General features: G+C 38.6%; 1 long non-coding RNA gene across 1 annotated transcript; it reads right to left on the minus strand.

Moving 5' to 3' along the window:
* Positions 1–26,774: 26,774 nt before the first annotated feature.
* LOC121501008 lies at positions 26,775–58,996 on the minus strand. Its single transcript, XR_005990478.1, has 3 exons — positions 58,805–58,996; positions 52,369–52,467; positions 26,775–27,737 (listed from the first exon to the last, which is right to left on the minus strand). It is a non-coding gene; the product is annotated as an uncharacterized LOC121501008 (long non-coding RNA).
* Positions 58,997–72,089: the final 13,093 nt, after the last annotated feature.

Below are 72,089 nucleotides of genomic sequence, written 5' to 3' on the forward strand. Positions count from 1 at the left end.
GCATATTTACCCTAAAGATGTATGTGTAGTGAAATGATGGGACACTTACACCCCAACATTCATAGCAGCAGTGTCCACAAGAGCCACACTATGGAAAGAGCCCAGATGTCCACTGACAGATGAATGGATAAGGATGTGGTCTATATATACAATGGAATACTATTCAGTCATCAGAAAATGAAATTTCACCATTTGCAACAACATAGATGGAACTGGAGGGTGTTATGTTGAGTGAAATAAGTCAATCAGAGAAAGACAATTATCATATGATTTCACTCATATGTGGAATTTAAGAAACAAAATGGAGGATAATAAGGGAAAGGAGGGAAAAATAAAATAGGATGAAATCAAATGGAGAGACAAACCATAAGAGACTCTTAACTCTAGGAAACAGACAGGGTGCTGGAGGGGAGGTGGTTGGGGGGATGGGGTAACTGGGTGATGGGCATTAAGGAGGGCACATGATGTAATAAGCACGGGGTGTTGTATGCAACTGATGAACCACTGAACTCTACTTCTGAAACTAATAATACATTGCGTTAATTAACTGAATTAAATTAAAAATAAATTAAAAAGTTGACCTCAGTCGTATTTGTGTCATCAAAAACCTAAAAGTAGCCTAAATATCAAATAACACAGGAATGTTGAATTGGTGATTTTCAACTTTTGAGAAAATCTAATGGAAGTCTTTTTAATAAAATAAAATCTTACTTAGAACTTCAATAATTAAGACCCATAATAACAGATCTATTCTGGGGATAGCAAGACCTGCCTCTTTCTAGCTCTGCAGTGGATGTCGGAGGGGCAACCCAGGAGAAATATAGGACTTTGAGAGCACAGGTTGAAAACTGCTCCATTAAACAAGTTACTATAATGTATACAATGGCTTATCATCACATTTGCAAAGAATATTTGGAGGTATGAGAAAAACCTTAGGATAAAAATTTAAACAGGAGATAGAATACAACATTGTAAATATAATTTTATAATCTCTGCTATGTGATATACACCTGGAAAAAAGATGGAAAGAAATAATAAATAAATAGATAGATAAAAATAGGAATGTTTTCATATAAAATAAAACCTGCCATGATACCTGAGTAGTGAGATTATGACTAATTTTAGTTTTACCTTGAACTTTTTGAATTTCCCAAGCTTTTAATAAGAAGGGTGCACTGTTTTATGTTGAGAAAAATGTGTGTGTGTGTGTGTGTGTGTGTGTGTGTGTGTGTTTAAAATTTGTCTTGTCAAACAGACCTCACTTTGCTTTTTTTTCATATGTTGATGGGTTGGTGGCAATTCTGTAGTCCTACCAATCTTATTTTAGCTCAGTGGTTGACAAAATTTCTCATGATATTTTATTAGGAAAAACACAGGCTGGGTGAGGTACAATTACGTAGAACTGCTGCTGGGTGAGCAGTTCACTCAGTTCCAAACATTATTACAGACCTGAGAACTCATGACTCTCCCAGCCCTCTGCTGAGCTCTGGGCATTGTAAAGCGAATAAGAAGGCTTTACCATCTTCAGAGACAGCTCAGGAAAGAACAAGCATGAGTGCAAATCATCATAATTCCATGGCAGGTCTGCCAGGGACACTGACAAGTGTTGGTTTTTGGGGCGACATCACAGAGCAGGGGATTTTATGTTCCATTTTTAATGGTGAGCACCATTCTAAGTGCTTTCCTATGTGCTATCAGTCAGGAGTTAAAGTTTTGAGCCACAGAGGCTATTATGCAGAAAAGGAGTTTCTTTTTCTTTTTTTTAAGATTTTATTTATTTACTCATGGGAGACACACACACAGAGAGAGAGAGAGAGAGAGAGAGAGGCAGAGACACAAGGAGAGGGAGAAGCAGGCTACATGCGGGGAGCCCGATGTGGGACTCGATCCCAGGTCTCCAGGATCACACCCTGTGCTTAAGGCAGCATTAAACCGCTGAGCCACCTGGGCTGCCCACAGAAAAGGAGTTTTATTGAAAAAGATAACACATGACTGTCAGCCTGGAGAACCAGACTCAAGGCCGAGTTTCTAGGAAGAATATCTAAAACCTTGTTGTGAAACTGTTCCAGGGAGAAGGAAAGCCCTCACCTTGGTTGACCTTGCTGCATAAAGGTTCAACCTTGCCACCACTCGGCCCCTGCCACTCCCTGTTTCTGCAACCAGTATCATCAAGAAAATGATTGCCATGCAACAGCTCCTTCTTCAAGGTATCTTCAGAACTGCAGTCCTGAAGGGGGTGAGCAAATGCATTTGAGGGAACCCAGATCACATGCCGGAGCCCTAGCATAAGGAGGGTGGAGGGTTCTGGGTTTTTGTCTTGAGTAGATAGACTCATAAGACTGGACATTATCATCAGTACCATTCAAAATTGGTGGGCCACCAGAAAACCTGACGATTACCTACCACACTTATGTAATATCACTTAACTCTTATGACAGCCCTTTGAGGAGTTGTATTTTCTCCATTTTTTTTAAGATGATGAAACCTAAAGACTTAAGAAGTCAAAAAATGTGCCCAAGTCTCTTAAGCTAGGAAGTGGTAAGGCAAGGAACTGAAGTCTGGTCCCCAATCTCGTGGACTGTCAACTAACCACAAACTGTGCTATGGCTCATCACAGAGGTGACAGCTGGCAAAATCCTAAAAGAAATTTTCAGGATCAGTGTGGCTAGAATGAGGGTTCACCGTGAGTAGGAGAAGATGAACCTGGAAAGGTAGTGAGGGTCCAAACCATGAAAAGAGGAGGAGCTGGTACAAATGACAGCTCAGCAGATTTAGGGCCCAACTGGGTTTTATTTCAGAAAGAATCTCTTATAAAGATTTTTAGTCAATGCCTCTTCTGGGACTCCCTTCCCCTGATTTTCTTTTTTTCTCTACCAAGGTCTCAACTCTTTCCACCAGTTCTGCCATAAACTGTTAGAAATTTTACTTTAAAGATTTTCTTGATTTATTTATTTGAGGTGGGGGTGAGGGGCAGAGGAAAAGGGAGAGAGAATATGAGCAGACTCCACGATGAACATAGAGCCTGATGCGGGGCTCTATCCCAGGACCCCGAGATCGCAGCCTGAGCCAAAATCAAGAGTTGGATGCTTACCTAACTGACTGAGCCACCCAGGCACCCCTTGAAATTTTATTTTATAAGTCATTAGTTCTTTTTTTTTTAATTTCTATTTATTTATTTATGATAGTCACACAGAGAGACAGAGAGAGGCAGAGACACAGGCAGAGGGAGAAGCAGGCTCCATGCACCGGGAGCCCGACGTGGGATTCGATCCCGGGTCTCCAGGATCGCTCCCTGGGCCAAAGACAGGCGCTAAACCGCTGCGCCACCCAGGGATCCCATGTCATTAGTTCTTAACCTGTTGAAAGCTATGGGATTTTCTTCCCACACAACATTTTGCACATATATCTTCAAGGTGTCCACAGACCTTCTCCTGGAGCCCATCTGCAGACCTGTTATGGGTTCAGAAAGGAGAATTTAACTGAGAAAATGACATAATGAGAATACTTTAAGGAGAACTAACTGACAATAGCATGAGTCACACAAATTCAGAAGATTAAAATGGAAGAAGAGAAGATCATCAGGATGCTGCTGTAAGCCTCCAAGCAAGAAATGATGAAGACTTAGTTATGCAAAAATTGTTATTCTGTGACATCTTAGAGGAACATCTGTGCAGGCAGCCTTACTTAAATTAAGCTGTACAATTGCAGGGTGAGGCTCACCTGATCAGAAGCAGTTCATGTTTAGGACGTGGTATTAGCTTGTTGACATTTGCGGGTATATACCGACAAAGCGTACTCACTCAACTCTTCAGGAGCTGAGGTGTATTTATGCCTCAAATCCTGAAGACCTCTTAAGTTGAAAGTAGAGATGTACAGTGTTTCCTAAGGAAACTGTAGCCCTACTGTGCTCTTCTCTGGTTGAACCATAAGTAGAATAATTTGACAAGTTGAAACTTCAGGTGTCACATTTAAAAACCATGTAGCTAAAGTAAAAAGGCATTTAAGGGGAAGGGGACAGGACAGGACAGTGCTGGAGGATTATTTCATATATGTAGGAGGAAGGATTAGAGCATGGTAGCCCTTGAGGTGGATTAACAGAAGGCAGGATTAAGGTTTTGAAATATTTGGATGGCCAGCATGTGGAAGAACAGTTATGTTAACTCTCTCATACTTCAGACATCAGAAAAAGGGTTGCTGCAAAGAAATCAGATTTGAGCTCAGTGTAAAAAAGGAGTGTGTCATAATCAGAGCTGTCTGAAGAGGGACGGCCTGCCTCATCCTCAGAGGGACATTCAGACAAAAGCCGGGCAGTCATCTGCCAGCAGCTCTGGTGAAGGGAATCCCACGTGGAAGCCCAGGGCCTGGGACTGGGGGCAGGAGGTGGAGGAGGAAGATGGAGGATGGAGGAGCCATTGGGGTTCTAAGTTATCTTACCTTTGGAGAGCATGCATCACCACATAATACGATATTAGTTTGTCTAATTACTTAAGTAACTGAAATAAAATTACTGAGAAACAAAGTCACGGCCAAAGGACTCTTGAGGCCACAGCAAGTCATGATAGATTGGAAAGAGGGGAGAGAAGGCAGTTGCCCCAAAACAGAAGTGGTGGAGGCTTTATCTCATCTCCTTTGATATCTGAGTTTTCTTTCTCTGAGTCTACTGTGCCACAGTGAGGTTGCATGGAAGAAACACGTGGTTTTTAAATTTTGTTTTGTTTTGGGAGGGAGGGGGAGAGAGAGAGAGAGAGAGACAGACAGACAGACAGAGAGAATCTTAATCTTAAGGGGCAGACTCAACTCTCAGCGCAGGGCCAGACACAGGGCTTGATCTCACAACACTGAGCTCATGATCTGAGCTGACAAAAGTTGGATGCTTAGCCAACTGAGCCACCCAGGTCCCCCGAAATACGTGTTTTTAATGATTGAAAAGTAGGCAGCAATGAGAACACGCAATGTTTGATAAGAAACTTGAAGAGAAAGAAAGGGGCTAGAAATTCTTTTCCAGGAAGAGCATTTAGTTGTGAAGACAGCAATCAAAATAAAGTTGTTAATATTATTCTTTATAATTGCTGAACATTTATTATGCGTCAGACTCTGTGAAAAACAGGTTTTGCAAACATGGTTTCAGGTAACTCTCACAAAAACCCTAGGAAGTAGCATCAATGTCATCCCTCATTTCACAGGTAAGACACTGGGGCCTTTGGAGTGGTTAAGTAGCGAGCTACTAAGTAGTGCTGGGATTATTAAATAGGCCACTTAAGTATCTTATTCAAAGACCTTTAGTTTGCAAGGTTCATCCACAAGAGTTTATAACCCAAAGTTTATGTAATTGAGAGCGACTTTATTATTTTAATATTAATTAGATTCTGAAGTTCAAACAGCTTTCTCTCTCAACAGCACTCTGTCTCAGTTTCTCTCTCTTGTACTCTCTCCCTCTCAGATAAAGCAGTGTCGTAGCTGTATAGCCAGATGGATGCAGCTTGGATTGACAGGGGTTCTCTCTGTTTATAAAGAACAGTTTTATGTTCATCTACCCATCTGCTTGGTATCCATGCAACCATGTAAGAGACCAGCTTTTGCATATTTATATTTTTCTTCTTCCTGCCATGCGGAGATGGGAAATTACATGGTCACTTAGAAGTCTGACTGTCCATTTAGAAACATCTCATAATAGTAGAATAAAATTACAGACAAAGAATGTGTTTTTCTTTTTTTCAGATATCATGTTTGTGTTATAGTTAATCATATGGGTACAATTCATATTGACTGTGACTCCTCCTTACAGCAGCTTACCCCAGCTTGCAAATCAGTCCTCCAAATGATTTGGCTCAGCCATATACTAGTTGGTTTGCAAATTCACACTGTTCATGCCCACCCCTTTATTTGTCTGTTCCTAGTGACCTTGTTGCCTTTGATTTAGTCTTGCACTGATAAGCCAAGAGAATAGGAAACATCTGTTCAAAGCAAGTACTCTTGGAGTTTTAATACACAAAAACTACTCTGAAAATTAAGATATAATACACATTGATACGATAGCATAGGGGGTGTGAAACATGTTTCTTTTCAATACACTTTAGTTGACGCATTTCACTAAGAATTCATTTCCACAGCCATCAGAGTTCCGGGACAACATTAAAGAGTGTGGATGTCTCTCCACAAATCTTTGATCTCTTAGCCCCATTGATAGACATGTAAAATCCCTTCTACCACACATGCAGCATTGCCAAGGGTGCTCACTGCCAAATTTCACACATGCCCATCACACTGGATGAGGTCCTAGAGTAAATTATTTACCCGAAATTTACCTGGACCCAAATAAGAGCCATGGGAGGCTGAAGATTAGACAGGGTGATATCCTTCTATGCAGCAACCTAACCATAGATATCAGATCCTGCCACACTTCTTGCCTGTATTCTTATTTTTCCTCCTATTTTCAAGTGGAAGGAATTATTAGCTTTTATAACCTGACATGAGGTCTAATTAATTCACAGCTTTAAGAAATATTAGTACTAGAAGAGACATTACCTTCTCCTATTACAGTGATGTTTTTCAAACTACAGGTTGTGGCCCATTAGTGAGTGGTAAAATCCACCTCATGAATTGAGATTGATTATATATGGTAAAAAATTCTCTAATCCTGCTATCATGAAGTAACGGGGTCTGTGTCTCCTCCTTTTGAATCAAGGTCATTTTAGTAACTTGTTTGATCAATGGAAGGTATCACAAGTATCATTCTGGGACTTCAGAGTCCATGTCATAAACAACCTTGAAACTTCCACTCAAGACCTCTGGAATGCTCATTCTTAGGACACATCTCTGGGAACCCGGATGCCAAGCTATAAGAAAGAATACAGCCCAGGTGGAGAAAGCAAGTGTAGCTGCTTAGTTGACAACCAAACTCAGTTTCTAGCTGACAGTTGATATCAATTGCCAGCCATAGGAGTGAGTCGCCTCGGATATCCAACACAGCTGAACTGTCAGAAATCTGTACCCCCAGCCTATATCTGCCTGCAACTGCATAAAAACTTTAAGGGAGAGACCCTCAGTGGAGCTCACTCAGCCCACAGAACCCCTTGAAGTAATAATAATAGCATGTAGTTTTAAAGGCAAAAGTATTGGTGTATTTTGTTATGCAGCAGGTAACCAGATCACAGGTCAAGATTTTTTTTTAATGAAATAGAATAAAATGGAATAGAAAATAAGAGAAAAATACAAAGGAAAAATGTTGCTTTGTAAAAATTTTTATGGCGTATGTATGTGTCAGAGAAAAAGAGAGAGATAGAAATAGAAGGGCTATGTTATAATGTAAAATGTTTTCCTATGTTTAAGGAAAAAATTGTAGAGATATTGCCCAAGTCCTATACAATTTACTCATTTAGAATGCACAATTCAATATCTGTTAGTGTATTTACTAAGTTGTGCAACCATCTCCATAATCCATTTGAGAACATTTCTATGACCTTCAAAACAACCTTTAGCCATTAGCAGTGACTTCCCTTTCTTGCCCCTGCCCAGGCACAGGCAACTACTGATCTACTTTCTGTCTCCATAGATTCAACATACCATTCTGAACATTTCATATAAATGGGATCATGTGATACAGATCTACCTTGACCTCTGAAGGGGTTATGTCACAATAAATCCATTGTAAGTTCAGAATACAGTAAATTGAAAGTGCACTTAATGCACCTAACTTACCAACCATCATAACAGCCCAGCTACCTTGACCGTGCTCAGAACACTTACACTAGCCTAGGACTGGGCAAAATCATCTAATACAAAGCCTGTTTTATAATAAAGAGTTAAATATTTCATATAGTTTATTGAATACTGTACTGAAATTGAAAAATAGTGGTTGTGTAGGCACAGAATGGTAGTATCAGTTGTTTATATTCATGTGTAGCTAACTTGAGGCTGTGGCCCGCATCGTGGGAGTACATTGTACCACATATCAGGGACCATCTGTATGTGGTCTTTTGTGAGTGGCTTCTTTAATTTAGCATGTTTTTAACATTTATCCATTTAGAGCATGTATCAATATTTCATTTCCTTTTATTGCCAAATAATATTCCATTGATGGATATATAAATTTATTTATCTATTCTATTGGTGATGTGACATTTGAGTTGTTTCCACCTTTTAGATATTATAACGAATGTTGCTATGAACACCCATGTACAAGTTTTTATGTGGACATATGTTTTCACTTCTCGTGGGCACAGTACATCTATGTTTAACATTTTGAGAAATGTCAGAATATTTTCCAAAGAAGCTGTACAATTTTACATTCTCAATCCTATATTAGGGTTCCAGTTTTTCCCTATCTTTGCCAACATATGTTATTGGCTTGTCTTTTTGGTTATAGCCATTCTAGTTTGTACGATATGGTATCTCATTACAGTTTTGATTTGCATTTCCATAATGGAGAATGGTTTTGAGTATCTTTTCATGTGATTATTGATCATTTCTATTTCCTCTTTAGAAAAATGTGTGTTCAGTTTCTTTGTCCACTTAAAAAATTATATTATTTGTCTTTTCATTATTTTTGTTTTCTATCCATTCTGGAAATAAGTCCCTTACCAGACAAATGATTTGAAAATATTTTTTCCCCATTCTATGAGTTGTCATTTTACTTTTGTGAAGGTTTTTTTTTTCAGCACAAAAATTTTAAGTTTATTTAAAAGTCTAATAATTTATTTATTTTGTTGCTGTGCTTTTGGTGCTGAATTTAAGAAGGCTTTGCATAACTCAGGGTAATGCATATTTACTACTATGTTTCATAATTTAATTTCTTTTGTTTGTGTCCATGATCAGTTTTAAGTTAATTTTAGCGTATGGTGTGAAGAAGGAGACTGATTTTATTCTTTAGCATTTAGGATACCGGCTGTCTCAGTAAGATTTGTTGAAAAGGCTACTGTTTCCCTATATGAATTGTCTTGGCATTTTGTGGAAAATCAATTGATCTGGTCCATTCTACTGGATTAGAAGTCAGAAAAAGTCTTGTATACATTAATGTGTTTTTATTTCTTTAATGGGAATCATACAGATTATCTAGTCCATCCCTCAATAGAGCCTTACTGAGGATCAGAGCCCTTTGCCATGTGCTCCTGTAGCACTCTATACTCCTACTTTAATGCTTATTGACTTGCAAGTTTTTGTTTGTTTTCTGCTTTCTAAGGACAGGAATTGTGTCTACTTTGCTTGCTTACTCCAGTGCTTGACATAGAGTGAATGCTCAGTAAATATTTGCAATATTGTTGACTTAAAGGTGAATGAGATCCCAAAATGTGAAAATGTGAATTAATCTGTCCAGGATTATATATCAAGTTAGAGTTAGAATCAAGACTATAATTGAGTCAAAAGAGAGCTACTCCACTTTATCATGTTACTGGCCCCAATCCTGTGCAAGGTAGGTATCAATATATAAGAAGTTTTAGAGTAAAGGTCTTGCTGGAATACCAATTAAAAAATATCCTGACTTATTTGGGAATGAGCTACCTCCAGGACAGAAGTTTATAAACAACAATATGCCCACAATTTGATATCCTAGGTAAAATGGACCAATTCCTTGAAAGACATCATCTACCAACATCACACAGGAAGAAATAGACTAATCTGGATAGGCCTATATTATTGACTGAATGTTTTTGCCCTACCCTCCCCCATCTCAAATTTATACATTGAAATCCTAACCCCTAATGTAATTGTATTAGGAGGTATATCTTTGGAATGATTACATCCTGAGGGTGAAGCCTTCATGAATAGAATTAGTGCTCTTATAAAGAGACCCCAGAGAGCTCCCTTACCCCTTCTGCCATGTAAAGTTACAGTGAAAACAAGGCTGTCAAGGAACCAGGAAATTGCTCCTTGCCAGATAATGAATCTTCTAGCACCTGGATCTTAGACTTCCCAGCCTCTCAAACTGTAATAAATAAATTTTTGTTGTTGATAAGCCACCCAGTTTATGGTATTTTTGTTATAGCAGGTTGAATGACTAAGACAGCCTATATATATATATATATATATATATATATATATATATATATATATATAGTATATAATATATATAAATGTATATATGTACATTAAAGAAATTAAATAAATAATAACTTTACCAAACAGAAAGCACTGTACTCAGATGTGTTCACTAACAAATTCTAACAAATGTTTAAGGAAAAAAATCATATCAATTCTCTAAAATTTCTTTCAGGAGATAAAAAAAGAGGAAGCCCTTCCTAACTCATCTTATGATACTATAGTTACCTTAATACTCAAACCAGGGAAAAATATTACAAGTAAACTGCAGACCAATATATCTCATAAACATAGATGAAAAAGTCCTCAATAAAATATAGCAAATAAAATCCTACAACATATAAAAAGAATTGTACACCAAAACCAAGTGGTATTTTTTCCAGCTGTGCTAGACTAGTTCAACATTAAAGAATCAAAGAATGTAATCCATTACATCAACAGGCTAAAGAAGAAAAATCACATGATTATATTGACAGATGCAGAAAAATCATTTGATAAAATCCAACATCAATTATGATTAAAAACTCACAGAAAACTAAAAATAGAGAGGAAGTTCCTTAACTTGATAAAAAACATTTACAAAAAACCTACAGCTAACACAATACTTAATGATGAGAAATTAGAAGCTTTTGTGTTAAGATTAAAAAAATGAGAGGGATCCCTGGGTGGCGCAGCGGTTTGGCGCCCGCCTTTGGCCCAGGGCGCGATCCTGGAGACCTGAGATCGAATCCCACATCGGGCTCCCGGTGCATGGAGCCTGCTTCTCCCTCTGCCTGTGTCTCTGCCTCTCTCTCTCTCTCTGTGACTATCATAAATAAATAAAAAAAATAAAAAAAATGAGGAAAGTATGTCCTCTCTCACCAGTCCTGTTCAACACTGTATTGGAAATCCTAGCTAATGCACTAAACAAACAAACAACCAAAAAAGAATTCTGATTGGGAAGGAAGAAATAAAACTATCTTTGTTCACATGTGACATGATTGTCCATGTAGAAAATCTGAAAAATCAACAACACCAAAAATTCCTGGAATTAGTAAATGATTTATAATAAAGTTACAGGATACAAGATTAATATATAAAAACTAATCACTGTCTTGAATACCAGCAATCAACAAGCAGAATTCAAAATTTAAACACAATATTATTTACATTAACAGCCAAACAAATGAAACACTTAATGATAAACCTAGCAAAATATATACAAGATCCATATAAATAAAACTACAAAACTCTGATAAAACAACTTAAAGAAGTAAAAAACTAGAGAAATGTTTCATGTTCATGGATAGAAAGATTCAGTATTATTAAGATGTCAATTCTCCCAACTTAATCTACAGACTCAATGCAATATTAACCAAAACCCCATCAAGTTATTTTGTAGGCATCAACAAGTTGATTCTAAAGTTTGTGAGGAGAGGCAAAAGGCCCAGAATAGCCAACACAATATTGAAGGGGAAGAACAAAGTTGGAAGCCTGATACTACTCAACATCAAGACTTACTATAAAGCTATAGTAATCAACACAGTGTGGTATTGGTGAGAGAATAGACAAATAAGTAGTAGGCTAGAGGAAACAGAAAAATGGATCACCTGGAGGATAGAGTAATGGAAAGCAATCAAGCTGAACAGGAGAGAGAAAAAAAGAATAATAAAAAATAAAAATAGATTGAAGGAACTCAGGGATACCATTTACATTATAGGTATCCCAAAAAGAAGAGAGAGAAAAGGGAGCAGAAAATTTATTTGAAGATATAATAGCTGAAAGCTTCCCTAATCTGGAGGAGGGAATAGAATCCATATCCAAGAGGCACAGGGATCCCCCAATAAAAATCAACCCAAGGCAGTCCACACCAAGACACATAGTAATCAAAATGGCAGAAGGTAGTGATAAAGAGAGAATTTTAAAATCAAAAAGAGAAAAGAAAACAATTACAGACAAGGGAAATTTTTTTCAGCAGAAACTTTGCAGGCCAATTGGGAGTGGCATGGTATATTCAAAGTGCTGAAAGTAAAAATCCTGCAACCAAGGTTACTCTATCCGTTAAGGTTATCATTCAGAATAGAAGGAGAGATAAAGAGTTCCTAGACAAACAAAAGTTAAAGGAACTCATCACACTGCTAAATCAACCTTACAAGAAATTTTAGAGGGGACACTGAGTGGAAAGGAAAAATCATAAAGAGGAGCAAGAAAAGTAGGAAGCACAAAAACAGCAAAATTAAGAATACCTATAAAAATCAGTCCAGGATGTTTCTATCAGCAATGGCCACAATAGCCAAACTGTGGAAGGAGCCTCGGTGTCCATCGAAAGATGAATGGATAAAGAAGATGTGGTTTATGTATACAATGGAATATTACTCAGCCATTAGAAACGACAAATACCCACCATTTGCTTCAACGTGGATGGAACTGGAGGGTATTATGCTGAGTGAAATAAGTCAATCGGAGAAGGACAAACAGTGTATGTTCTCATTCATTTGGGGAATATGAATAATAGTGAAAGGGACTATAAAGGAAGGGAAAAGAAATGTTGGGAAATATCAGGAAGGGAGACAGAACATAAAGACTCCTAACTCGGGGAAACGAACTAGGGGTGGTGGAAGGGGAGGAGGGCGGGTGTTGGAGGGGAATGGGTGACGGGCACTGAGGTGGACACCTGACGGGATGAGCACTGGGTGTTTTTCTGTATGTTGGTAAATTGAACACCAATAAAAATTAATTTAAAAAAAATCAGTCCAGGGATTCATAAAATAAAAGGATGTAAAGGATACACCATATACCTAAAATGAAGAGAGGAGTAAATAATGGGTTCAAACTTAAGTGACCATCAACTTAATGTAGACTACTATCTGAATAAGATAAATGGTATATAAGATAATATAAGATAAAATGAATAAGATAAAAAGATATAAACCTAATGGTGACCACAAATCAAAAACCAGCATTAGGTATGCAAAAAATGATGAGAAAGGAATCCAAGTATATCACTAAAGAAAGCCATCAAACCATGAGAGAAGAGAGCAAGATAGGAAAGGGACAGAGAAGAACTACAAAAACCACCATAACACAAGTAACCAAATGGCAATAAACATACATCTATCAATAATTAGTTTGAATATAAATGGACTAAATGGTCCAATGAAAAGACATAGGGTGACAGACTGGATAAAAAAGTAAGACCCATTTATATGCTGCCTGAAAGTAATTCTTTTCAGACTTAGAGACACATGTAGACCAAAAGCGAATGGATGGAAAAACATTTCTCAGGCAAATAGAAGTGTAAAGGAAGCTGGGGTAGCAAAATCTATATTATATAAAGTAGACTTTAAAACAAAGATTCTAAAAGAGACATAGGACACCACATAGTCATAAAGGGAACAATCTAACAAGAAGATATAATAATTGTAAATATTTATGCACCCAACATAAGACACCCAAACACATAAAACAGTTAATAACAAACATGAAGAAACTAATTGATAATAATAAAATAATAGCAGGAGACTTTAATACCCCACATACATCAATAGATAGATCATCCAAACAGAAAATCAACAAGGTAACTGGCTTTGAATGTCACATTAGACCAGATGGACATAACAGATATATTCAGAACATTCCACTCTAAAACAGCAGAATACACATTCCTTTCAAGTGCATATAGAACATGCTCCAGAAAAGGTCATATGTTAGGCCACAAAACAAATCTCCACAAATTCAGAAAGATTGAAGTCATACTGTGAATCTTCTCCAACCACAACACTATGAAACCAGAAATCAACCACAAGAAGAAATGTGGAAAAGAACACATGGAGGTTAAAGAATATGCTTCTAAACAATGAATTGGTCAACCAAGAAATCAAAGAAGAAATAAAAAAATATATGAAGACAACTGAAAATAAAATCACAACAGTCCAAAATCTTTGAGATTTGGCAAAAGCTGTTCTAAGGAGGAAGTTTATAGCAATAAAGGCCTACCTCAAGAAACAAAGACAAAAATCTCAAATAAACCATGTAACCTTACATCTAGAGGAGCTAGAAAAATATGAACAAATAAAACCCAAAACTAGTAGCAGGGAAGAAGTAATGAAGATTAGAGCAGAAATAAATGAAACAAAATCTAAAGTAACAGTAGAATAGATCAATGAAACCAGGAACAAGTACCTTGAAAAGATCAACAATTTGATAAATCATTAGCTAGACATTAAAGAGAGAGAGAGAGAGGAGACTCAAATAAAATTTTTAAAAAGTATAAAATAAAACTTTATTTTAAAATAGAATAGCCAAAATTTAGATGCCTCCAAATTCATTCTATGAGGCCAGCAACCCTGATATCAAAACCAGAAAAAGACATTATAAAAAAAAAAAAAGAAAAATATAGGGGCATCCAGGTGGCTCAGTCAGCAAAGCAGATGCCTTCAGCTCAGGTCATGATCCCAGGCTCCTGGGATAGAGCCCTGCATCAGCTTCCTGCTCAGCAGGGAACCTGCTTCTCCCTCTTTCTCTACACTCCTCCCCACTTGTGCTCTCTCATCTCTCTCTCAAATAAATGAATAAAATCTTAAGAGAAAGAAAACTATACCCTAATATCTATGATGAACATAGATGCAAAAATCCCCAATGAAACATTAACAAACTGAATTCAAAAACACATTAAAAAAACCTTTCACAAAGTTCAAGTGGGATTTATTTCAGGAATGCAAGGATGACTCAATATTTACATATTAATCAATGATACATCACATCAACATGAGAAAGGATAAAAAACATATAATCATTTCAATAGATGTAGAACAAGCATTTGACAAAGTACAACATCTATTCCTGACAAAAATCCTCAACAAAGTAGGTTTAGAGGAAACATACCTCAACATAATAAAGGCCATATATAAGAAACTCACAGCTAACAGTATATTCAATGGTGAAAAACCAAGAGCTTTTCCCCGATATCAGAAACAAGACAAAGATGTCCACTCTCACCACTTTTATTCAACCTAATACTGGAAATCCTTGCTATAAAAATCACACAAGAAAAAGAAATAGAAGGAATCCAAATTTGTAGGAAGAAGTAAAACTTTCACTATTGGCAGATGACATGATGCGAATATAGAAAACCCTAAAGACTCCATAAAAAACTACTAGAAATGATAAATAAGTTAAGTAGGACCACACAGTACAAAATCAATACATAGAATTCTGTTGCATTTCTATACACTTAAAATGAATGAACAGAAATAGAAATTAACAAAACAGTCACATTTACAATTGCATAAAAAATAATAAAATACCAATGTGTAAATTTAACCAAGGAAGTGAAAGACCTGTATTATGAAATCTATAAAAACTAAAACATTGATGAAAGAATTTAAGATTACACAAAGAAATGGAAAGATATTCTACGCTCATGGAGTTGGAGAAAAAATATTGTTAAAATGGCTATACTACACAAAGCAATCTACAGATTCAATACAATCTGTATCCAAAAACCAATAGCATTTTTCACAGAAGTAGAACAAACCTCTTAAAATTTGTATGGAATCACAAAAGACCCTAAATAGCCAAAGAGATCTTGAAAAAGAGTAACAAAACTATACTTATCACAATCCCAGATTTCAAGATATACTGCAAAGCTACAGCAATCAAAGCAGTATAATATTGGCACAAAAATAGAAACTTAGGACAAAAGAACAGAATAAAGAGCCCAGAAATAAATCCATGATTATTTGGCCAGTTAATATATGACAAAGGAGGCAAGAATATGCAATGTGAAAAGATAGTCTTAAACAAATGATGTTGGGAAAGCTGTTCAGGTACCTATACACAAAAAGACACTCTCAAATGGATTAAAGACCTAAATATGAGACCTGAAACCATAAATATCCTAGAAGAGATACAGGCAGTAGTGGGAGAGTAAGACCTCAGCAGGTAAAAGAAACGATAAGAATAGGGACCTGCATAAATGGCAACAGCTTTACGTGTGTGTCAAAAGCCAATTATTCCTGCTATTCATCTGTACTGAAAACAGTACGTGGTGAAAACAGCAATGATGGTGGATATGATAGCCAGGCCTGCTGAGCTCAATTCTCCCATCCCCCAAAAGCCCCCAAGTTAATGCTTCTCTGAGACCCATACAGGTAGTCACATATGCATAGTCACATACGCAGTTCCCTGCTGTCCTTCACATGATTGGTTTCTTGAGTTGTTTATCCTGCCTTGCTTTCACATACTTTACATTCTATGTTAATAAAACTTAGAGCCAATTTGGACTTACGCTTCACCTTGGTACCTGCACTTCTTGGCAGTGCCTGACAGTGTAGCCCTCCTTTGGGCCTCTTTTTGTTCCAAGATATTGGACTCTGAGTAATCATTTTGTCTCTCATCGGAACATGCCACATGGCAGGCAATAATGGCTCTGACACTGGCCATAGCAACATTTTTCTAGATATGTTTCCTGAGGCAAGGGAAACAAAAGCAAAAATAAACTATTGGGATTACATCACAATAAAAAAAAAAAAAACTTTGCACAGCAAAGGAAGCAATCCAAGAAACTAAAAGACAACCTACTAAATGGGAGAAGATATTTGCAAATGATATATCTATTAAAGGGTTAGTATCCAAAATACATAAAGAACTTATACAACTCAACACAAAAACCCCCCACAAATAATTCAATTTAAATAGGCAGAAGATATGATAAAAATTTCTTCAAAGAAGCCATATAGATGGCCAACAGACACATGAAGAGATGCTCAACATCTCTAAACATCAAGGAAATGTAAATGAAAGCCACAATGAGATATCACCTCATACTTGTCAGAATGGCTAAAATAAGAAACATAAGAAAAAACATGTGTTGGTGAGGATATGGAGAAAAAGGAATCCTTGTGCACTGTTGGTGGGAATGTAAACTGATGTAGCCATTGTGGAAGACAGTGGTTCCTCAAAAAATTTAAAAAATTATGATATGATTCAGCAATTCCACTAGTGAGTATTTACCCAAAGAATATGAAAACATTAATTCAAAAAGAAACATACATCCTTGTGTTTATTGCAGCGTTATTTACAATAGTCAAATTATGGAAACAACGTAAGTGTCCATCAACAGAAGAACAGATAAAGAATATGTGGGGAGTAATGGAATATGACTCAGCCATAAAAAAGAATGAAATCTTCTCAATTGGAACAACATGGATAGATCTAGGAAGTGTAATGCTAAATGAGATAAGTCAGTCAGAGAGAGACAAATACCATGTGATTTTGTTCATGTGTGGAATTTAAGAAAGAAAACAAACAACTAAAGAAAAAAAGAGATGAAAAACAGGCTGTTAACTATAGAGAACAAACCTCTGATGGCTACCAGAGGGAGGTAGGTAGGGAGAGATGGGTAAAATAGCGATGGGGATTAAATATCATGATGAGCACTGAGTAACGTATGGAAATGTTAAAGTCACTATATTGTACACTAATATAACAATATTAGTGTATTGTATTATAAACCAATATAACACTAACATAATTAGTGTATTATATTGTAAACTAATATAACACTGTATGCTAATTATACTGCAATTAAAAGAAAAAAGAAAAAAAATGAGCTATCACTATACACCTAGTAGAACGGCCATAATTCAAAACACTAACAACACAAAATTCTGGTGAGATGTGGAGCAATAAGACTTCTCATTCACTGTTAGTGGGAATGCAAAATGATAGAGGCAATTTGGAAGGCAGTTTGCCAATTTCTTACAAAATTTAACCTACTCTTATCAAATAATCCAGCAAGTACATTCTCTCGTATTTACCCAAAGGGTTTAAAAATTTACATCCACACCAAAACCTATATACAAATGTTTATAGCCACTTTATTCAGTAGATGCCAAAACTTGAAACAATCAAGATGTCTTTCAATATGTGAATAGATTAATGAACAAGCAGACAATGGAAGAATATTATTCAGAGCTAAAAGGAAATGAGCTATCAATTTATAAAAAGATATGGAGGAAGCTTAAATGCATATTACTACATGAAAGAAGCCATTCTGAAAAGGCTATGTATTATGTGATTTCTACTATATGGCATCTGGAAAAGCCAAAACTATGGTGACAATAAAAGGATCAATAGTTGCCTAGAGGAAAGGGAGCAAAAGCGATGAGTAGACAAAGCACAGGGGATGGTTTTGGCAGTGAAATTACACTGTACGATTTTACAGTGGTGGATAAATGTCATTTACATCTGTTAAAACCATGGAGTGTATAATACTAGAGTGAGCCCTAATATAAACAACTGACTTTGGGTGATAATGATGTGCCAGCGTAGGTTTATTGATTGTAACAAATGTACCACCCTGATGTGGGATGTTGATCGTGAAGGAGGCTCTGTGTGTGTGTGTGTGTGTGTGCAGGTGGTACACAGGACATTTCTGCAGCTTCCTCTCAATTTTGCTCTGAATCTAAAACTGCTCTAAAAATAAATTATATTTTAAAAAACAACAACAATCCAAGATCCAATTAAAACAGGTAATAAAGGAGCTCTTTCGCTTAGACTTTAGCAGAAAAGATGAGGTAAGGTTGTCAGTAAATACACATAAACTGTAAAACACCAAGAATTCTTGCTGCTTAAATATACTCACCTTTGACTTTATCTGTTAATACAAGACTATTGACAAAATGTTAAGGGTTATCTGCATGATTAGTTTATATTTTCCTTGTTCAGCAAAAGGCAAGAGAAAAAATAACTCTGACTGAGTTGCAACATGAAAGCAATTTACCACCTCATCACCCTTAAACAAAAGGTTCAAATCAAAATGTGTTCCATCTTGACATATACCATATGCCTGAAAATACTCACTGGGTAGAAACCTTGATGTGAGAATAATAATGCATATAAATGGCAACCAATAAATATTTCAATAAAATTTTTTATTCTGCACAGTTGGGTGTTGGATAATTCAGGTGCTCAGTAAGGAGGCCTCATCTTCTTTTGAAATGAGTACACCAGGGTCAAAACCAGTGAAGTGATTTGGCCAGAAATACAATAAGGACTAAAACTCAAGTTATTTTGATTTCCAGTCTCAGCTACATTTTTTAAAGCCACAGTTCTAGGCACAATATTGGCCTAGTACCTAACCAGGGGTTGGCACTCAATAAATGCTTTCTGGAGAACTGTTGGTTGAGTTGGAAAAGTGTGAACTCATCAATATATCTCTAGACCTGTCCAGGTGAGAGATGCATTGATCAGGTGATAAATCAGAGTATGCTGGAGTCTGCTCACCATCACTAGGTGAAAATAGTTTTTTTAAAGGTCTTTTATTTCCTTTCCTCAGTAAGTCTATAGTAACCTCACTTTTAGGCCAGCAGATGCTGAGATCAGCTTGCCCCCCCAACCCCTGTTCCGGCTCTCGTTGTGTCTCACCTGAACTATTTCAGTATCGTTCTAAATCAGTTCTCATCTTTTAGTCTTATCTCATTTTATTCTGTTCTGCATGCATCTCTGAGGTTGTTTTTAGAAAACACAAAGCTTATCACATCACTTCCTATGCCTAAAGCCTACTGCCCACAGGCTAACGTCCAATATCCTTAGCATGATATATAGGGTACCTTACAATTTAACCATGCCTTACCTTTTCAACCCCTTCTTCCTCCCCTCTCCATGCTTCCAAATGCTCTATAATTTCCAGCTAATCTTTGCTCGGGCCCCAAACATGGGAGCATCCATGACTCCTTGGTTTCTGTTATACTTCATACATAACCCCAGCAACAAATCCTGATGGTTCTACCTTGGCAAAACGTGGAGTTCACCAGAGGCTTTCTCACTGTTAAGCTATGAATGCCTTGTGAATGTGTGCTCTAGTGAGAAACCCTTCCAGTTTTATCTGCTCATGCTGTCTGTTGGAGAAGAAGTTTTGGATGTTTTTTTTTTTCTCCCCAACAAGATAAAAAAAAAAAAAAACCTCATAAAAACAAAATATAACCAAAATCATACCCTGTCTAGCCACATACATGGATACCACCCTGGTCCAATTAACTGATTATCTCTTGTATAATTTACTGGAAAACTTGTAAGTGGTTTCCCAGTTGTCAATGCATCATAGAGTAGTATGGTGATTCTCTCACAACCTATCCCCTGTTCAAGCCCTCCAATGACTTTCAATTCACTTAGAACAAAATCCGGAGTCCTTACCATGGCCCTAGATCTCCTGCTTCTCTCCCTCTAGTTCACTCTGCTTCCGCCACATCCCTCCTGCGTCAGGAAGTTTGCACATGCTATCTCCTCTTTCTGAGCATGCTTTCCCAGCTATCTACATGACTAACTCCTTTATTTCCTTCTTGTTTCACTTTGAATATCACCTTGTGAAAGAGGCCATACAATTTATACAAACTAATATCTCTCTCCTTATCCATGAACACTCTTACCCTGCTCCATTTTTTCCCCTCCTGTATTGATCAATATCAGATGTGCTGACCTTTATATTGCCAGGGTTTCACATTAAGATGTACATTTCTTGGGATGTACATTCACTGGGTGGCTCAGTGGTTGGGCGTCTGCCTTCGGCTCAGGGCATGATCCTGGGATCTGGGATCCAGTCCCACATTAGGCTCCTTGCAGGGAGCCTGCTTCTCCCTCTGCCTATGTCTCTGCCTCTCTCTCTGTGTCTCTCATGAATAAATAAATAAAATCTTTTTTTTTTAAAATGTACATTTCTTGAGAGAAGGCAGTGTCTTTGTCTGCTTTGTGCATGTCTTCATTTTTAATTCTAGAGCAGTGCCTGGCACAGAGTAGAGGCTCAGTAAAATATTTCTTATATGAATTGAAGTGACTGAAAATAAGGGACAGTTTGGCTTCTTTTCTCAATGTTAAAGACTAGATCATTAAGTTCAGCTTCTTTTGGGTCACTATGTGGTCAGTCATTTGGTCTAAGTCATAGGATGTCTGCATTGGGATCCTAAGGGTTTGTATTTCTAATACTAATACTCTATGTATGGCATTTGTAGAAGGCTGTATTTTCTTTACAGTGATTTCATTTTTATTATTTTACTTGGCTCTCATAGCACAGTATTGGAAGGTATCATCATTGTTATCTCTTTATTTTTAAGTTAGAAAATCTGATGCTTTACCAAGAAGTGCAGTCTTAATATTTTAAAGATAATAATAATCCCACAGAGCATATGGATTTGATCAAGACCTTAATTGAGTCCAGAAAAAGGGAAGACTCAGATAGATAATATAAAGACTTTGATACTTTAAGGATAGCCTATGGAAGAATAAACTTAATTGCACCAAATAGAGTGAGATATATGTTTGTGACAACTAGATCCATGCAAAAATGCAGCAAGCCATCTAAGGAGTGACATCACTAGAAATGGCACAGCGAAGACTAGACTATTGGCCTCTAGGCAAACCTGTCACAGAGGATGTGCCAGAAAGGAAATTCCAGGTATTCTTTCAAACAGTCATCTATAAATCCAAAACGTGCATCACATTTCTTGCCCCAAAGAATATTTTAAATCCTTAAGTGCCAAAAGTCAAATCAAAACAAAAAACCAAGAGCTGTGGTAAATAATGGTGAAATGAGTCACTGTCTTGCAAGCTCCCTTCTGTGTCTCAGGTAGACCGTAAGAAGAAACTCTGATACAAGTTACAAGGAAAGAACTCAAAGGCTTAACAATGAGACCAAATAAAAAACATCAGCTTGGGCAAAATACCAAACAGCAGCAGAACAAATATCCCAAATTCCCTTTAACAGTTGATGCAAAATCCCAGTTCTGTGGTTAACCTCTTCCCAGCTGGCCAGGGTGACGGGGCAGCATCAGGACTAGTAGAATCTGTTGTTGACAAGGTAGGAAACCGGTGACAGAAGGTGAGATACTCTTAGGAGATGGTGTTTCACATCCTGGGGGTGGAGCTGTTGTTTGTGAGTGGTTTTTAACAGGTAGTTATTTATTTCCTGGCTGACTTGAAGCCAAGTGTGTGGGCCAGAAATTCTGAACAGATAAACAAGGGTCCCACCCCAAGGCTCACTCACTTAAACACCATCTTTCACCTGCAAGGTTTAAGATAAATAAAATACCATTCAATTTATTTCATTTAAGTGATACTTAAAACCAAGATCTGGGGTAAGGCGGAGAGGGGTTGAAACAGAACATTTCACAAAACGGTACATGAAGAGAGAAGCTTTTCATTTTATTGAGTTTCTATTACAAGTTTAAATAAATTAAAAAAAACATAGACAATATTACGGTAATTAGATAAAAGGAAACCATAAAAGCAGTTGTCATGAATATACGAAGGGAAAACTAACTCTCTTCTAGGGTCTTCTTGAAGAAACCTTATAGTCACTAAATTTGTATGGGTATTAGTTGAGGCACAGTATCTAACAAGAAACTTGGAGAACTTAAGCATTGGTTTGAAGGATACCCCTGTTGTCTCTTTACTATCAAATAACTTGAATTTTTTTCTGAGAGATCTCTCAGCATCCTGTCTGATTATGTTGCACTCTTGTTTATGGCTTCTGCTGGGTCCTACTTGCCTTTTGGATAAATCTCAGACTCCTGTGTGGTATGGAAAATCCTTCACATCCCCTGCACCTAGGATGAGTCTGGGCACCAGCACCTGCCCACTCCACATGTCCTTCAGCACAGGCCGCTGTCTCCTGAGCCTGCCAGAAGCTCTGCCTTGACTCATTTTCACTGTGCCTGAAATGCTCTCCTTCACCTCCAGCCAGCAAGCTCCTTTGCATTTTCAACCCTGGGGGTGTTGTTGTTGGTGGTAGGTGGGTGGGGAGGCTATAACCCTTTCTGAAGTCTTGCCCAAACCCCAGATGGAATTATTTTTCTCTGTGCACTGGGGGATTTTTCATATTTCGCATGTTATTCTGTTACAGTCTTGATGCACATATTTATGGCTCATGTTGGATTATTAATTAAAACGAATAATATCTTGTTAATCCTGACAGTCTTATGACAGTCTTATGGATGATGCAGTATAGTGGTTCCGCAGCCAGGCTGCCTGTCCCTTCCCACAAGCTGAGCCACCTCCTAGTGTGTAAACTTGGGTGTATTACCTCAACTTCAGAACAGAAACCCCTTTGGAATAAGGTCTGGCCCTGTGTACTCAGCATACTTTTTTTTTTTTTAATTTTTTTTTTTTTTTTTTTTTATGATAGTCACAGAGAGAGAGACAGAGAGAGGCAGAGACACAGGCAGAGGGAGAAGTAGGCTCCATGCACCGGGAGCCCGACGTGGGATTCGATCCCGGGTATCCAGGATCGCGCCCTGGGCCAAAGGCAGGCGCCAAACCGCTGCGCCACCCAGGGATCCCTGTACTCAGCATACTTGAGCTATTAGTGTCATCTTTATATGCTCAGAGCCTGGCAAATTCCTGATACTTAATAATCACAACAGTGAAGAAAAGCAGAATATGTCACCCCAAAATATGCCTCTTTGGCATAAGGATTATTTTGAGTAACAGCAGAGGTGGGAAAATCTCTGAAAACAGAAAGGTTCCTTTTTGTAAAGGAAATTTACAACCATAAATCAAATCTCCATTTGTCAGTGTGTCTCCCTCTCTGCACCAGGAAGAGAAGGTGACTCCAAATCACAAGAGAATCTTATCAGTGGAAAAGTCACTAACTTGAATCCATATAACAAACCTCACCCTTGGTTGCCATGTTTTCTTTGTAACTTCCCCAAAACTGGTCTCCCCACACCCTTCTTTCTTCTGTCTTTAGGTGAAGATGGTATTTAAGCTATTGGTTTAGAGTACACACGGGGTATACATGGTAATAAACTGGATGTTTTTCTCTTGTTAATCTGTCTTTAATCCAGGGGTCTCAGGCAAGGACTCAGAAGGTTAGAGGTAAAATTATTTTTCTTCCCCTACAACAAACTGTAAACATGTGTTATGTACTAGTGTTAAGTACCTTTCATACAATGTCTCATTAGTTCACACATTCAAGGCCAGGACTTGGGTGAAGCCAGCAGGTATCTAAGGCACAGAATTTAGGAAAGTGCTCAGTCTCAGGGTTGGCAAGTGCTCCCTGCTTGCCCTGTACTTTTATTGCCCTGAGAAGGAGTGCCTTCTTCCACTGTTTAACAGCTTTCTTGAGACAAAGTTCACACATCATACAATTCACCCATTTCAAGTGTATAGTTTAGTGGCTTTTAGTGTATTCATAAGGTTGTGCAACAATCACACATCACAATCAATTTTAGGACATTCTCATCACCCCCAAAACCCATGCCCATTATCAATAACCCCCCCTACCCCACGCCATCAACTCCCAAGCTCTAGGCTGCCATTAATCTCCCTTCTGTCTCTGTAGATTTGTGGTCTTCTGTGACTGGCTTCTTTCACTTACTGTAGTGTTTCCCAGTTCATCTATGTAGCAGCTATCCCTACTTTATTCTTTTTATTACTGAGTGACATTCCATTGTATGGATGACTACATTTTGCTTATTCATTTATTTGCTAGTGGACATTTGGATTGTTTCCATTTTTTGACTATTATGAATAATGCTGTTATGAACACTTGTGTGGACGTATGTTTTCATTTCTCTCGGGTGCATACCTAGGGGTGGAGTTGCTGGGTAAAAAAGTAACTCTATATTTAACATTTTGAGAAAAATGCTAGACTATATTCCAAAGTGTCTGCACCATGTTACCTTCCTGCCAGCAATTACTCAAATTCTGTGTATCCTCACCACACTTGTTCTTCTCCATCTGTTTTTGTTAAAGTCACCCTGGTAGGTGTGAAATGGTATCTCATTGTGGTTTTGACTTGCATTTGCCTAATGGCAAATAATGTTGAGTATCTCTGTATGATTATTGGCCATTTGTCTATCTTCTTTGGAGAAATGTTTACTTAAATCTTTTGCCCATTTTTTTAGTACTCACTATAATTGATAAAGTTGTAAGTTATTTAAACTGTACATTGTATTTATACAGATGTGCACAATGTACATATGTACTTTTGTGTGTAATATGTATTTATTGTGCAAGGATTCATCTCACTTAATTAATGAACACATCCATCACCTCACATATTTATCTTTTCCCCTCCCATTTATTTTAATTGGGTTTTATCTTTTTATTATTGGATTGTAAGAGATTTTTATATATTCTGGATACAAATCTTACCAGAATCGATTTGCAAATATTTTCTTCCGTTCTGTAGATATCTTTTATTTTTATAGTGCCCTTTGAAGCACAAAATTTTTATTCATTTTTATTTTATTTTATTTTATAGATTAAGCACAAATTATTTTTTATTTTTTTAAAAGATTTTATTTATTTATTAATGAGAGACACACACACACAGAGAAAGAGAGAGAGAGAGAGTGAAAGAGGCAGACACACAGGCAGAAGGAGAAGCAGGCTCCGTGTAGGGAGCCCAATGTGGGACTCGATTCCGGGTCTCCAGGATCACACCCTGAGCCAAAGGCAGACGCTCAACCACTGAACCACCCAGGCATCCCAAAGCACAAAATTTTTAAATTTTAATTCAATCCAGGTCATTTTTTCGTGTTATTTGTGCTTTTGGTCTTTTATCGAAGAAGGCCTTGCTTCACCCAAGGTCATGAAGGAAAGGAAAACTCTTGTGTTTTCCTCTAAGAATTTTGTAAATGTAGCTCTTGCATTTAGGTGTGTTCCTTTGTGACCTTAAATTTTGCATTCCAATAATTTCGCCCTGTTCTCAACAATTTCTTGAAGTAAATAATTATATTATCTCCATTTATAGATACTTAAATTAAGACTAAGGTAGTTAAATAGTTTGTCTCATGGTACCCAATGAGTGGCAGAGATACAATTTGTACCCAGCTCAGTGTTCGAACTCTTACTCACATTGCTGTACTGATGGTTTTTTGGTTTATACTGATGGCTTTTGAACGAATATATAACTGACAAAAAGCTAAATTCCAATTTATGAAATATTCTCCATTCATCTGTTAAATAACAAAAATTCAACTAAGTGACTTTGAAGATCTGATTGGCTTTGTTAAACAATTCATGAATTGGGCAGAATCCCATTTAGCAAATAGAAAGGAGCTCCACCAAGCTGCAGAAAAGAAAAGGTTTTTAAAGAAAGAGAGGGAGTGGGAAAAAAGGAAATTATTAACAAAGGATGCATTGTTCTAGGCAAAGTCACCCTTCAAAGGGGGATGGAAGGAGTCTATCAGTAATTCCCTAGTGCTGACCAGGAAATTCCAGGTTGACTGGCTGGTTATGTTCCTGGCATGGGCATGGCAGGGAAACTGCACTTGGGTTGGGTATTAGGTCTTGTTTTGCTGATGTGGGGCTCTTAATATAAGTAACTCCATTTTGGGCCTGTGGTTTTCATTTTAATACACCTCCAGAACTGTGAAATGCATCCTTAGCTGCTATTTCCTCAGTGTAAACAGATCTTCCAGCGAGTAGAAATGGAAACCATTAAATAGTTAAACCTCGGGGGCTGCATTCAAGAGTAATGCTTCATAATGTGATACTGCAAGTTACTTAAGAGTTGGTTTATTCTCTGACTCAAACAATATAAATGGACAAACTGTGTGGCAGGTACTAGGCATTGTACCCGTCAATGAGAGAGACTGAAAGAGAGGAACCAACGAAGCCTGGTCACCAACACAGCATCTCCTGGTGGGTACCAAGAGTCTGCTGACATAAATCTATCAGAAATAAAAGGAACTCGAATTAGAGACACAGAGCAGATGAGAACTCTATGTTGCCCAGACTTTATTTGAGCTTGAGGATTTGCCATGTCTGCCACAGATTGGGGAGAGAGGGTGAAGGTCATGAGAATTAGAGTTTAACAAGTTCCATGTAGTGCATCTACTGTGTGTATTTGGCCACGTTCAATTACACCTTTTTGTGGTCAAGATACTGAGGTATCATGTTTCAAGAAGAATGTATGAAAAGAAATCCATACTTAGTCACAGCCTAGTGAGTGTTCTAAACATCCCAGTACAGAGAGACCAAACTCTGATCAGTAAAAAAACAAAACAAAACAAACAAAAAAACAAAGACAAAAACAAAAAACCAACAGATTACCTATAAAGGAACAGCAAAATCAGATTTACTACAGGAGAATAAAATAAAGGACTTTTGGGTCTGAAGGAAACAGAAAAGCCAAATTCCTGGCACTCCACAGACACTCAGTAAATATTTGTTAAATAAATGTATGTTCTCTTGTATTCAAGTTCTCAGAAAGTATGCGACTCAGTTAACTTTCCTAAAGACGAGACTCTATCTAGAACAGTGCAAAATTGTTGCATGGATGTCCTGCTGAGAACTCTGTTCATCTTTTTCTGTTGTCTGTCTGTTCCTAGAACTCATGCCTTCTTCTTTCCTTCTTTGGGGGAGCACATCCTCTAGAACAGCAGTTCTCAACCTATTAGGTTCCACTCCTACACTCTTGAAAATTACTAAGGCAGCCAGATGAAGCCAATCACAACGGTTGTTCTTCTTAAGGTATTTCTTGGTAAAATATTTCAAATGCCTTTTAGAGAACTGTTTCTCAGAAACAATTTGATTTTATTCTTGAAGCATTCCCCAGATTTCTAGTTTTTCCATTGACTTTAACTTTCTCCTGTAGAAACCATTTAAAATTTCTAGAATCAAAAATTCCATCTTCTCCTGGATGGGTAGGGCCCAAATTAAATTTCCAGGTTGACTTCTTAGGCTTCTTGTGTTTCAGCACCATCTTGAAAGCTGGCCTGGCAATCAGAGAGAAAGCTACAGTTGCATATCTGACATCTGTTAATTTTTTTTTATTTTATTTATGATAGTCACACACACACACAGAGAGAGGCAGAGACATAGGCAGAGGGAGAAGCAGGCTCCATGCACCGGGAACCCGACGCGGGATTTGATCCTGAGTCTCCAGGATCGTGCCCTGGGCCAAAGGCAGGCGCCAAACCGCTGCGCCACCCAGGGATCCCTCTATTAATTTTTATGTTAGGGCAGCCCCGGTGGCGCAGCGGTTTGGCGCCGCCTTCGGCCCAGGATGTGATCCTGGAGACTCGGGATTGAGTCCCACGTCGGGCTCCCTGCATGGAGCCTGCTTCTCCCTCTGCCTGTGTCTCTGCCTCTCTCTTGCTCTGTGTCTTTCATGGATAAATAAAATAAAATCTTAAAAAAAAATTTTTTATGTTAGAAGTTAAAACTGAGAAACTTAAAAATATTCATTCATTCATTTAAAATAAGGATAATGAACAAATTACACGTTCACATAAATACAATATAAAAAAATTAGTGAAACGAGTGTTTACATTTTGACAAATCATCTGATTAAATAAAAGACAGCTGGATTCTCATATTCACTTCTGCATTCAGTCTACTGTAACATCAAATGCCATGTTGCTTCAGAAAACCCTACTCTGTACTCGTGAGAGAATAAGAGCAAAACAGAGGTAACATCTCAGTATGGTAATGGAAATAGTTTGCCCTAGTGGACCCCCTGATACCAGCTTAGAAATCCCCAGATGTCTCTGAATCACACCTTGAGAACCACTGCTCTAGTAACTTCTTGAAGAAAGGCAAAAGTAAAATTTTTGAAGACTTGTATATCTACCAAGTTGTTTTCCTACTTGCATTTGATTGAATATTTAGGTAAATGTAAACTTCTAGGTTGTTGCTTTTTGCCTCAAGGGTCATTAACATGATGTTTAGTTACATTCTGATTCCAATTCTTTCTATGCGGCCCATTTTTTGTCACTTGAAGCTTTCAGAATTCTCTCCTTGTTTCCAGTTTTCATTACACTGTTCTTTCAATCTTCAAAGTTATGTCTTTTCTCTCTGTGAAATTTTCTTGCAGGAATAATTCCATCATTTTTTCCCTTCCATTTCCTCTGTTTTCCTTCTGGAACTTTCATTATTCAGTTAGGTGATCTCTTGGTTAGATCCTCTAACTTTCTTACATTTTCTCTATTTTCCATGTCTTGTTGCTGTTGTTTTACTCTCTGTGAGATTTCCTCAGTATTATATTCTAACTCCTCTGTTTTCATTTTAGCTATTGTGTTCTTTTCATTTCCAAGGGTGATATTACTTTTCATTTTTTTTTCTTCCTGCATCTACCTTATAACTTTCTCTAAGTTCCTTTGTTAAAAATACTGTTTTTAGAGCCTTTCTTCAAATGGCCAGTGATCCTTGATTGTCTGCTTTCATAGTGAGACATTGAACAACCGGACAGCAGGGCAGGTTGAGCCGTGGGTCTCCCTGAGGGTGATGAGCAGGGACTGAGCTGCCTCCCTGGGAGATCCATATTTTTCAGTATCTGCAGACATTTTCTCTTGGCTGGTTGGGAGGAATCCTCTCATTTCCTCCCCACCCCCGGAGGGCACAAACTTGTGCTTCAGCATCCTGAGACAGGAGCAGAGAAGGAAACTCCCCCCTGAATTTTGGTTTTCATGTCCACCTTCAACCGTGTCTGCCTTTGTGGACCAGAGCCTCCCTCTTTCAAGTTCTCCCCAGAATCAATAACCTGCCTTCTACTGGAGTTGGGCAGGGGAACTCCTGTGCCTACATGAGCTAGGGCCAGGTGTCTGGAGGACCTAGCATCGTCTGCTCCAGACTTGTCATCATGCTCCCTGTTTCCATTTCCAATTTCTGCTTTCCCTGGGTCCTTTAGCCTTTTGCATTACCTTCTATGAGCCCTTAGGTCTCAGCTTTCTCTGTTTTGTTGTCAGCTACCATCCATTCCATGACTCTGGTCCTCAACAAAATGTTGTTCACATGCCAGAGATCTCATCTTTGTGTACTGAGGGTGTAAACCTCAAAAGAATTCCTTTTTCAGAAAGGAACAGGTAAATGTATACTCCATCTACAGCATTTACCTGGCATAGGCTGCAAGTCTATTCATGCTTTAAAAACAATATAAGAAAAATCTATTCATGAATTTTATAGGTTTCCCCATGGATCTTTGGCTTTATACTTGAAGTTAAGAATTCTTATTTAGTGTATCTTAGACCTCCAGCATTTATTCTGGCCATAATCTGTTTGCAAAATTTTGAGTTACTACCTAACAAAAATCAAAGTCATTAGTTATGTCTTTCAAAGAGTATAAAAGAGTTAATAAATTTGTCTCTTATTTTATGGCATTTATATTTTCAACAGTGAGATATAAGATGGATTTTCTGGAAAGTTTAATAATCTTTGAGGACATGGAAAAGGAGATTCAAAGTGTAAGTCATATGCTGGGAGTCACATGGACAGTTAAGACATTAAGTATTGCCTTAGAAGGTTTGTGGAAAAGCAGAGAGGCGTGTTACCTTGTCAACAGGAAAAAAACAAAAACAAAAACAAAAAAACAGAGGACAGGCAGGAAAGGTTAAATGACTTAGCAAAAAATCATACTTTTGTGTTTATGGGGCTTGGATTTAAAACCTTTGTTTTCAAATATCTAGTTTAGTGACTTTTTGTCTTGACCCACATAAACATCCTGCTTACACACCTATTTAAGGAGCCCTAGTGGGAAAGCCCTAGCAGATTTCGACAGAATTTATTTCACCTACCTGGCTAAAATACAAAAATTCATGCCTTTAACCAAGAATTAGTTACCTTTCTTAAATAGCTATTGTAAGTCATCTCTGGAGAAGTCATTTTTCATTATAGACATACAGTTAGTTCTACTATAAAAGAGATTACAATTTTGATGAATATGTTTTTTCCTTAACTGACCAATTAGTACATAAATGAGCATACCTCTTAAATGTCTCTTTATAGGAATGAATAGAACAATCTATATTTCAGAAGGTTAGCCTGGAATATAACCTGAGCTAATCCTCTTGAGATCAAGTCTGGGTAATGTAAACCATTATTAATGGTTTTCATCCCTTTGGTAATATGCTGCCTTTTAAGGAGTTCATGCAAAGAATTTGAGGATGATAGGTACTATAAAAATTCAGGGTTGCTATCTAGAAAAAATAAATATGAATTCTTTTCTGTTATACTATCATGGATTTATCAGATGTTTTGCCTTTTGGTGTCTGGATTACCTACTTTTCCTACTGATTTCATATTTTCCATCTCTCTTATAAAAATTAGATAAAATCTGTTTTACTTAATCTTCTTCCTACAGTTTCTTGTGCTTTTTCTCAACCTACATTTCATATTTAGAAAAATAACACTTATTTCATACCCTTTTCTCCTGCTGCCCAAGTAGCTCCAAAATCTCCTGTTCCGCCAAGAATCCTTCTTTATCTACCATCTCACTGTAGAACTAATTCTCTCCTTGCATGAAAAGTTAAATTTTTCTTGTTTTTTTTTTTTTTTTTTTTTAGAGTATGACTAATAAATCTTCCCTAGAGCAGTACTGCTCTCATTGTTTTTGTCATTTTTCACAATAAAAGTTTAGAAGGCATAACATACATTCACTTAAGTCTGTTTTTAAGACTTCTATTAGATTTGAATAAATGGTTTTCAGGTCTAGCCTATATTCTAGTTCTGCTCCAGAGGGAGGGACATCGAGTTTCCACTGGCATGATCAGTTTTGCTTATATTGTGGACTCAACACTCAGCCACCAGTCTGACTTTACAGGGACATTTCAGTACTCATGGTTGGGTTCCTCTATCATTCCCAAGCCCCACTTCCTCCTCCATGTGTCTGAATTCTGGTAACTGGGTTTCTCTCTGTCCTTAAAATCTACTCTGTCTTGAGTGCTCTAAGACCTATGCCCGACATTCTCTCCTGATCTTTATCTATCCATTGGTGGTTTCTATCTAGTATCCCAGTGTCTTCCCAGATGGACACCCTGCCATGATTTCTGCCACTTCACTTCCTAGGAATGGAATTGGTTCTTAAACATCAGGACCCCAGCTCTCTGTCAGGATGAATGCTGCATCACTCATCCCAGACGTCCGATTCCTACACTATACCCACATGCTGGGAGCTCCATTATTCTGTTGAGAATATTTCTTTCTCTAGATGGAATTTTTTTTAAATTGCTGTACCTCTTGAACCCTGCACATGACTCACAAAAGGGAGGAGAGGTAGAAATGAAGGTAGAAAGGCAGAAAATGAATGTTTATTGCATACCTTTAATTTGACCCAAAGGGCACTAGGCACTGTCATATACCATTAATGAACTCTTTTGTTCCCTTAAGAATTTTGTGAAATAGCTATTGTTCCCATCTCACAGGTTAAAAAGGAAAAAGGAGAAAAGGGGGGGAAAAGCCCAAAATGAGCAACTTGACTCAGCAGTAAGAAGCTGACCCAGGAATCAAACCTGGGTCTTTTGCTTCTGAATCTCTGTGATGTTCTCAGCATACCAGGCCAATCTGTCAGTTTGACCAATTTAAGATTTATATTCTGCGCATCCCTGCTTCTCTGTTCTAAGTTATTTGATGTTTGCTATTAAAGAGAATGAAAACAAAGTAGAAAATGTGACTATAGGACAAAATGGAAAGTCAATCTCATTATTTTATGGTCACCACTCATGTTGAAAATTTTAGTGATGATGACAAGGAACAAATGCATTAGGCTTTCTGCAGTAACAATAGGGAGGACAAGATATTGCTTAACTAATAATGGTTCGAAAGTAGGAAAACATCTTTTAGAATTGCTCAGCATGGATACTCAAGAGAGTATTTTAATTATAGTATGGGTTTCTAAATTATTTCCCTTGGACCATTAAGAAAGATATAAATCATTAAACATGATTAATGGAATCCACAAAATTCTCAAAGAAGAGCAACAACTTTGTTGACTGACATTTATTTTAAATAAAAGGAAGTGTCTGTAATAGCAAAGCCTGAATTAAAATGCCATCAACAGTATTAATAAACATCAGTCCTGTTCTTCCTTTTCTCTAAAGCTAGTGTTTATTTATTCATTAACTTATGAAGATCTTAGGGAAATTAACTGGGGGATATCTAAATGAGAGACTATAGAAAGTCTCATGGAATGTCCTCTAGCAAAGGCAATACCCTTTTGACCTGTGCTGACTAAAACAGTAAGACAGACTCTCTTGCTTTCTTTTCTCTGGTGTCTGCTGTGGGTCTTGCCATTCTTGAGTCTTTCCCAGTGGACAATGGGTGAGATGGAGTCAGGGGATATTTTTTTTCACATTACATCAGAAACCACTCCCAATTCATTTAAGCTCTAATTAGAAAACTATTTAATTTAGTGGGAGAAAAATGGAAAAATTTTTTTGGATGTGCTTATTGTGTGTGATGGGGAAGGGCATCGTTTAGATGAAAACAAGTATTGGTAGGTAAAGTTTTTGTTTGCTTTTATATGAAACAGACACACATGGGATCACTTGAAAGGTCAAAGAACCCCTGAAGTGTGGGTATTATGAATGTGATGACTTTTGCAGTCTAACCCTTGGTGGAGTGGACACCTAAATATTTTTTGAATAAATGAAACCACATGAGTCAGAGGATAGTCTTAAAAATTGCATTAACTTTGTAATGAGGGTTTTTAAAAATATATATTTTTTTATTGGAGTTCATTTGCTAAAATATATCATAACACCCAGTGCTCATCCTGTCAAGTGCCCCCCTCAGTGCCCATCACTCAGTCACCCCAAACCCCTGCCCACCTCCCTTTCCACTACCCCTTGTTGTTTCCCAGAGTTAGGAGTCTCTCATGTTCTATCACCCTTGCTGATATTTCCCACTCATTTTCTCTCTTTTTCCCTTTATTCCCTTTCACTATTTTTTATATTCCCCAAATGAATGAGACCATATCATGTTTGTCATTCTCTGACTGACTTATTTCACTCAGCATAATACCCTCCAGTTCCATCCACGTTGAAGCAAATGGTGGGTATTTGTTGTTTCTAATGGCTGAGGAATATTCCATTGTATACATAGACCACAGCTTCTTTATCCATTCATCTTTCGATGGACACCGAGGCTCTTTCCATAGTTCGGCTATTGTGGACATTGCTGCTAGAAACATCGGGGTGCAGGTGTCCCGGCGTTTCACTGCATCTGTATCTTTGGTGTAAATCTCCAGCAGTGCAATTGCTGGGTCGTAGGGCAGGTCTATTTTTAACTCTTTGAGGAACCTCCACACAGTTTTCCAGAGTAGCTGCACCAGTTCACATTCCCAGCAACAGTGCAAGAGGGTTCCCCTTTCTCCACATCCTCTCCAACATTTGTGGTTTCCTGTCTTGTTAATTTTCCCCATTCTCACTGGTGTGAGGTGGGATCTCATTGTGGTTTTGATTTGTATTTCCCTGATGGCCAGTGCCAGTGATGCGGAGCATTTTCTCATGTGCTTGTTGGCCATGTGTATGTTTTCCTCTGTGAAATTTCTGTTCATGCCTTTTGCCCATTTCATAATTGGATTGTTTGTTTCCTTGCTGTTGAGTTTAATAAGTTCTTTATAGATCTTGGATACTAGCCCTTTATCTCATAGGTCATTTGCAAATATCTTCTCCCATTCTGTAGGTTGTCTTTTAGTTTTGTTGACTGTTTCTTTTGCTGTGCAGAAGCTTTTTATCTTGATGAAGTCCCAATGTTCATTTTTACTTTTGTTTCCCTTGCCTTCATAGATGTATCTTGCAAGAAGTTGCTGTGGCCAAGTGAGAATGGTAAAAATTAAGAAGACAGGAAACCACAAATGTTGGAGAGGATGTGGATTTCTGGGCATTGATTTTGTATCCTGCCACATTGCCGAATTGCTGTATGAGTTCTAGCAATCTTGGGGTGGAGCCTTTTGGGTTTTCTATGTACAGTATCATGTCATCTGCAAAGAGGGGGTGTTTGACTTTGCCAATTTGAATACCTTTTATTTCTTTTTGTTGCCTGATTGCTGAAGCTAGGATTTCTAGTACTATGTTGAATAGCAGTGGTGAGAGTGGACATCCCTGTCTTGTTCCTGATCTTAGGGGAAAGACTCCCAGTGTTTCTCCATTGACAATGATATTTGCTGTGGGCTTTTCGTAGATGGCTTTTAAGATGTTGAGGAATGTTCCCTCTATACCTACACTCTCAAGAGTTTTGATCAGGAATGGATGCTGTATTTTGTCAAATGCTTTCTCTGCATCTATTGAGAGGATCATATGATTCTTGTTTTTACTGTTGTTGATATGATCTATCATGTTGATTGCTTTACGAGTGTTGAACCAGCCTTGCTTCCCCCTTGGTCATGGTGAATAATCTTCTTAATGTACTGTTGGACCCTATTGGCTGGTATCTTGTTGAGAATTTTTGCATCTGCATTCATCAGGGATATTGGTCTATAATTCTCCTTTCTGGTGAGGTCTTTGGTTTTGGAATTAAGGTGATGCTGGCCTCATAAAACGAGTTTGGAAGTACTCCATCCCTTTCTATCTTTCGGAACAGCTTTAGTAGAATATGTATTGTTTCTTCTTTAAACGTTTGATAGAATTCCCCTGGGAAACCATCTGGCCCTGAACTTTTGTGTCTTGGGAGGTTTTTGATGACTGCTTCAATTTCCTTCCTGGTTATTGGCCTGTTTAGGTATTCTCTTTCTTCCTGTTCCAGTTTCGGTAGTTTGTAGTTTTCCAGAAATGTGTCCATTTCTTCTAGATTGCCTAATTTATTGGTGTATAGTTGCTCATAATATGTTTTTAAAATCATTTGTATTTCCTTGGTTATTGGTTGTGATCTCTCCTTTTTCATTTGTGATTTTATTAATTTGAGTCTTTTCTCTTTTGTTTTTAATAAGGCTGGCTAATGGTTTATCTATCTTATTACTTCTTTCAAAGAACCAACTCCTGGTTTTGTTGATCTGTTCTACAGTTCTTCTGGTCTCTATTTCATTGAGTTCTCGAATCTTTATTAACTCTCTTCTTCTGCTTGGTGTAGGTTTTATTTGCTGTTCTTTCTCCAGTTCCTTTAGGTGCGAGGTTAGCTTGTATATTTGAGTTTTTTCCAATTTTTTGAGGGATGCTTTTATTGAGATGTATATCCCTCTCAGGACTGCTTTTGCTGTATCCCAAAGATTTTGAATGGTTGTATCTTCATTTTCATTAGTTTCCATGAATGTTTCTAATTCTTCTCTAATTTCCTGGTTGACCCTTTCATCTTTTAGCTGGATGTCTTTAATCTCCACGTTTGAATTTCTTCCAAATTTCTTCTTGTGATTGAGTTCAAGATTCAAAGCATTATGATCTGAATATATGCAGGGGACAATCCCAATCTTTTGGTATTGATTGAGACCTGATTTGTGACCCAGTACATGGTGTATTCTGGAGAAAGCTCCATGTGCACTTGAGAAGAATGTGCATTAAGTTGCGTTTGGATGTAAAGTTCTGTAAATATCTGTGAAATCCATCTGGTCCAGCGTATCATTTAAAGCTCTTGTTTCGGGACACCTGGGTGGCTCAGCGGTTGAGCATCTGCCTTCAGCCCAGGGCATGATCCTGGAGACCCGGGATCGAGTCCCATGTCGGGCTCCCTGCATGGAGCCTGCTTCTCTCTGTGCCTCCCTCTCTCTCTCTCTCTCTGTTTCTCATGAATAAATAAATAAAATATTTAAAAAAAAAATAAAGCTCTTGTTTCTTTGGAGATGTTGTGCTTAGAATATCTGTCATTTGCAGAAAGTGTCTTGCTGAGTCTCCCCGTATTAGTGTATTATTATCTAAGTATGCCTAAGTATATTGATATACTTTGGTTATTAATTGATTGATATACTTTTATGGCAACTCCCACATTAGGGGCATAAATATTCATGATTGTTAAGTCCTCCTGTTGGATAGATCCTTTAAGTATGATATAGTGTCCCTCTTTATCTCTTACTACAGTCTTTAGGATAAACTTTAATTTATATAATATGAGGATTGCAACCCCTGCTTTCTTTTGAGGACCATTTGAATGGTAAATTGTTCTCCGACCTTTCATTTTCAGGCTGGAGGTGTCCTTAGGTCTAAAATGAGTCTCTTGTAGATAGCAAATAGATGGGTCTTGCTTTTTTATCCAGTCTGAAACCCTGTGTATTTTGATGGGATCATTAAGCCCATTCACCTTCAGAGTTACTATTGAAAGATACGAATTTAGTGTCATCATAATACCTATTCACTCCTTGTTTTTGTGGATTATTTCTTTGGGCTTCCTCTTTCTTTTACAGAGTCCCCCTTAATATTTCTTGCAGAACTGTTTTGGTGGTCACATATTCTTTCAGTTTCTGCCTATCTTTGTAATGAGCTTTATGTTCATGCCAGTTTGTCTTTGGGGTATCTAACTTGAATCCCAAGTGACCTCAGGATAAGCCTCTGGCCTAATGCTGGGTGTGTCCTGGTCTCTTCCAGATCATTTGGCGAAGGGGTTAGATAGGGTCCTCTTGGCATAACTTGTATCTGCTCTCAATTCCAGTGATAAACTTCAACAAGCATAATTGGAAAGGGAAGCATGAAGAGTGAGTGATATCTCACTGAATCTTTTCATAGGGACTTTCTGGTAAATGTTAGAATTTCTTTATAGGATGGAAGTGAGCTAGGGAAAACTAGGAACAGTGAACCTAGGGACAATGTAAAAACAAATTCTTCTTTCTTGGCCAAAATAAAGCAGATAATTTATATAAAAGCAGCTAACAAAGAACCTGGAACATGGAGCAGACATTTAATAAATATTAATTAGCTCCATTCCTTTTCCTTTCAAAAGGAAGCTTAGAACATCTTTTTGGTGGTATTGTTTGTGTTTGTTTGGAGGAGGATGCTAGGTAAGGAGAGAATGAAATAATTGTGTTCCCAAAATAGCATATGTGACAGGAGAATATATGGAGTATATATTTGGGGCCATCCTCACAATCCTTTCTCACCTTGCCTTGGGGATTAACTAGGCAAGCCACACATACCTCCTTTCTAGAAAAATTCATAAGGGAAGATATGATTCAGCCTTTGAGTGTCACAGCAGACATTTGAAGACCTTGGCAGAGATGATCACTTTGGGAGAAAAGGCAAGAGAGGGATCAATCACAAAGAACCTGGGTCTTCTAAACATCAAGAGTAGGATGTTTACCTAAATATCCAGTGGGAGCCCTGGATGTTGGTGTTGCAGAACTGATAATAAATCAGGACAATTAAGTAAAGATTCCCCAACCTGGGAGCCAAAGGAGCACATTTTACTAGAGTCAAGAGAAAGAGATGCTGGTGGGCATCTCTCATCAAAGGACAGCTTCAGGAGCTGAGCAGAAGCGAGTGATGGATGATGAGCACCTCCTGTAAGTTCAGTGACCTGAAAACAGACCTGGGTATTGGGATGTGACATAAATCCTGCATCACCAAGGCATGAAAGCAGCAGAGCACCCCAGTTCTCCCAGGCCCATGGGCTGAGAAGAAGGTACAAATACTAGTGAGCACAGATCGCTGGTTGATCTGAATAAGTCCCACAACTGGGAGGAGGATGTGCTATGAATTGTAATCCAAGTGTGTCATGTCAGACTGCCCTTCCTCAGCACATGCTTCCCCAGGCAGATGACCATGACCAACCTGTAGACCCAGCCCTCTTGGAATTCATTACAGACAGTCCATGATGCTGTATTGTCTTCCAGCATTTCAAATTAACCTCAAGGAAAAGAGGGCTAAGGGAAAGAACCCTTCACTGACAAGGTTTACCATTGGGTGGAATGGGGCTGTGAGATAGAAACTCCATTTAGTTATTTTTTTAAAAAGAATATGTTTCTTACACATTTGAGCATGCACAGTTTAAAATATATGTACAAGTAAAAAAATAAAAAATTATATATATATATCTATATATAGATATAGATATATATAGATATATATAGATATACAAGTATGTGCAAATGTTTAATAGCTAGATGGCCGGGGGGACACATTTGAGAATGGAGGAGAAAATCAGGATTTTGTTTCTTCACCACTGAAGAAAAATTAAGAGGACAAAATGTCAGAAGTAGAGGATGGTGGGGACTGCGCTACTTAAAAGGGCTCCTGCCCCGTCTAAAAACAAAAACATTGGAAAAACACTAGGTTAATTAAATTATACATGTTACCATTTTTAAAGTAAGAGAATGTTTCTTACAATCTCAGAGGCTATGTTCTGACTAATATATTTCAGATAGCTCTGTTCACCATTTCTTACACAGATAAAATAAACACCAGTGCTGTAAAATTCCTCTACTGGAGGATCTGCCTTCTCCTATTTGAAATTTTTTTAATTTTTTTTATTTATTTATGATAGTCACAGAGAGAGAGAGAGAGGCAGAGACACAGGCGGAGGGAGAAGCAGGCTCCATGCACCGGGAGCCTGATGTGGGATTCGATCCCGGGTCTCCAGGATCGCGCCCTGGGCCAAAGACAGGCGCCAAACCGCTGCGCCACCCAGGGATCCCTGCCTTCTCCTATTTGACCTGAAACTATTTTTCTTACCCTTTGTATTAGAAACAGTTTCCTCTATGGTTTCACAGCCTTTTTTTTTTTTTTTTTTTTTCTTTTAGTTGAAACTGCTGCAGTTTTAGGCAGGAAGCCCACCTTGGGTGGGGTTTCAGAACAGAAGGGGTCCTTACAGGAGACCTCAGGGCAACAAGAATGTTTCACTTAATAAAAGTGAAACATGACCTAACCACAAACGAAGATAAAGGAAAACCACAATAGAAGATTAACATCTTTCAAAGGCCATGGGATTTTAGCCGGTTAAATATTTATTTTCTTTCCTTTGCATTGATTTCTTCATTTTCATGCTAGCACAAATTTCTTTCTTGCCCTTTATGTAACAATTTGAGCAAAAATAAATCACTCTCAACTTGTCAGATGATTTCTCCAGAGGTGGTTTTTTTTTGGCCCAAATAGCCCTGGAATAAGAGAGGGATCAAGGTTCTGCACTCAGTGTCACCATTTATGAGATTTTTGGGCAAATTCCCCTGTGTGTTAGTCTACCCCGGCTGTCATAACAAAATACCATTGACTGACTGGGTGGCTTGAACAACAGAAATTAATTTTCTCACAGTTTGGAAGGGTGGAAGTCTGAGGTCAGGGTGCCAGCATGGTTGGGTTCTGGTTCAAGCTTTCTTTGGGCTTGTAGAGGCCGCCTTCTTGCTGTGTGCTCACATGGTGGAGAAGGAGAAAGGTCTTTCCTTCCTCTTCTCATAAGGCCACCAATCCTATCAGATTAGGTCTCTACCGTTATGACCTCATTTAACCATAATTACCTCCTAAAAACCCTATATTCAAATAGAGTCACATGGGGGATTAGAGCTTCAACATAGGAAATTGGGGGATGGGTATATAATTTAGTCCATAGGACTTTGTATCTTAGTTTCTTGATCTAAAATAAGTTCAAAGGGTAAAAGAGCAAAAAAGATAATTAATGTATATGAAAGTTCTTTGCGAATTATAAAATTCTATGCAAATGGGAGATATTAATTAACAAAAAGAATAATATGGAAGAAAAACACCATCAATAGAATGGCCAATAAATTTCTGACTTCTGAGTTGTATAAGGGTATTTGAAAAATCCCTTAACCATATACTTTGGGCTAGGCAAATTGGAACAGCAATGTCCTAAAATAGATGACCTAAATGAATGTGTAATCATTTTAACTGATAATGAAATATTTGTTCTTGTCTAAGCAATTAGCTTCAGGATACCTAATAACTACATCCTGCATCCCTTCTAAATTGCATTCCACATGTGAATATTGAATTACTATCCTAATAACGTTTAAATATCACTAATAACCCCAGTCAACACATCTGAAAACCTTCCTCAGCGGCCTGCACTTGCATTAAGTGTCTGATTTATGTAAATAATACCAAAAATTAAAAGCTTTGCCATTTTAATCTCCTTAACTATTATTTATTATTTTTGAATACTGGCAATATAACCCGTGTTGCGTAAAATAAGAGAAAAATTATTACACCAGCGTGAAGACTTACAATTTAATCAGAAGAGCAAACAATTCAAATAGGTTTGATGCATGGTTGTTAAGCTTTGTAGCTTTCCTTCTTTGGGGTGTTCGCTATTTTTAGAGCTGCTTCAGCTAAGTGCCCTCAGCAACTATGGTTGGTGATTACACAGGGCATTGCTACTTTTGAAGACTTTACTGAGATCAACTGAGTTCCGGTTTCTGCCTTAGTCGGTATGGTAATAGGGGATGGACTTCCTTCTTAAAGAAACGGTCCCTTTGGTTTCTCTGCCCCTGGAACCCACGGGAATAGTGCCTCCCCAGGCATGGGAAATACTGATCTCTCATTCTGTAGCGACAACTGATCATATTTACAATAATAGTAATAATAATAATAATAATAACAATGAAAAAAGCTGAAGTTCATGAATGGCTTTATGGGATCTGTAGACTTCATATAAGTTAGCCTTCAATGGTTTCTCAGAAGGTCTGTGACTAAAAAGATCTGAAGTCCCAGAAATAAATGTCAGTTAATCATGTGCTTCTTAAGTTAAAAAGTTAGGAACACAGTTAAGAAGTGGGGAGCTGCTGTGGGGGGAGGGGGAGTGTTGTCTGTGTCTCTGCCTCTCTCTCTCTCTCTCTGTGTCTCTCATGAATAAATAAATAAATCTTAACAAAAAGAAGTGTGTGCTTCTTTCCTGTAAGACTTTCTTTAATATACTATATTATTAATGGTGATATTACAAAAGAAAACTATGGCATACTCTTATGACAGGTAAGGCACTATGCTTAATACCATGGAGAATACAAATATGAACAAAGCATGTGGACCCTCCACCCTCCAGGACCATATAATCTTACAGAAGAGTTAAGAAATTTATAAAAACAACAGTAAAACAAGGCCGACTTTCAAAAGACCATAGAGTGGGCATAAAGGAATTCTTAAGGAAATTGTCAAAGAAATTAATACTCTATGGAGGAAGTAGTGTTTGGACAGGGTTTTGAAAAATAAATAGAATTTCCCCAGGTATAATTCGGGGAATTATTCTAAACAGGAGGAGTAGCTTAAGTCAATTTGGGGGGAGGGAAAGCATGAGGTGTATTCAGACCATTGATTTGGGGAGCAGTGGGAAAGAGCACAGTCAATTATTGGGTCTTTTGGATCACAGAGTAACTTAAAATGTCATTTAGAAGGGAGAAAAGTAAATTAAAAATCTGTATCAATAGTCCAGATCAAAAAGGAATGGCGCCCGAAGTCAGACATGATCCTTGGGAAAGGAAATCAGGGTGGGGGTGCATGTTCTCTGTGGTTCCGGCATTACATATGTGAGAGAACATGAGGCAGGGAAGGGGACCAGGAACACATGATACTTAATATGTGTGAAATGTATTAGAAGCTATAGCACTGGGAGTGTAGTTTTTATGGAGGGAGTTGAATTTGACCTGATAGGTATAAAATGACCAGTGTTTTGATCATCAACCACTCTCTATGACCTCAATAGACCATGTTACATGACCCTTGTGCTGTAGGTGTGTGATGGGGGTTCTCTTGCTGCTGAGAAAGAAGACCTTGATTTTAAAGACCTCTTACAGGACCTGAGAAGATACATACACACCAAAACACAAGGCAAAGGTTAGTTCTTCAGCAAAAGTCAGTGATGGTCACCAACATGGGTGAAGAAGAAGAGGAAAGTGTGGGCAATAACACTTAAAGTTACTGGTCCGTAGTGACTCAACCAAGCCTCCAGAGGCAGGTGTGCTGGGATTTCCAAGATTAGAAGCTGATGAATCTGTTGAGGGAGGCTGTGTGAGACAGAGGGGAGGAAGGTCCTTTGGGAGGATATACCTCAGAGAGGAAGAAGGAAGGTTTGGGGCAATGAAAGCAACCTGAGAAGATAACAGGCAGGGTAGGGGGAACCAGGAGAGAATCACATCATGGAAGCAAAGGTGTAAGAAGGAAATGGTGGTCAACGCGGTGAGCAATATTGAGAGACTGAGAAACACGTGGTCCAGGAAGAGGCCGCTGGATTTGAAATTAATACTTTGCTCAAGACCTCAAAGAAGGCAGTTTTAATAGAGTGGCAGGCTGGAAGCCACATGTAAGGGACCTGGGGAGGGATCCCTGCTGAGGGTGTGGAGATGGGAGCATCGCCCCATACCAGAGGTGTAGTGGTGACTGCGCGCTTGAGAAAGTCAAAGGAAAAGAGAGAGCCTCCAAAGGACAGTTGGAAGTATTGCCTCAAGAGCAAAGAGGGAAGGAGAGAGAGGTTTGTGAACAGAGAGAGAGAAGAGAGCTAAAAAAATAAAGTTGAGGAGAGAGTGAGAGTGGAGGAAAAGAGTAAAAATAGAGAGAAATTCTTAGATGGGGATAAAGGTCCATAATATGATAAATTATATTTATCTTCATGTGAAATTTGTTCTCTTATAGAGCGAAAGTTTACCATCAGAAATGTAAAGGAATGCAAAAAATCAGAATAGCCATTAAATATTCCATAGCAAAGAGTGTAAATAATTCCCAAGTACTGGTGAGGATTAGCTGAGTTTATGAGAGTATAGATTTGCAGGGTCTCAAATCTCTTCTGGAACTACGCAGTAGCCAGGGAGCCAGAGCACAAGCAGACAGAGGGAGTGCCCTGGGTTGGTGTGCAGGTGGGTGGTGCTAGCAGAAGATGGAGGAGCCTGAGGTCCCTTGGGTCCCTTGGAGCAGAGAGGAATGTGAAATCAGAATGTGCAGTGATTATTTCCTGTGGATTGGTCCTGTGTCTTGAGCTTGACTGTAAGTTTCTGGAGATGGTGCAGCAAAGAGGTTAAAGGCACAGGTTTTGGGGTGAGGACTGAGCTGGTTGAGAATTGCAGCTCTGAAAGAAACTCAAAAAGTGGGCCTTTGTAATGCAGCCACCCTGACCCTAGGAGGTGGGGTTTCTGGATACCCATGATTAAGAACTAATGATCAAAACAATTTGCTTTTTGTCTGCTGCCCCTGAACAAATCAGTCTGACACCATTTAAAATAAAATAAATACAATAGTAATAAGTTTTCTATTAATATCCCTGAGAAGCATATGTTATAAGACCAAGGAAGCATCTTAACTATTACTGTTGAAAATCTAAGTAAATATAGATACATATTTGCCCATAAATAATGAAGCATTCAACTTCAATTTGCAGGAATTTACAAAATGTTTAAGTGTTTTGATTAGTGCCAAGCAGACTTGCTGTGACTTTCAAATAGTAATTACCTTACATATTAAAGACAAAAAATGCAACCTCCTTCCAAACCCATGTTGCAGTCTGAAGGACTCTAAAATATATATTTCTATTGGGAAATATGTATTTTCTCTTTGCTCAAGGAACTATACTTATAATTTGTGTTTTGCTGTTTTTTGCCCTAAAGCTAAAAATTAATAGGGGAAAAAATGAGAGCAAAGAGGTTAATATCTAGTTTATTGAGGAAATGACTTATTCCTTTCATGGGCATAATTTACATCAAGGCCACTAATCACAACATTAAATATTAAAGAACTAAAACAGTCAACTAAAAACAAAAGCAAGTTTTTTCACCCCAAACTCAAATACCTGTGATAAATCTGAAAAAGAACAAAAGACTTATCAATACCTTATCTCAGAAAGGATGAAATAATTATTTTTTCTTACGTTCATAAAGTTCTTCATTTTTAAAACTTTTTACCTTTTTATTTTCAAAAATACAGTTATGGTGATATATTTACATATAGTAAAATGCAAAAAAAATGCATTTTAAGCATATAGTTTGATCAGTTTGGGAAAATGTATGTACCTGTGTAATCACTACCACATCCTGATAAAGAATATTTCCATCCCACCAAAATGTCCCTGCTCTTTATGCAGCTGATTCCCTTCCTAACCCCTGCCCAGAGCAAGCTCTGTTCTGCTTTCTGACAGACTTTTTATTTTACCTGTTTTAGATTTCACATAAAGCCAATCATATAGGATGTATTCTTTTTTTCCAGCTTCTAACATCCCAGTAAGTATGACATTATTACATTTATCAGTAATTCATTTCTTTTTTATTGCTAAGTAGTATTCCGTTGTATGCTTATCTCGGAGTTTGTTTATTCATTAATTAGTTTGGAGGACATTTGAGCTACTTCCAGTTTGAGGCTTTTATGAATTAAGTTGCAATGAACATTTGAGGCCAAATCTTTCAGTGGACCCATGTTTTCTTTTCTCGTGGGTAAATTCCTGAGTGGAATTGTCTGGATGTGTGGCAAGTGTATATTTGACTTTATAAGGACCAATTAATTGTACCATTGTTATATTCCAACTAGCAATGTAGAAAGTTCTAGTTGCTCTACATTTTTGCTAATATCACTGACAATGTCTTATTTGTGCTTTGTGATTTCTTTCTTTCCCCTTCTTTCCTTCCTTCCTTTCTTTCCTTTTACTTTGAGCTCACAGAAGTACTTTGAGACCTGTTCTGAGGAAAGTATTCTTCAGAGAGGAATTGTGCTTTCTTCTTCTAGTTGAATCAGAATGAAAATCAAATATCTCTACATCAGAAATCTCTAGATGCTCTAGTTTTTGTTCTTCTGAGGCCTAGCTGTTCATATTTCCCAGGTTTTCTAAACTCTAATAGGAATTCTCTGTGGACCAATGACCTTGTTCCATTCCCACTTCCAATTACTGGAAGCAACGAGTGAGTTTTTACTTCTTACAACTAAGGAAATCTCCTGAATTGTAAGCAGTGTGGATACAGTGGGGACTATGCCAGAAAAGAAATCTAGGGTTCCTTCCTTAATCTGTTACCTGATCTTGGGGCCTCCACTTCCACAATTTTTTAAGATTTATTTATTTATTTATTTATTTATTTGAGAGAGAGCATGGGGATGGGCAGAGGGAGAGGGAGAGAGAGAATCCCAAGCAGACTGTTTGCTGAGCATGGAGCCCGATGGGGCGACTGGATCTTACAACCTATGAGACCCATGAGATCACAGCCTGAGCCAGAACCAAGAGCCAGACACTTAACCAACTGATCCACTGAGGCGCCCCTCCATTTCTGCCTTGGTTTGGAAGAAACAAGTCCACCTCCAGTGCCCCCACAGGAATATTGTGGACTTATTTTGTTGCAAGCCCAGTAAACCCTGGGATGAGCCTCACAGCTGGGTGTTATGGTCCCAGTGGCTCATTCAGGAGCCAATCAGATGCTAAGTCAAGGAATGGGGAAATGAGTGTGGGAGTTCCATATCAAATTCCACTGGCAGAATTAGTTCTGGAAATGCAGCAATATCCACCATGCAATGCCAAGTTCTGGTTGTATGAAATTTAGGAAAATGTGTTTCTCTGTGAGGCAAATAGAATACTGTACTATAGAAATATGGCTTTTGAGGCGCCTTGGTGGCTCTCCTCTCTCTCTCTCTCTCACAAATAAATAAATAAATAAATGTCTTTAAAAAAAGAAATATGGCTTTTTCTTTTAGTGCATACCAGTGCAAGTGTTTGAGCACTTGGTGATCTTTTCAGCTATTGATTCTTGGCTGTGTCTCAGCTTCACGAAGTAAAAATAGGCACACCATTTTCCAATTTCTAGTGCTTATTTGTTTACCTGGTAATATAGTGCCCTTTTGTGTTTAGTTGGCTTATTGATTAATCACTGCCTTAAGCAACTAATTTTTTTCTAGTTCATAACATTTGAAAGGTTATGTTTGTACAGTAACTCATCAGAGGTCAGAGGTTTATATGTACATTTTGTACTGGTAGGTTCATTGGCCCAAAGTTTAGATTTACAAATTTAGTCACAAACATGTGTTCTCCGTTCTGGCAATCAGAGGGAACACAGGGCAGTACAAGGTTTAACATGCACAGGTGCGCACTTACAATGCCTTTGTGTGTATAGAAGGAAGAAGAATTAGAAAGAAATAAAAGATGAATTACAGGCAATATTTTCCTTCACTACTGTGTTCTAAACATCTACATATAGTCATACTGTAGGGTTACTTATTTAGAGAGAACTGGGTTTTTTTTTTTTTTAACAGGCCATTTTTTAGAGCAGGTATAGGTTTACAGCAAAATCAAGCAGACAGTAGAGATTTCTTATATGCCCTCTGTCCCCCCATATGCACAACTTCTCCTTCTGTGCACATGCAGGCACCAGGGAGGTACATTTGCCACAACCCAGGAAACTACACTGATGCATCACAATCACTCAAAGTCCATTGTTTACTTTAAGGCTCACTTTTGGGTCGCACATTCTATGTGTTTGGGCAAATGTATAATAATACGTATGTATCATTATGATATCCTATAGAGTATTCTCACTACCCTAAAAATCCTTTGTGCTCCATCTTGTCATCACTGCTTCCTCCCTAACCCCTGGCAACCACCGATCCCTTTACTGTCTGCATAGTTTTGCCTTTTCCAGAATATCACATAGTTGGAATCACACAGTATGTAGACTTTTCAGATTGGTTCCTTTTACTATGTAATGCATCTAATGTTCTTCTATGTCTTTTCATGGCTCATTTCTTTTTAGTGCTGAATGATATTCCATTGTCTGGATGTACCACAGTTTGACTGGGGGATTTTTAAAAAAAATGTTACTCTTTAGGGGTGTTTAGGAGGTAATCACGTACGGAAAAAGCCACTTAAAGTGGAAACAGGAAATGAAAAACCTAAGATAGCTGTGGGATTAGAAAAGAGATTGCATAACTGCGTTGTAATACACAGTAGGCAAGCAATAAATGTTTGTTGAACTGAAGAGAAAGAGGGTTGTTTCCTGGACTAAAACTTATGGGCAGGGAATAAAAGCAATGTGTGCCACAATTAACGGTATTAGTTATCACATCCCCTATCAGAAGATGATTGCTTTCTAGTGATTTCTAGTATCCTCACAACTCAAACTTATTAAATGGGCCAGCCGGTGTTTCAGGGCATTACTTGGAAGAGGTCAGAGGGAAGTTGTTTCTCTATGCCTGATTTCTAAATAAATGTAGGTACCTCCCACTTTTTGAAAGTTCAAGGTAAAACACATCACTTTTAGGAAAGACCTACATTAGTGCCTGTTTCCACTGACCAAAAGGAATCCAAAGAGGATTTTCACTTTTACAGAAAAAAGGGGGGGGGGGAGAAATGAAAAGTGTTTAGGATTTGCTTTGCAGTGAGCTGTTACAGAGACAGTGCGCACTCCCAGCAGTGAGAATGGCCCTACACTCTGAGCAGCGAGAATGGCCCTACCAAGCTCCTTCCCCTGGAACTGTTCTCAGTAGCTCTATATCAAGCCTTTGAATTGTGTCTTTGAACATCTGTGATTTATCTTGACTTATTTTGTGCATCCGTGAGCCGGATGTGTCCCAAGATATCAGAAGAACCTAAAAGAGGTTATTGTTTGAGTCTGGGAATGCTCAAAACATGTGTCCATATAAATTAATGGTAAATGTGTCATTGCTTTACATCATTTCATCTAATAAAAGCTTTCATGGGATCGCTCTACTTCCGGATAGGGGGGAAAGGCTGTACTTATTTTTATTAAGCAGTTAATGAAAAATTCAGAATCTAAGAGGCACTCTTAATCAAAAGTCTTTCCACAAAGTTTCAATTATTTTCTACTCAAGAGAATCCTATGCAACAATCTGATCTGATCAGTACCTATTTCTCAGCCCTCTGCTGGTGAAATTTTCCTTCTTGAATTGTTTCAATAGTCCAAATAGTGCCTGAAGTGGGGTAGATAAAGAGAGGTTCTTTCAAGGTGAAGTTCAGAGGGCTGAGCAGGCTACTGTCTCTGGGCTCCACTTACTTTGAGAAAAGATGACCTGCCCCTATGAGATGACTAGCAGGGGTGCCATCCAAACAGAAGTTCTTGGTTTTTTATGTGGGGCCTAAGGATTGGCCTTTTCCTTGGTTTCAAAAACAAATATCTCAAAGGAGTAAGTGCTCGATTTTCTATGACATCAAGTCACTTGCCTCCTCTCTTTGTGTAACTTTTTGTAAACTTTTTTCTTGAGATTGTAATAGGTCCACACATCGCATTTTTTAAAAAAGATTTATTTATTTATTTATTTATTTATTTATTTATTTATTTATTTATTTATGATAGAGAGAGAGAGAGGCAGAGACACAGGAGGAGGGAGAAGCAGGCTCCATGCTTGGAGCCCGACGTGGGACCCGATCCCGGGACTCCAGGATCGCGCCCTGGGCCAAAGGCAGGTGCTAAACCGCTGAGCCACCCAGGGATCCCCCACACATCGCATTTTTATTTATTGATAATTGATTGATTAATTCAAGCAATACTCACTGAGCACCTACTATGTGCTCAGACATTCTTCCAGGCACCAAGGATGCAACAGAGAGGTAGGAAGAAAAGAGCTGTTCTTCCATGGACTGTCTTCAGAGGGAGAAATAAACTATGATCAAGTGGACATATTAGATAGTTTTCAGGGTGATAAGAGTCATGAAGGAAATGTAATAGGTTAATAAACTAGAGAGTCTAGAGGTGGAGGGACTGTTTGTCATAAGGTGGCCAGGTACAGCCCTGGACAACAAAAAAAATCAATTTTTCTTTAAATAATTGAATTAAATTTCCAGGGAGACACATGGTACCTCTGTGGATATCTACACTCATTCTCCATTCTCGCTATTAGGAATTCTCCAGTTTCTTAACCTAAAGTGATTCTTGTCAGCCAGCAAGCCCACCCCTGTACACAATGGCCTTATTGCTTCATTTTAAAAGAAGAGTAGAGCATCAGGAGATACTTAGGAAATTTGGAAACATAAAATAAAGACTTCTCTCTACACTCCAAGAAGAACAACAAAACCAGAAACAACCCCAGGGGAAGTAGAGCTAAGTGGTAAACACTTCAAACAAACAATGGTGGATCTGTGTTGAGCTCCATGAAGGGGCATTTTTGCAGCAGGCTGAGAAAACAGCTGGTGTGTATAGGCACAGAAATATGGAGGACTCTGCAGGATATGTCCTTGGAATCAAGACAACATGATGGGAAATAGGTAATGGAACTGAAACTTTGCAACTCTGGGAAATAATTAGGGTACAGAATACAAGGAAAAAAAGGTAAGGCTCTAAGACACTCCAGTGAACAAAACTAACCCACCAACAAATTACAGAAGACAGTTAAAATCCAAAACTGTAGTAAACTGAATGCAGCGTGACTTTTAGCAATCAGTAGGTATGAAGCAGGGACATTAATTTGAACCTGATTTTAGGATTATTCTCTGAGTAGCAGAGGGGTTGTGGCATTACAATCTTGGAGAAAGAAGAGAATACTCATGGTGCACCCAGTGTCTCTGCAGATAACATTATGTGATTATGATAATGTAAACACCACTCACTAGCGTTGACCTTGGCAATCAACTTGTAAAGAAATTGTGAAAGATGTGACCAGTAACCATCATAACTGCTATCAGCTTCGACAACACGAAAGTAAAGCTATTGCTGATGGAGGTCAGAGGGTAAATAGGGAATGGAAGATGAACGGAAGAGGAGCCCACTGACATCACCAGCTCCCCAGGGGGCACCCCAGAGAATTGTCTGTCTGAATAAGATGTGGAAGGTCAAGTCAGAAGTCACAGACACAAACTGAGAATAGTGACATAATTGTATTGGGAGGCAGAGGGCAGAGGAGGTGGGAGAGGGTATGGATGCACAATCATGCATCTATCACAGCAGGAAGTTACAGATAATCATTAAAGATGATATATCATAAAATTGCACTTGAAGCATACTAGCTAGAGATTTATAGGAAACCACCAGAAGAATAATTTACAAGTGGTGCCTTCTAGAAAAAGACATCACAGATGTGGATGAGTTGACCCAATCACTGGTCTCTTCCATTTTAAGCCCATGGTGCTAAATAATTTATACATATAAAATTTATAACCTGAGGAGTTTTCTAAACCATATTTGCTTCTAGCCCATAAGGAGAACCACAAATGCCTCCATCATCTGATGACATGAGGATGTGAATCTCTCCTGCATGATGATTCAAACCCTTTAATAATTTACTTTTGGGAGGCAGGAGAGAAAGCCCCTGTTTATTGAGGAAGAGGGGAAAATCTCACCTTAATTTCTTATATATATCACATAAAATTTGCCATTGTAATAATTTTATTTTAATTTTTAAAAAGATTTTATTTATTTATTCGTAAGAGATACAGAGAGAGAGGCAGAGACAGAGGCAGAGAAAGAAGCAGGCTCCCTGTGGGGAGCCCCATGCAGGACTGGATCCCAGGACCCCAGGATCATGCCCAGAGCCGAAGGCAGATGCTCAACCACTGAGCCACCCAGGCATCCTGCCATTGTAATTATTTTAAATCCAAATTTCAGTGGCATTCATTACATTCATTATGTAGCACCATCATTACCACTATTTCCAAAATTTGCATGTCCTTGAACAGAAACTCTGGACCCATGAAGTAATACCTTGCCATCACAGTCCTCCCAGACCCTAGTAACTTCTATTCTCTCTCTCTGCCTCTTGGAATTTGTCCATTCTATGCATCCCATCTAATGAGAATCATACAATATTTGTCCTACTGGTGTCTGGCTTATTTCACTTATCTTTAAACTACTTTTGATAATTTTCTAAAGCCTTCTTTGACCAATGGCAGCATGTGAAAGTCATGGGAATGTGAATTGAAAGTCTTTTACCGCATATAAAGTCTTGGTGAGACCAGAAAAAAAAAAAAAAACTATTATATCCATGGGGAATAATGGCCGCTGAATTTTCCAGAATCCAGGACTGGTGACAGTGCCCACACTGCCATGTGAGAGCTGATGCCATCGGAGCAGCACTGATGCAGGACCGCCCTCACTAGAGCAGGGCTGGCAGCCAGCTTCCACACGCAGTGCGACTTACGTGTGTGCTACTTCTCTCAGCAGCTGAGAAGGACAGGGTTGCTCCATGCGCCCTTTAATAAGATGGATCACCCAAATCTTACTTGACCACACAGGTGTGACAGGCACATCTGTCCCCAAGGGACATTTTGTATGTGCTGGTGGAGTTATTGCCTCTTCTCTGTTGTCTGATACTGTTTTTTTGTTCATGTTCTGCATTTCTTCCTGGAACTTCTCACATCTCCTAGTGTGTTTGCAAGGAATGAATACGTGTGCAGGTGATGTGAGTTACAATATATCTAAGGAGATTAAACCGTCTCTTGTTATCTGTATTGATTTGCTATTGCCGAGTAAAATTATTTTCAAGGGTATGGCAATTTGTAAGAAAACTCAAGACAGGACTGCTAACTGGTGGGTTATTTCTCATGCTTTCCTGGATGGGAGTCACTCTTGACAGGTAACCCTAAAAGCAGTTACACAAGGAGATGTTAAACTGCCAGCATTTCATTAAAGAGAAGCCTCTGGGGATCCCTGGGTGGCGCAGCGGTTTAGCGCCTGCCTTTGGCCCAGGGCGCGATCCTAGAGACACGGGATCGAATCCCACATCGGGCTCCTGGTGCATGGAGCCTGCTTCTCCCTCTGCCTGTGTCTCTGCCTCTCTCTCTCTCCCTCTCTCTGTGACTATCATAAGTAAATAAAAAAAAATTAAAAAAAAAGAAGCCTCTGGATATAATGGGGTAACTACTTACCATACCCAACAGCAGAGAGAGTGCCAATATACTTGCAAGAATGTCCCCAGGGGGCTCCAGAGCAAACCATCTTCATGGATTGATTCACCTTTCCAGCACCTGCAAAAGCACACCGGGGAGAATCTTAAATTTCTCAGAGGTGACCACTCCTAGGGGGAAGTGGGACTCTAATGTAGCTGCCAAAATGAACTGGTGGGTGGGAACCCTGATTTCAGAAGCTACCAGACATGAGAGATATATGACGGTATGTGCGTGAGCATGTGTGTGCGTGCGTGTGTGTTAGGGTAATGGGAGGAGAGCTTCTAAGACAGCTGCTTTATTCTGATAACTAGTGGAGTGTCGCTACGATGAGACCCTGTAAGGAATGCCACTGTTGGGCCGTTTTGAAGAGGATACCCACTAAAGGGAATTCCAGTGTAAAGAAAGGGATGGAGATTCTAAGGGCCTGAAAATCATGAAAGGAGAAGCACGCAATAGGGTCTCAAAAATGAGGCGGAATTTGCACAGACATGGGGCTATACTGGTCTGCTTTTGGGAAAGCTGGAGGAGTGAGGGTTGAACACACTAGAAATGGCTTGGCTGATGTATGGGCCACGGAACAGAGGTTGCAAGTGGGCTCTCCAAGAATGCCTGTGTTAAGTAGAACTCATCAGTTATGTGTGTCTGAAGGCTTATGAAAAGGATTGGGTCGGTGACAGCTTAAGTTTGCTGTTGTGTGGCTTGATGGAAAAGGTAAATAAGGAAGGTTGTTCTTGTCATGTGTTCATGCACCCTCACAAAGCGTGCCCTCCCACTCTGTGTATGTGCTGCTAGTCTAAGAGAACACTGGTGCCACCCTGAGTGGCCAGTGTAACCCGGGGAACAGAGCTCCCTTGGCCTTAAAGGATCTGAAATAGAGATTTGGTGATCATTTCTGTCTTCCATCCTCACAGTCTGTGACCAGATTCAACCACCTTCTTTCAGGCACCTCTTGCCTCATTGGGGGGAGATGATCATGTAATACTACTGCCCAGTCTGGCCTGACCTACTTGAGATCAGGCCAAAGTTCCTGGAGTCGTGTTGCGGGTTCACTCTTCTCTTAGAGTCACAACCAATCTGTCAGGACATGTGTCAGCTTTACCTTCAGATACATCTAGAATCCAGCCACTTTTCACCCTCCTCATGGTGAACACACGGGCCCTCCCCTCTGCTAAGCTGTCTTCGCTTTGATCCCACAGCCTCACTCAACACCCCTGCCCAAAGCCCTCCAGTGGCCCCTGCTCCACTCACAGTGAAAGACAAGTCCCTGATATGGCCTGCAGGGAAGATCTCATGCAACTTGATGACTTGACACTTTGGTCTCAGCTCCACTCTCAGCCTTGCTTGTATTTTACTCTGGCCACGCTGGCCTTTCTGTACCTACTTGGAAATATAGACTTTGCTCTTGCCTCTGAGCCTCTGCTCACTCTGTCCCCACTATCTGGAGCCCTCACTCCCCAAATATCCACATGGCTCACTTCTTCACCTCCTTTATGTCTTTGCTCACAGGCTCCCTTCCTAGAGAGGCCTTCCCTGGCCATCTCACTTAAAATCTCCTCCTGCCCCATCCTGTCCTGTCTCTCTTCTCTGCTTTCTCATTCACTGTTGTAGTAGTCACCATCTGCTATATATTTTCTTATTTATTGTATTGATAGTCTATCACCCCTGACAGCATGCAAACTTGATGGGAGCAGGGATTTTGTTTGCCGCTATAAGTCTAGTGTCTAGAAGAGCATCTGGCACATGGCAGGACTCAATCCAAATGAACTAATAATGTCTCTTGTTTTCTATTTCCAGAAGCAGGACCTGGGCTTGTTGTAACAAGCATGTTTATAATCCAGATTCTGTGTCCAAAATCCTCATCTTAACAGTGTTAAAATGGTCCTTGATGACTTGGGCTTATGTTCTCTTGTCATTGTCCGTTTGCCCCATCCAGCACTGCAGCCTCTTGGGAAGTGGGGGCAACCATCTCCTTCTTACCAGCAGTCTCTGCGGCTGACTGCGGGTCCTCCTGCCACAGCCGCTTGATAGCATCTGTGTTGAGGGCGCCTCCTGTCCTCACCTACTGTTCCTGCTCACCACAATTCTGTGACGCCTGCAGGACGTACAGCCTGTCCTCTGTCACCATGCTCTGCTGGAACTGTCTTCCAGCACCAGGGTTCCATCATCACCTGTCTAACATGTCCAATTTGGAGTACAACATATGGTCACATTTTCTCTTCATATTCAGATTAAGTGACTGAGCCCCCATTTTATCTTGTAGAAGACATTTCTTTCACCTCTGGAATGACCTCTCCCATGATAACAAGAATCTCAGGGTCTTACTCAATCCAAAGATTTACATCCAGGAAAATAAAACAACCCAGAAATCTATTTAGTCCATCAGGGAGTCCTGGGTTATTGTCACTGCCACATGGTGTCACTGTTGAAATGTGGGAAGCCTGAAAGTTGATGATGCCCTTGTCTACTGGCAGGAGAGCTGCAGGTATATGGGGCCGAGGTGGTGACATGCTACCACTGATACTGGGAAATTCAGGAGCCTGGGCTGATCCTGTTATCCAGTGCACAAAGAAGCTTGAGGGCCGAGGCATTGTGGCTACCAGATCTGGGTGAAGGGTCCCCCTGAACAACTGCCACTGCACAGCAGCGTGGGCCTGGGCTCCCAGGGTAATAGCTCTGAGGGAGCTGGCTCATTAGTTCATGCACACACGCACACATACAGATCAGTGCACACTCCCCCAGATCTCAAAGGTCTTCAGCAGAGTCCTGCGCTGTCTGGGATCAGGGTCTTCCCTGAACCCCAAAAGTTCTGATCTGAGAGTACAAGAAACCCTTCTCTTGCCTTGATCCAAAGCATGCCCCACTCTATATCTCAGAAAGAATAACATTTCTTCCAGAGAAAAAAAAAGCCCACCCTATTTCACGTACAGTGAGACTTATGTCTTAGGTACTTGCCTCACCCAATTAGATATGTGTACTTTTTAGACTGCCCAATACTTCCTGGTCTTTTGTTTTTGCCAGAGATGCTGTAGGATAAGACATAGCTTCACTTTGATGGAAAGTAGAGTACTTTACAAGGATGATGCTACCAGGAGAAAGAGAAAGAGCAAGGAAACTCAGTCACTCATTTAGTCACTAACAATGAAAATAATCCACGGAGCAACTAATATGTGCCTGGGACTTTGGGGTACATTATCTCATTCAACCCTTATAACAATCCTGAAAGGGAAACATTATTAACAGGAGGGTAGTGATGAGAAATCTGAGATGCAGAGAAGCAGAGTAACTCCAAGCACAAAGCCGGAGGTAATGCGGCAGAGCCAGAATTCAAATTTAAGTCTTTCAGACTCAAAAGTTTGGCCTCTTTCCAATGTCCTACACTCATTCTGTAGTAACTGAGTAACTGCTGAGTGTCTTGGCCCATGACTGCTGGAGAATATATACATTATTGATGATCGCCAGACCTGGCTGCTACAGACACTGCTCACCTACCGCACAAGACATCCTGTCTTTTTGGTTCTGGAAGCGCGTGATTTAGTCAGTATCTCCTTTCCCTTTTGAGATTCTATTTCAAATCATTCTTTTAGAGCAGGAATGATAGTTTTCTGGCCTGCTTCTCCCCATTCCAGATAGAGGAAAGGAAGGAGCACCCAGCTACGTGGACTTCTGGAGCCGGAAGCCCCTCTGAGATGCCAGGGAGCATGAGATTGTCTTATTGGCAGGTATCTTCTGTGCCTCCGACAAAGGCAAGGGTGTCCTTGGTGATGGATGCCTCCCTTTTGATGTGTGATCAAAGCTCTGGGCCTAGGGATTGTGAGGTGCAATTCTTTTTCACTCTTTAGAGTTTAAATGACCCCTGTAGCAGATAGGCATTGTAGTCACCAAATGAATTTCTGAAGTGGAGGAAATAAAAGGCTGCTACCCTGGAAAATAGTAGAACTTCTTCCATTTGGTGTTGCCTTCATCTTGCAGTTGATAACTTTGTAGGGTTCTCTCACCCTACAGCAGTTTCCTTTTGACTCAGGAAAAGCCCCCAGGCTCTTGCTTTCCATTTGAGGTCTTTAAAATGCTTGAGTGAGCTTCCAAGTTCCTCTCTGTTTAAGAGAAACAGACATTGGAGGTGTCTGGGACAGGCATCAAAATGCCATAGGAATTTTCTCAAAAGAGGAACATTTCCATTTTCCAAAGACTTCATATGATTATGTTCATGGGTTCCAAATCCTCTTGTATTTTAGCATTTTTTTTTCTTGATTCACCTTAAGAATTTCTACATAGGAATTACTTGATCACATATTTGTGCTTTCGATGTCTCAGAGTGCATCCCAAAGAGAGGGGCCCATCTCTCAAATGGGGAAAACTGAACCAAATTACTTAACCATTTAAGCTAGAATACTTACCATGTAAAGACTTTTGTTTAATTTTCTGAAATGCAAGTAGGAAAATAAATGACAGAGAGTTAGAGTTTCTTAATCCTAGAGCTCTACCTACACTAAGGGTTACTTCTGCCCAACGACCTCAATTTAACTGAAAACCAGAAGGCATTAAGAACTTCATGTGGGGATGCTTGGGTGGCTCAGCGGTTGGGCGTCTGCCTTGGGCTCAGGGCATGATCCTGAGGTCCGGGATCAAGTCCCGCATTGGGCTCCTTGTGGGGAGCCTGCTTCTCCCTCTACCTGTGTCTTTGCCTCTCTCTCTCTCTCTCTCTCTCTGTGTCTCTCGTGAATAAATAAATAAAAATCTTAAAAAAAAAAAAGAAAAAAAAAGAACTCCATCTGACCTGGAAGGGCATTACCAATGTTATGGTAATGACTAACTGCCTCCATACTTAGTGATGTGAATCTTATTCCTGTTCCTGACTCTACCAATGTGTACACTTTGGTCTACCTCTATTTGAGGATAATGGTGTAGAACCAAAACATTTTTCATTTACTAAATGGATTTTACTTGAAATATGTACTCATTAATTTTCCCAATAATATATAGGTCATACCATTAATTACTGAATGTCAGGGAATGTCTCACTTTGGAGATAGCAAGCATGTCAGGTGTTTATTATTCATTTCTAAGGAGTATTCTTCATATTTTCCATAAAGCCACTGTGAACTTGTCTTCTTGTTTATGCTTAGAAGGCAAAGCTTTCAGAAATTTGCAGATCTGGTGTTAGGAATTAGACATTAGAGCCCAGAGTTTCTCCAATCTACTTTTTACAGTATGTTCAAAGTATAGTTGATGGCACGAAGTGGCACACAAATACAGATGAGGACTATCGGTGTTCCCATTTCTGGTTAAAATTCAAAGAACTAAAATATTTCAAAAAGGCCATGAAGTCTATTCCAAAGTAATAAAAATAAATTCTTCTCTAAAGAGTAAGAACATTAAGTATGTGTGATGCTTACTGGAACTCTGGATGTGAGTCTACAAGATTCTATCAGGCATTACAAACTCAAATGTTTCTAGGCCCAGGCCAGTGATGTTAATTTTGGCTTGTAAGGACCAAGATGGTCTGCAGAGCACTCATATTATTGAAAAGGGGCAGCTCTTGCCAGTTATTTCCATCTGGAAATGGGAACCTGGCTGTGTTGGAGCTTCCATCTCTTCAAGAAAAGCTTCAGATTTAAAGAGAAAGTTCCTGTACTCTTGACCTAGACTCTTATGGGCTGTTTTATTTCATCTTAGACATTATCTCTACATCTCAAACAGCTACTAGCCGGAAAAACTTTGTCTGACATTTGGTGACATGAATCAATAATCCAAATTTTCCTAAAGATAGCCAAAGGAAAGGAAATAGCAGATTATTTGATGATTTTATATATACTTATATATAATACATATAACTATAAAACATGTATATATACATATATATGTAATAAGACAAACTCTTTTAAAAACAATCTACCATAAGCTATGAATGCACACAATCATATAAGTGAATAATATTGTTTAAAAACCAAGTCTTTTTATTAGCTAACTTCATTGTTAATCTTTGATTAATATATTTTAGAGATTATATAATTCAAGGCAAAATCCAATGGTCCACATACACTTTCTTGGATAAATGTACATTGCTCTTAGTCATTAACTTTGGTTTTCTCTGTGAGGGTTCTGGAGACCTTGAACTCACCAATGACATAGATGACATGGGACCAAGTCTCAGCCCTATTTTGGTACTTTCAGATTCAAGATCTCTTTAGTTGCAAAAGATCTCTTTTGGATTTACTTCTCTTTTACCTTTGATCCTGCTGTAGTGGATAGACCTGCTTACAAAACATCCTCATCAATGTGAAAGCTCTCCTAAACTCAGTTAAATTCACTTACTGTGTTTCTTGGTGAACCTAATCTACATGTTCCAAATTTCTAATTCCTATAAGCTTGAATGAGCTAACTTTTGCATGCAGGGTACTAACATGGAGGTTAGTACCTTCACACATTTCCAAGGTTCCTTCACCATTCTGGCCAATGCACTGTGTTCTCTGATTTTCAGGGCTATCTTCTGGTCAGGGTATAATTCATTTCTATAGTTTGATGACACCAGGCAAATTTGAGATGTCTTCTTAACCCACTGTGGTTGACTCCTCTTCTTCCTCCTCCGTAACTGTATGTTAGGACCTACCAGCCAGTCTTGTTCCCCCAGTAGCACATGTAAGTGCTTAGTTTTAGAATTCTTCAAAAATAGGGACAGCACATTTATCTTATATTGCTGGTGTGTAGTATACTTTGGCATGTAACAGGCATTTGATGAATGAACAAATTCTCACATTAGTGTTCCTGATTTCTTTTTTTAAAAGATTTCATTTATTTATTCATGAGAGACACAGGGGGTGGGGTGCAGAGACACAGGCAGAAGCAGGCTCCACACAGGGAGCCTGACGTGGGACTCAATCCCGGGACTCCAGGATCACGGCCTTGGCCGAAGGCAGACACTAAACCGCTGAGCCACCCAGGGATCCCCTAGTGTTCCTGATTTTATCAAACATTTTTTTCTCTGCATACTTTTAAAACACCTTTCAAGAAAAAAAAGCACTTCTTAATTTTGTAAAAGTGGGTTTCTTCACAGTCTCTAAGATCCAACTCATTATGAAAAAAATGGGTTGTACTGACAATTTGGTTCCTATTTGGGTTCCATACTATACAACAAACATATATACATATGTGTAAATAATTCATGAATAGTTTTGGATGCTGATGACATCGACTAGGACAATACTGAAGCCCAAATTCATTAACCTAACCAATTTGGTCAGTGTTTGTTCTTGAGTCCGAAGACTAACTGCACATCCAACCAATACTCTCTTACACACATTTCCGTGTCCAGTATAGTGTGGTTTATTGTTTGAGAACAGTTATCTAAGTACAGAATAGGCCCCAGATATGACAGATTGTGGTTATTCTTTAAAAAATTTAAGATGACCCAATTTTGAGCACAGTTAAGAGGTTGTTGGACATATGAAGAATGCTTATGTTTGCCTTAGGGATATTGACTTAGAAAAGATAACCATCTTTAGTTTAAATATCATTGGAATTACATTTAAAGATGCTTCAGCCAGTTCATCCCATGTAGAAAGATCCCCTAAAAGAAGCATTGTATTGTAGCTCCCATGTTATTTAGCTTTATGTACTTAACAAATCTGTACAAAGATGCATACTCAAGATTCCAAGAGTGGAACTTCAATTTATATAACATAACTATACTGTTAAAAAAAAAAAAGGGAAGAGGTTTCAGATTTATTTTTTACTTAAATTCAATTAGCCAACGTATAGTAACATCATTGGTTTTAGTTGTAGTGTTCAGTAATTCATCCGTTGTGGATAGCACCCAGTGCTCATCACATCACATGCCCTCCTTAATGCCCATCACCCAGTTATCCCATCCCCCCAATCCCCTCCCCTCCAGCAATTCTTAGTTTGTTTCCTCAAGTTAAGAATCTCTCATGGTTTTTCTCCCACTCTAATGACTTCCCATTCAATTTTCCCTCCCTTACAAAAGCAGTTTCATTTAACCAGGGTTTGCTTTGTGATTATAATGCTGAACCAATTAGATTATGAGTGTCTTCCCAACAAATTCTAGACCCAGAACCTAAAACTCTGAATTGCTCTTGCCTGGTTCTACTGACCTGAAGTCCTGTGATTATCACATTAAACAGAATTAGAAAGCTCTGGATTCATAATTCAAATCTTCTGGATTTGTGTCTTTATCAGGAAATAGATTGTTTTAATTTACTGGTCAGAAGTGACAGCGAAGAAACAGAGGTAGAAACATTATTTTACTGTTTTGGAGGCAATCCCATGGGTAGGCAAGGGCAGCTTTGACTGTAGTCAGCACTAGTAATTATCTGGGTCACTTGTCCTTTATGTAGGGGACAGTCTCTTATGTGCCAGTATGGAAAGGGCTAGTCATCTGATGACATTTAATCATTGGGATTGCTGAGTAGTAATTGGTCAGCATTTACATCCTTGAGAATCAACTCCAGCTCAGATCCATCCTGATCATTGTTTCTTAACCAATAGGGCAGATCCTGCCCAGGCAGTTTTTTGGCATCTATGGGTCAGACCTTTGTTAGAAGGAGATATCTTCTGCAGATTGGGGGTTTTCCTGGGGCCAACACTCAGGGGGAATGAGACCAAAGCTGGGGGAAAAAGTAAAAGCAGTCTGGCACTCACCACTTCCTTTTTTATTCTCATTGAGAATATGGGCTCCTTCTGAGGTCCAATGTCCAATAGTCCTTGGCGGAGCCTGCCTTATTTCTCAGGATCAGGATGAGAAGATGGAACTTGGCTTCCTCCTCTGGGATGTTGAGAGACTAGTCTGTAAAACAGCTTGGCCAGATGAAGGATTGTTCTTTGAAGGATTCAGAGAGGAGTGGTTAATAATTTGACCCTTAAAAAAGTAGAAATCTATAAATACTTCCACTTAAGTAAATGTCTCCTATACCATAAATTGTATTTAAGTAATTCAATTTAATTAAAATTAAAGATATCCAAAAGCTATTCCTTTCTCTCAAAGGCCTTATGTCTATAAAGATGAGATAATATACCCATAGAAGCTTTTATTTAAGCATATTCTCAGAGCGGTTCTTAGTAACATCCTTGAACTTTTACCCTAGTGTCCTATTAATGGGTGGTGTCAGGGATTCTGTCCTTCGAGGACATGATTACGGCCTTGGCTGTGCCCATTATTGATTCTGTAGTGAGTCAAGTTCAATTTTGATTTAGGATGAAGCCATTTCCTCTGATGAGGTGAATGAACTCTTCCTGGATCACCGCAGATATTCATTATTTGGCAGGAGTTAATCACAGAAGTTAAATTGGATTCTTAGAAAAAACAGGTCTAAAAAGAGGAACATTACTGCCCAAACTCATGGGGAGAAAGGGAATGTGATAATGAAAGTCCCCTTTTAACAAAAGAAAAAAAAATCCTCTCATCCCAAGGTTATCACATCGCTTTTCATCTGCCTGAAATCTTACTTCCTATTTCTGTCCTGTTCACCTGGTCTCTCTGCCCCTGCTCTACCTACATTCCACCCACTCGCCTGAACTTGCTCCACTTATTTCAGACCCAATCTTTGCTATTTGTCCAGCAAATTGGTAAGGAGCTCAGGCCCCCCCCCCTCATCTAGAGAGCTTTTATCTTTGATTAAGGGCTGTGGTTTTGAAATCAGACAGAAGCGGGTTCAAATCCCAACTCTGACTCTTAATAACCTGTGACATTCCACACATATTTAAATCACTCCAGGCTTCAGTTTTACCATCTGTAAAACAGGATTAATAACACATGTCTCAAAAGGTCATAAAGATAGAAGAGATGAGGCATGTTAAGAGTTTACACAGACTGGACTGCCAGGTAAGTCCCCAATCACATATTGATTTGACTGTCATCCTGCCTTTTTCTCCCTAACATTCCACTTTGTTCATAAAGTATTTTCTATTACTCTACTGACATCACTTTAACCAACTTCTATGCTGCTATAGGAATTACTTTGACACTAATACCATACAGGTGGCTACAGTACTGTGGAAAGGGCCCAGACTTCTGAGGCTGCTGCTCTGGGTTGGACTCCTGGCTCTCCTGTCCTAGCTAGGACAGTCTAAGTGAGTCTTCTTCCCCTTAATGGAGCATACACAGAGTCTTCACTGGACTGTTGATCAAGTAAGGTAGTTTTTTAATTGAAGTCTTAATTTGTGCTAGGTCCTGTCCTAAATTCTTTATGCCCATTAATCTCATCAAAAGCACTCTCTGAGATACTGTTAGTCTCTCTGTTGTGTGGATAGGGAAATTGAGGCTCAGGGAGATGCAGGTACTTGCAGGAGGTGGAGGGGGGATGTGAGCTGTGGGGACCAAGATATGCTGTCCCAAAGTGCGCCATTTTGGCATGCTGATTATTTTAAATAAAAGGTACTTAAGATACATTTAGCTTGAGAACAGTTAGACCCTTCTAGTCCCCTGAAAGCAAGAAATAAATCTCCCATGTAAAAGGTACTTCCTCTGTACCAGGAGGTGAATCACCAGAGATGGGAAATTTAGAGCTGTTATTAACATCCAACCCTTCTTACTTTTTACTAATTTACTGCCACAGCCCAGATTCTATTTAGAATTCCTTCTTAATTCAAACTCCTAAAGTAAGGGTTTGTTTATTTGTTTGTTTGTTTGTTTGTTTTGTCCTGTCAATTCCTCACAGATTTATTGTCTCTTTGTCAAAAAAGTATAAAAACTGCCTGCCTTGGTCATTTCTTTAGGTCTCAATTTCATAATTGGGCCTCTGTATGCCCATAATGAAACTTTGGTTTTTTTTTTCTTCCTCTTCATCTATCTCATGTAAATTTAATTCTTAGTCCAGCTCGAAGACCTGGAGGATAGAGAAGAATTTTTTCCTTCCTTTCAGAGGCCAGCGGTGCCTGGTGCCACAGTGGGCCTTTCTATTCGTTCAAATGTGACACCAGAGGAAGGCTGGGACATCTATCCGCTCTGCAATGTTGACATGCTTCACGTGTGGACTTCATCCCCTGGTGAGATTGTAAGCTTCTTCAGAGCATATGGTGTGTTTTTGGTTTGCTCTCTTTTTCCCAGTACCTAGCAAAGCATTGCATTCTAACAGGCATTTAATACATTTCCTGTTGATTTACATGTGTAGTAGAAGCATTCCCTTCTCCAGAGAGCTTTCTTGAAGCTTTTTAGGGTAGCGGTGGATAGGTTGTCAACAATAAAAACGACACAGGAATGACAATAACATAATAGTTAAGTTTCTGAGCACTTCATACTTGGAAGTCAACGTGGATTAATCGACTTACCCCTCTCAGCAATCCTACAAATAACATGCTATAATCAATCTCACCTGTTACAGGTGAGGAAACTGAGCCCTGGAGCAATTATGTGATCTGCCTCATGTTACAGAACTTAGAAGCGTGGATGGAGGTCAGAAGCCTGGATGTGAAACTAATAGTCTGCTTCTGGAGCCTGACTCTTGACTTCTTAAAAATTGACATTAGATCACCTGACCACCTTCTAATTTCTTGTTTTACAATTCAATACTACTAGAATTCTTTCTGCAGATTTTTTTATTGTGGTAAAGTATGCATAACGTAAAACTTACCATTTTAAGCATTTTTTAAGTGTACGGTTCAGTGGCATCAGGTACAACCACAATGTGGTGCAACCATCACCACCATTCATCTCCAGAACTTTTTCATCTTCACAGACTGACACTATACGCCTACTTAACAAAAATATGTTTTCTTCCAAGGTGTGTATTTGATCATTTCAATTCTTGAGGAGTAGTCTGAGAATTTCTGTTACGGAGGTTTTGGCAAATTCTTGCTCAGCTGATGACTGTCTCGCTCAGCTTGGTCCTAGAATCTTGGGACCTTGTTTTCTATCTGATATCAGCAGGCCTGGGGGCAGAAAGGTCTTTGGTGACAGATGGCTTCTCCTGTTTGCATCAGTCCTTTTACAGATTTTCTCATTTCAGGGCTTGTTCATTTTTCTTTTATCGCTGCCACATCCCCAGGACGTGGGCCCAGAATTCTGAGTCACTAGCTTTACTTACGTCAAAGAGAGATACAATGACAAAGGAAAACTGCTGTAATTATTATTTGCCATAAAGTGTGTGCTGACTTGTTGGGTGAGGGGGAATTCTTGTATTCTGGGTGTAAAATTGTCAGCATCACCCATAGCTCAGTCAGAGATAGAGCTGAAACAATCTGGCTAGAAGTACTAGAAATAATCCATCTGTATATATAATGAGGAGAAGTGACAGATTCTGTTCCTATTGTCCTTTCTCAGACATGCCTCTTCAGGTTGTGGATGGCATGACATTTTTCATCTTGACAAGGCCAGTTTATGAAACAGACACAGGGGCAGAGCTAGAAGATCACAGTTGTTTAAGGCTGAATTCCAGCCAATGTCCTTGTGAGAGCCACTTAAAGTCACCATGTCTTTAAAATTGAGCCAATGTCCACAGTGGCAACGGTGCCTATGTAAAATAGGATTATTTTGCATAATGTCTATATGGATACAGATATAATTATAGTTAATTTTGTTTTTGTCTTCAGTTTCCAGGTTGATACAGACTATATTTTTGACTCCTCCCTCCTCAGTGCATATATCCCTTGAAATTAACTTTTTCTCCATGTTCCCAACTTTCCAGTCTTTATGTCTGCTCTCACACATGATATAAATCTTATGCCCTTTGTATCTAGTTTTACTAAGCAAGATTGTTTTGTTTTTTCAATGTTTTTAAACAATTCTATCATTCCTGCAATGAAACGCCAGGACACCTGCACCCCGATGTTTATAGCAGCAATGTCCACAATAGCCAAACTGTGGAAGGAGCCTCGGTTTCCACCGACAGATGAATGGATAAAGAAGCTGTGGTCTATGTATACAATGGAATATTACTCAGCCATTAGAAATGACAAATACCCATCATTTGCTTCAACGTGGAGAGAACTGGAGGGTATTATGCTGAGTGAAATAAGTCAATCGGAGAAGGACAAACATTATGTAGTTTCATTCATTTGGGGAATATAAAAAATAGTGAAAGGGAATAAAGGGGAAAGGAGAAAAAAATGAGTGGGAAATATGAGGGAGGGAGACAGAACATGAGAGACTCCTAACTCTGGGAAACGAACTAGGGGTGGTGGAAGGGGAGGTGGGTGGGGGGTGGGTGACCGGGTGACGGGCACTAAGGGGGGCACTTGATGGGATGAGCACTGGGTGTTATTCTATATGTTGGCAAATTGAACACCAATAAAAAATAAATTTATATATAAAAAAACCCAATTCTATCATTTGCTGAAGGCTTCATTGACAAACCTAAAAGGAAGTTGATAATTTTTTTTCATTTAACTCTTATAATTTTCCTTTATAGGACCCAGACTTATGTCATCTAAAACACTTTTTATTGAATGATCATATATGGAAAAGTGTACATATTATAACTAGGTAACTCACTAAATATCTGAACATACCCATGAATGAGAGCAAAGATAAAGAAACAAAATATTATAGTGATTTCTAGGAGCAGAGATGAGTTTTGTTTATTTTCAAACTTTACATAGATGTGATCACATCATTTACATTCTTTTGCTTAAAATATTTTTCCCCTGCAATTTGAGGATGGGATACAAATAAGATTAAAATTCGTTGTGCCATTTATGTCTTTTATATGTATCCTCTTATTTTTCTTTGAATTTTTTTTTTTAAAAGAAACTAAGATGCTAATCCTGTAGAGTCTCCTGTAGTCTGATTTTGCTAATTGCATTCCTTACTGTCTTCTTTAGATATATGCCTGTCAATTTCCTACCAACTAATGGTCATATATAGAGGCTTCGTCAGATTCAGGAGGCATATAAAGTCTGGCCTCACTATTTGTGGTGTCATCCGCTACTGAAAAATTGTTGCCCGACTCCTGGATGAGGATACGAAAGCATGCAGAGTTTAATTTGGCCAAGTGCTCAAGACATAGAGGAAGTCTCCAGGAACCTATGCCACTGAGCTCTACACTACAGACCAGTATTGAAAACTCGTTATGAATTCTGAGTGTAATTCAAATATATTTTTAGTTACTAGTGACTCAAGTATCTGACTCTTGTACTTGTGTTTCATCTGGAAGGCATGGGTCATGTTCTTTATATTGCTACTCTAGTATACAACATTATTTACTATGGCAGTGGTTTTGTGTGTGTTGGGGAAGAAGAACGTTCCTCTGCTCTTCAAGATTCTTCTATCTGGACTAAGACTTAAAGTGATATAAGACAGATTAACAGTAGAAAATCAAAAGTCTAATAACATGTATACCTCCTGTGTATATAGTTTTTCTAGGAGAGATCCAGAAATGGGTCCCTGAAATGTCTGAAGCTATCACCTTCAATACCATCTCCAGCTAAAAGATGCTGGGGGTGATGAGTCAGTTATGGGAGGTTATAAGGAAAAGCATAGCAAGGCAGATTTAAGTCCATGCCTTCTCTACTGATAATAGTTTCTAGAGATTCAGAGTTATCTCCTTCTTCCTGGTACTGAGGGAGACACTCTTACAAATGGAGATTTTTGTTACACGTGTAAATGTCGCTTACAAAAAGGTAACTTTGATTGGGTTTTCAGAGCTTCTCCTGTGTCTGCTGTTTCTTAAAAATAACCAGCTTAAACTAATCAATATGCCCAAGATGCATATCTTGGGATAGCAAAATTTGCTCTCCTACATGTGAAAATGGGGTAGAAAGACTTACTTTTTATGACATTTTTATTTTAGAAGAATGGTGTCAATTAAATTAAATATGTACTTAATAAGCACATACTGTGTGCTTAGCGAAGTGAAAATAAAAATAAGGACAACAGATAACATCCCTGCCATTAAAGAGCTCCTTATCTTTTTCACAGAATCTTATGTCTGAGAGGAGCTACTCACATATATATGGCCAGTGGAAAAAAGAACTACTTTCTGAGACTGAGAGTAGGGATTAACATTTCATCTGTGCTATTTTCTGGCCCTGTGACTGGGTGGGCAGTTTAATGACTATGGGTTTTGGTTTCCTCATCTATAGAAAAGTGGGCTTATCCCACAAAGTGGTTATGAGTTCAAATGAAATAGTGATTTGTAAGAGCATTATAGTAATGATACTTTCATATAATCTCTGCTTGGATTATGAGAATGGGAGGATCCATTATTTCAAAAGCAGGTGCTCCATTTAAAAAAATCTATAATTATTATAATATTTTCCTTTGAAATGAACACAAATCTCCCTTCCTATAACTTCCACCCACTGATTCTGGTCAGACTCTTCCAGTATAAGTATAAATATCTCCTGCACGTTATAAATGTGAATCTTTCTCATGTTAGTGCTTCAAATAGGTGAAGACCACTACCATCACATTTCTATTCTTCAGGAAAACCATCCCCAATTCATTCAATCATTCTCCCCATGCCGGGATTCTAAACTAGTAATTTTTAACATAGAATACACATCAGAATCAGCTGGGAATTCTTAACAAGCATGCATTTTGAAAAAGCTCTCCAGGTGATTTTTAAATTTTTAATTATCTTAGTATCTTAAGTTATTTCTAAAACTTTTCACACTTGCCAGTACCTCCTTAGAATATGATTCACTAATCCAAACAAACACTATAGATATTTGTGGACCAGTTGAAGAAGTTAGGGTTTGCTAGCTGTTATAGCAAACACATCAAAAGATGGTGAAGGATTGAGACACCTGGGTGGCTCAGCGGTTGAGTGTCTGCCTTTGGCTCAGGGCATGATCCTGGAGTTCTAGGATCGAGTCCAAATCAGGCTCCCTGCATGGAGCCTGCTTCTCACTCTGTGTCTCTGCCTTTCTCTCTGTGTCTCTCATGAATACAGAGATAAAATCTAAAATAAATAAACTATTGAAAAAAAGATGGTGAAGGATTAAACACAATGGAAGTTTATGTCTTGCTGACAGGAGTTTAAAGTGGACTTTTTTCTGATTAGTGTGGGTGGCCCTCTTCCAAGCATTGATTTAGGATGCCAGGCTTATTACCTCCTATAGTTTCACTATTTTTAAAACATGACCTTAAAAGTCATTATGCTCACTACATCAAATTGGAAAAAAAAAAAAGCATGAAGCAAATGTGCATTTTTATAGACATAGTTGGCAGTAGTGTGTACCGCTTTGGTTCATAAAACTACATGGCCGCACCTAACTAACTGCAAAGAAGTGTACATAGGAATAAGATAAATTGAGTTTGGGAGAATGTATGCAGTAGCTCTGTCATGCTGTTAACTCACTGAAATAATGATCAGCTAAATGTTTCTAGCTATTTTTGAAAGACACGTCAAGTCAGATTTCCCCCCATTTGATAATCATTCACTTGTTTTTTTTAAACCTATTTATAGGACTTCATATTTATATCATATTAGTTGAGGCCCATCAAGCTACTATGCAAGAGCCAAAAGATTTTCAGCAGTCATATGTTTAGTAAGAAATTCTCTCTCTTTTTTTTTTTTTTTTTAACAGAGACATCATGTTCAGAGAAAAGGTACAACCTGTGGCATCTAATTAAATTTATATTATATAATACTGGTTTCTACTTAGTGCTTATATTTTCTCCTAGGCATTCTGCTAAACATTACACTTGCATTTAGTTTTAAAATATTCACAACCACTTTCTTAATAGATATCATTACCTTCCTTTCAAAGATGAGACTAAATAATTTGCCCAAAGTCACAAAAATAGTGACTGTCAGAATTAGGGTTCAAATATAGGTATATCTCACTTCAAAGATGAATTTTTAATTATTTTTCAGTGTCATCTCCTACATAAGCAATACCTCTTATAAAATGCCAAATAAGGAGAGAGAAAATGTGGTGAATGTCATCAGGGAAGATGTTAATAGAAGTAAGATTTGTTATGACCCTAACTAAAGGATAGGATTTAGCTAAAATGATAAAAGGCAAGAGTTTATTTACATATCATATTTTCTCTAGGAAGATCCAACCATTCTATAAGCAACCACCTTTTGAATTTTGGTGGACAAGATGTTAAAAATGAAGATTTAGCCAAAGGGAAGTTAGGTCTTATACTGAGGCGATGCAGTGGCTTGAGCCTCTTCAAGACACATGGATTGTCAGCGTTTGTCTTTGTATGGTTGTATATTTTCATTGCTCTACTTAAGGAGATTTAAATATCCACAATTGAATACAGGAATTATTCATGTAGGAAGCCACTAAAAAGAAGTACTCAGTAAGATGGCATCTTTGGCCAACTTGTGGATTTCTAGTGCTATGATTCCGCCTGGTGGGGGGTATTGGAATTACAATAATTTCACATGGGCCACTTGGGTAGAATAATGATGATATCCACTGTAAAAATCAGTCAGCTAATGATAGGAAACAAAGAAAAAAAACCCTAACAGCAACAATAAAAAACATGCAGTTTCCTGAAGTTACCTTTCCTTATTGCAGTGAATTACTTAAGATACATTGATTTCTTCCCCATAGAGAATTATACTGTTTTTCTGCATGCACTATTAGGGACATTGATTGGAAAGCATCAATACTATTCCATTTAAGGACTGTTGCACTTCTCAAAAAGTATTGTTTTCTTTGATAATATGTATTTAATGGAAAGCTAAACTTCATCTAAAATGATATTTAAAAATGATATTAAAATCAATTCAAGGGGAGGGGATTGTGGTGGGAGGAATGATCAGTAATAAATTTCAAAACTTTTCCATGGATTCCTATCATTCACATGAATGACTACTGTAACTGAAAATTTTAACAGTATTGATATAGTTTCACTAATTTTGGTGGCAGTTAGCATGTTTGAATAATTTTCTTCTACTCCCTGGTAAAAGCATAAATGAACATAATATCAACCTCTCTGTTTAAAGACAGAGATGATAATTTGTCTCTCTCAGAATTACCCATGGTGTCTTTGAGCATAAACGCTGGAGTTAGAAATAGTATGAGATGTTTTTACCATATTAGTTATGTATGGTAATGCTGAAACCAGCTCCTACCCTATGTGAGAGGGAGCTAAAAATTAAGTCACAACTGCTTTTAAAAATTAATTGGTTCATTGGATGGCTTTGGGAAATGAACTAACATTTGGCAAATACCCTAAGAGCTCTAAATTTTAATAGGTGTTTTAAATACATAACCTGTTTATGAAAAGCAGGTGTTATTTTCCCAATTTACAGAGGAGGAAAAGATATTTAAGTCACTTGCCTGGGTTGCCTTGCTATTATGATATAGCAATATCATAGGTCTTGTTGGTAGGACTAGCTCCAAATCCTCATCTTTCCTACTGCTTCATTTAGAACCACATCCTTCATTTTAGTGATGAGTCCTCCTGCGACCAGCACTTAAATGTAGCAAGGCCAGTTAAGAAGGTGACTCAGAGTCAAGTTAATTAAAATGCTTAAGAAGAATCAAAACGGGACGCCTGGCTGGCTCAGCGTTGAGCCCCTGCCTCTGGCTCAGGGCGTGATCTGCGGTCTTGTGTTCGGCCCAGGGCGTGATCCTGGAGACCCAGGATCGAGTCCCACATGGGGCTCCTTGCCTGGAGCCTGCTTCTCCCTCTGCCTACATCTCTGCCTTTCTCTCTCTGTGTTTCTCATGAATAATAAAATAAAACCTAAAAAAAAAAAAACGTGTGAATATCCCATATTCATATGTAATTTCTTTTATTTGTAATACCCATCAGTTTACAGAAAGTGTTTTAGACATTGTTTCATTTGTTGCTCAGCAATCCCAAGAGGAATGCAGAGCTAATAGCACTCTTCTCTTTTATACGTCGAGAGACTGAGGCTTAGAGAGATTATTTTTCACCCAAGATGGCTGAGCAACTTCTGATGTGTATGTGATTTCTGCATGCCCAAAAGAAGAGGGTAATTGTCATCTGTCTTTCCTCTCCTTCAAACCTCATCATGGGCTTTCAGTGCCAGGCATGCAACAAGGTGACAGTGCAGATGGAATCATAGTGGATTTTACCCCTGGCATCTTTGTCACCCCTTGGTTCAGTGTCTCAAAGATTTAACACAGAAAGGCACACTATGTGTTAACTCAGTACTTGCAAGTTCCAAAGCGGTAAACAAACAAACAAAAAGACAAGGTACAAATGTTAAGTAAAACATGCAAATAATGATTTTTAGCTGCTAAAAGTCAACTGGTTCAAATGATCATCAGCTACACATTTGAGGTCTTATTCTACTGTAAGATACATGTATTTGATAAAAATTGGTCAAATTAATTGGTTACTGACTCCATCATACTAAGTGGAGGGGCAGGATGGGATGGGTGGGGGGAAAGATTTTGCCACTTGCCTGCCATGAGACCCCCTGCTGTTCCACCTTCGCTATTCATTTCCATATCTTAAAAATGGACCTAGTATTGCCTATTTCACGGGGCTTTGGTGAGGATTAAATAATCACAGCACATGGGGAGGACTTTGTGAAAAGCAGTGTACATAGCGGGAACTCAATTACCATGGATATTTATAAAACATTTTCTGAATTGTCTGAGAGAATTATGTTTTAAAGGGGAGAATAAAAAAAACTCCATTAAAAATATTAATGGCAGAGATATTTAAACATATTCTTATTGTAGCAATATATGGGTATAATCTAATGGCATATTTTAGTCTTCAAAGAAAATATGACATTTAATTGTTTCTATCATAATGGAAAGAAAATTAAGTTAGGAGTTAAAAGGAATCCTGGCTCTATTATTTA

This window comes from Vulpes lagopus, chromosome 10, assembly GCF_018345385.1.
Source record: "Vulpes lagopus strain Blue_001 chromosome 10, ASM1834538v1, whole genome shotgun sequence".
Taxonomy (NCBI): domain Eukaryota; kingdom Metazoa; phylum Chordata; class Mammalia; order Carnivora; family Canidae; genus Vulpes; species Vulpes lagopus.